This window comes from Eleutherodactylus coqui, chromosome 1 (assembly GCF_035609145.1).
Source record: "Eleutherodactylus coqui strain aEleCoq1 chromosome 1, aEleCoq1.hap1, whole genome shotgun sequence".
NCBI lineage: Eukaryota > Metazoa > Chordata > Amphibia > Anura > Eleutherodactylidae > Eleutherodactylus > Eleutherodactylus coqui.
The window spans coordinates 471186917-471238863 of NC_089837.1; the positions used below are offsets into that span (position 1 = coordinate 471186917).

Genomic DNA, 51947 nt, shown 5'->3' on the forward strand with positions numbered 1-51947 from the left:
GAAAATGAACTATCTTGGCCGTCCGGACGCTTTTAAACCATGGAAATACGCCCAAGTGCACTGATGCATTGTAAACCAATGCATCACAGGGGCAGCGTATATTGGCCGGGTGTGAAAACCCGGCCGATGTACACCCGTGTGAATCCAGCCTAAGGCCTCCTGCACATGGGCGGGTCGAACCCCACATGTGGGATTCCTGCAGTGCAATTCGACCCGATGACCCCAGCTTACATGTTCGGCGGCTTCTGCACATGCTGCGGATGTGCCGGACGGCACTCCGTCGCGCATTGACAGTAGCCCCCAGACATGAAAGCTGGGGTCACCGGACGGGCATCGGGTCGAACTCCGATGCGGGAATCCCACATGTGGGGTCCGACCCGGCCCATGTGCAGGAGGCCTTAGGCTTCATTCACACGAGTGACACATATCCCGCAATACTTCTGCAGTGCTCACTGCGGAACTGCCGTAGAACGGACGGCTTCCATTGACTTCAATGGAAGCCAGCCATGCGTAACCCGCACTAAATTGCAGCATGCTGCAATTTATTCTCTGCAAGCGGAAAATCACAATCGATTTCTGCTTGTGGAGATGAAATGGCGTTTTGCCATTGAATACTATGGGCTGTATTTGCTGCAGCGTCCGGACGCCTGCCGCGGACTCCACAATGCAAATACGCCCCTGTGCAGGAGGCCTTATAAGGATGTCATAATTCAAGTGATCCCCCACCATCCCCTATTATGCTGCAGCTGTACCTTTTGCTGGCCACAACAACAGAACAGTACTTGGGGGGCAGCCTGGTTGAGAACAAAGCTGGGATTAAGGTAAGTAAAACTATTTTGGATAGATTGTGGTACGTATGTGCTGCCTGAAGTGGAATCTTTGCCTGGAGATTCAATTTTAACCCTTTCCAATCCAATTTGTGTCCTGGTTTTCCTAGGGGGCTTACTCTTTTTCTGCCGGTATACAATGGCGCTATATGCTGGCTAAAGCCAGTACTGCATGAGGTGAAACATTGGAAAGGCTCCAAAAGCAGAGAGGCTGGCAATATACAGTAAGAGAACCCCGACGAACGTCTTCCAACATCAGAGCTGTACAGCCTTAAATCATAATGTCTTCAGACGTCAGACAGTGGATTGGAAAGGGTTAAGGTTCTGTTCACACCAGGGAATATACTGCAGATTTTGCATACAAATTTGCAGGCAGTAAATCTGCAACATATTACAGTAATGCAAAGGGGATGAGATATTAATAAATCTCACCCAAACTCGGCAGGAAAATCTGAGTGGAAATTGATTTGTGATGTTCACACCATGTCAATTCTTTCTGCGGATTTCACAATTTGCAGGGCATTGGGAGAAATCCACAATGAAATTGGCATGTAAAACATCCAGATTTCGCTGTACATTCTACAGTGAAGCTAGCAACAGATTTTGCTCATGCAATATACAGTACAATGGGTATTGGCGTAGCTTAACAGCACACATGCTGACTGTTTAGACCAGGGGTGTCAAATTCAATTTTATCGAGGGCCACATCAGCTTTATGGTTGCCTTCAAAGGGCCAATTGTATAGTAAGGGCTCATTCACATGAGCGTTTTTTTTTTGTGGTTCGTTCACATAAAAGAATATGCAGCATGACCTACTTTGGTGCGTACTACACACTGCAATAGGCCATTGTAGTGAATGGGCGGGTGCAAATAGTGTCCACAGTAGTAACGGTGGCCCCATAGTAACCCCCATAGTGGTCAGAATAGTAACAGTGTCCCCTATATTGGCTCCAGTACTAATAGTGACCTCCCCATAGTAGTCTACGAATGTTGCCCGGCCAGAGGCCAATAGCAACCTACAGGCTTTTTACTCACCCTGCCTCCAGCTCCGGTCCAGCAGCAGGTTCTGTTGAATCTGGGACGGCTGACCTCTCTCACCTCGGTGCAGAGGTCAGCAATCACAGATTCTGCGGTGCAGGCGGGGCGAGTAAAATTCTTTTAAAGAAGTTATTCAGGCAGCACATACCGGGATGCACCAGGGTCGGAGCAGAAGCCGCTGCTCTCATCCCTGTGTAGTGGCCGCTGCTCGTAATTACAGGCACAGCTCTCACTGAAATCAATGGAAGCTGTGCTCGTAATTGCAGCCTGGGGTTCCATTGACAGCTGCACCTGCAATTACAAGCACTGGCCACTACACCGGAGTCGGAGCATTGCTTCCATTTCGACCCAAATGTATCCCGGCGGGTGCTGCCTGGATAGCCCCTTTTAAGGTTTAACGCAAGGCCAGTGAGCCACATAAAATGAGGTGACAGGCGGAAGGCTTTGTGTTTGATATCTGTGGTTTAGGGCTTATTCACAGGAGAGTATATAGGCCGCTGTCTTCACGGCCAGCTGATATACGCTACCATCTGAGCTGTCTTCCCTCCCCTCGCCGGCTCTCTCCTCCCCTCCGGCTGTTTGCAATGGGAGGGCGCGGAGCTAAGCCTAGCTGTGAAAACATCGTCCGATCTACGCTCCTATGAATAAGCCCTTAGACTGTATGGTACATCAAGAAGGAAAACAGTCCACAAACTAATACCATAAGTATATTCAAAATACAAATGTTCGTGAATACAAAATCTAAACAATAGACAATTAACAAAACCGCAGGGACACAAACCTGAGGACCGCCAAAGAAAGGGTGAATAAAAAATACCACATGACCATCATAAGGACAGAAGTTTAACATACTCCGATATGCAGGTTACGCCATATCAACTTAACCCTTTCCAATCCACTGTGACGTCTAAACGACATTCTGATTGAAGGCTGTACAGCTCCAATGTCGGAAGACGTCCGGCAGGGTATTCTTACTGTAGATTACTGGCCGCTCTGTTGTTGGGGGCCTCTCCACCATGTCCCATACCGCAGTACTGGCTCTAGCCAGCAGATGGCAACATTGTATAATGGCAGAAAGAGAAAGCCCCCTAGGAAACCCTGAATCCAAAATTGGATTGCAAAGGGTTAATATAAGAAAATAAATATTGTTGTGGTACTCAAAATACCAAAGTAATAGATAGAAGGGGAATTAATAACAAGTAAGTAACACATACAAATAGTTAAACATAATGCATACAGAGCCTCAGGCTGGCCCAACCCCAACGCACTTGTCACATATGATGGTCATGTGGTATTTCCTTGTTCACGGTCTTTTTGGCAGTCCTCATCATTGTGCCCCTGCAGTTCTATTAATTGTCTATTAGTGATTTTGTATTAATAAAGTTTTTTTTATTTTAAGTATCCTTATGGTATTAGTTTGTGGATCTTTCTACCTTTTTGGTGTCTACTACTGTTTTGGTTCCACAGCAGATGGTTACACTTAAGTGTAAGTCCACTATTCTAGCTTGTATGGTATGCGGGCAAACATTGGATACCAATGCTTATATTGACTTGTGCAGTGTGAGAGCTGTTGTCTACTGTAACAGACAAATATATGACATAACAGAGAAAATCAGATGCAGACCATTGCTTTTAGTATCATATGAAAGTTGAGTGAATTGGAATATCTTAAATAAATTAAGAAATACTAACAATCGGATTCTACAAATAAAAATGCATAATCTGTGAAATACACTAGTGCAGCTAAAATGCCTTGTATAAGAATTTGATCCTTCAGCAGCACAGCTAACACTTGGGCCTGATTCACATGAGCGTATGCGTATTTTGTGGAACGAACTAGTGAAATGTCTAATTAATTTAGTAAGTTCCAGATGTGTTTCTTATGTTAAAAAAATGCATATGGCAATGTGAAGGAGGCCTAAAGAAGATTTGTTATTTGACGCATTAGAGACACATAAGGCCCGCTTACATGCAACGATTTTCCTTCAAAATTCATTCAAACAACTGCGATAATCGTAGCAGTTATTGTGCACTTTTCGTCTGAACGATGATTTTAAGGTGAGCGTAAAATCCATCGTTCAGCCGCAGAGAGATAAAGTATCTCTCAATAATCCGCATGCTTTGTTCTCCATGGGAGTCGGGAGATTATGTTGTATTCTGCTACCAGCCCCCACGAGAACAATGCAGCTGTGTGCAGAGTCCAGCCCACATGCTGGGCTCTGCAAACAGCACATGGAGACCCTTTTACATGCAAATGAAGATCATAAAGTGTTAATGGGCCAAAATAATTGCTAAAACTTTTAATCTTTCAATCATTTGAAAGATTATCTTTGAGTGTAAATGGGACTGTACTGTAGGTCTGTATCAGTCCTGTAGGTATAAAATGGAAATATTTTTTAATATTTTGTTTTAGTTGCATAGAAACAATAAAAATGGTTGCAAAAGTGTGCATATCCTTTACTTTAGAGCTTACAGTGCTCTTTGAATTCAATAAGCTACTAATAACATAGTTGCCAAACAAAAGCATTCAGCTGCGACACAAAATGTTTTGTTTCTTTTGCGAATACAATATTTGTATGTATGAAAATATTCCCATATTGTTGAGCTTAAAACTTTTACAGATTTAGTACTGCATCCCCTTAACCCCTTGAGTTGCGGGTTTCCTACCACCCTGTCGTGCCCACCAGGGCAGGTTTTTTAAAATGGTCTAATCATTGAATTTCAACTAATTTTGCAGTTGTGTCTCAAGAGCCATAACTTTTTCATTTTTCCATTGACATTGCCATATAAGGGCTTGTTTTTTGCGGGACAAGTTGTGATTTTTTTAAACGGGGGAGGAAAAAAAAATGGGGAAAAAAGAAAAAAAGGGGCCATGTCATTAAGGGGTTAAATAATGTATTAACTTCCTTCTCTGGGTCATTACGATGCAAGGATACCACATGTGTGATTGTATTTTTGATTTTTTACAAAGTTAAGGGAGACAAGTGTTTTTATTATTTTTGTTATAATTTTTTTACTTTATTTATTTATTTTTTTGTCCCTTTAGGGGACTTCCACAGGGACCCATTCAGGACCCCTGATCACATTCTGGGGGTCTGATGGTGACAGCCCTTTACATGCTGCAGTGACAGCCCTTTACATGCTGCAGTCACATAGACTGCAGCATGTAAAAGGTTAACACAGCAGAGATCGGAGGTTTTCTCTGATCTCTGCTGTAAGAGCAGGTACCTAGCTGTCCTCTCACAGCCAAGCACCAAGCTCTCCCTGCCACAGAGACCATCGGCTTGCTTCTGACAAGCCGATGGTCTCTATGGCAACCTGTAAACAAAGCAGGAGATTGCCGGCATATCGGCAATATCTTCTGCTGGTTTTTCATAGCCCTTGCTTTGTTCTCTGTGGGACTGTGCAGGCAGAGCACACTGTCACAGCTTGTGGCATTGTGCTCTGCAGCTCCCATAGTGATACATAGCCCGGAAATCTTCCGGGCTATGTCGCTATGAGCAGTGGAGCTCGACCCGGAAAATTTCCGGGCGTGCCACTCAAGGGGTTAAGGCAGTCTTCCATAAATCACATTATTTAAGGGGATTTACAGTGTAATTGCAGTGGGTTTTCGGTTTCGGAATGATTATGCACTGCAGTGAAGGCGCCCTTACTGTTATTACAGCTCCCTAGCTGCAGCATGGCTCTATTTAAGTAAATGGGTCCAGCTAAATTTCATTGCATAGCCAAGTGGCCTGAAGCAGGGGTGTGACTATAGGGGATGCGGCTGCACCCGGGCCCATGAGCCTTAAGGGGCCCATAAGGCCTTTCTTCTCTGTATAGAGAGCCCAGTACTATGAATAAAGCATTATAATAGTGGGCCCTGTTACAGATTTTGCACTGGGGCCTAGAAGCTTCAACTTACGCCTCTGGCCTGAAGCACCGATGTACAGGGTTAACCCTTTCCAATCCACTGTCTGACCTATGAAGACATTATGATTTAAGGCTGTACAGCTCTGATGTTGGAAGACATCAGTCGGGGTTCTCTTACTGTATATTGCCAGCCTCTCTGCTGTCGGAGCCTATCCATCGTATCACCTCATGCAATACTGGCTTTAGCCAGCAGATAGCACCATTTTATAACGGCAGAAGAAGAGTAAGCCCCCTAGGAAAACCAGGATAGAAATTGGATTGAAAATGGTTAAACTTCAAAAGTTACACAGCAGTTTATCAGTACTGCAACCCCTGCATTCTCAGGATTCATGGGAGTCCCTGAGGTCAGACTACAAACTGATTATGAAGTGATGATTGCATGTCATAGCAATACAGTAGGTCATCACTTTATCAGATGGGAATACCCCTTTAAGGATTGTTTGCATCCAACATGCACTACAAGTATAATGATTAAATCCTGCAGCCTTGAAGTGAAGTCCATAAGAAGATAGGCAGCTGCGCTCAAAAATGGAAAGTTTCTCCTACCAGGTGTCAATTCTTACAAACTAATGGTGTTTGACAGTGATAATAATGTATCTAATAAAGTGTTCATTTCATAACCTAACAGAGTTAGTCTGTTGGTCTGTGCACCAGTTCTTCCAGTAAAATCAGAGTAAGTGCTCCATCACAAGTGATACAATCAAGGCCACCACGAACATGTCAATCGCTGAACTGAAAGAAGAGTAAAAGACAGAAATGCGTGGAGATGTCGATCCATAAAGTGACCGAAGGTCGGATGCGACTGAACGGATAATCATCATCATCATCATCAAGTGCTCCGTCACACTCAGTCCCATCATCCCTGAGCCCACGGTTGTGTTCTAAAGCATGGGATCCGAACTGCTTCATGAAAGTGTTCCTCCTTATCTGCAAGTAGGACTTTTCATCTAGTCAGAAGTTGTGTTGCTTCTATCCAGAAGGTTCTTACACCCACACCATTGGGCTCTTAGGAGTCAGACTGTCCTGTTGGGAATCAAATAAAGTCATAAATTAGACCAGAGGTGGGTTATTCTTGTAGTCTTCAGAACAGAATCATTGTTGATAGCTAAGGGTAGTTTTACATGAGCCGATAGTTGACCGAAAAAATCCCTGAAATGAGATATTACGGGAAAGGAACGGCTCGTGTAAACGTGTAACCCCTATAGGGTGCAGTGAAAAGTCGCTCAGTAGTCACTAGTTATTCTGTTTCAGCTTACTGAAACAGAATGACTAATGAGCAACTTCTCGCTTAGTATGAACAACTGGAGGTGGGCGTCCAGAAGAGATCTCCAGCCTGCAACACTTAGGCCGGCTGCACACGGCCGTGACGGGCTCCGCTGCGGAATATTCCGCGGCGAAGCCCGTCACGGCGCCCCCCAGAGACCCCATACTTACCAGCGGATCCGGCGTCCTGGGTCCCGCATGGTGCTTCGGCGTGACGTGCTGCAGCGTCATGTGACACGCCGGCCACGTCACAAGACACGCCCACAGCGTCACATGACGCGGTAGGCAGAGAGGCGATTTCACGCTATCTTCCGCTGTGCTACAATGGAAGATAGCATGAACGGACGGCTTCCATTGACTGCAATGGAAGCCGGCCGCACGTACACCTGCGGCAAATAGAGCATGCCGCGGGTGAGGACGGGATATTTCACTGTGCGGAATTCCGCGATGGAATTCCGCACCGTGAGCGCTGAGCTATTAGGTTCAATAGAACCGAATAGCTGCGGGCAACGCGACTGATTTTTGCCGCGTATTACGTGGCGGAAATCCGTCCGTGGGAAAGAGGCCTTTGTTTCACTAAAAGCACAGGAGCTTTAGTAGTAGTTGCGACTGCTGCCAGGGACTATATCACCAAAACTTTTATGTATTAATTAAGACCAGCTAGAGAAACATTTTTCACTTTTCTAATCCGTTTTCATGTTCTGATTGATTGGAGAATTTTTAATTCTGTTGGCTGTACGTGACTATGGAGGCGGCCATCTTTCCTGATCTGCATTTATCAGCATTAAGAGCTTTTTGAAGATATGATTTACAGTAGCTTCATGAGCCATTCACAAAATGAACAGTGACTTCTATGGAGACTGTTCTAGACATGCTCTATGAACTGTGCAGGGGTCATTTTGCAGGGAGGGGGAGTAGATAGTCACAGCTTATACCTATTGTGAATGGCAGATGCTGTGTTATTACATATAGGTGTTACCTTCCAGTGTAAAGGCCCATTTACACGCATAGACAATCTTTCAAACGATTGAAAGATTGACAGTTTTAGCGATCATTTTGCATAAAGTGTTAATGTACACTAATGTCTATTAACACTTTATATTTTCTTTTGTGTGTAAAAGGCCCTCCAGGAGCTATTTGCAGAGCACAGCATGTGGGCTGGGCTTCAAACAGCTGCATTGTTCTCCCACAGCCGTCATCAGAATACAATGTAATCTCTGACTCCCATGCAGAACACAGCGTGCGGTCCCTGTTATCTCACTCTGGCTTAATGATGGATTTTAGGCTCACATCAAAATCATTGTTTAGCTGTAGAGTAAACAGTGGCAGTCTTTACATGCAACGGTTATCGCTCATATGCAATCGTTTTTTAAGCGATAATTGCTGCGTGTAAATAGGCCTTGATCCTGCCTGTGATGCTAGTGAGATGACTGCTGCAAAGCTTTCTCTAAAGATTCGGAAAGTATTAGCCTATCATTAGGCTCCGTGGTCAAAATGCAAGATTTTTAGAAAAATACAGGTTGTAATCCTGCCTGTGATCTTAGTCTGAGACTTCCTAACCTTTAGGGCGCCTACCCACTTGCGATTTTTTTTCCTTTGCGGTTTGCGTTTTTTCTGAAGAGCAATTAGGATAGAATGTGTTCTTGTCCATTTGCGTTTTTTTTTCCGGTCCGTTGCAATTTTTAACATAGGAACTGTCAGTTGCATATGTGTCCTTATTTTTCTCTTAATGCACCCATGAATGTCAATGGAAATTAACGGAAAACGCGCCAAAAACGCACGGAAAACGCTGCGTTTTTCATGCACGAAAATCGCAAACGCCAGTGGGTAGGTGCCCTTAGAGAACATTTTGCAGCAGTCATCTCACTAACATTGCAGGCAGGATTGCAACCTTTTCTTAAAAATCCTAAAATCTTGCATTTTGACCACAGAGCCTAATGATAGGCTAATACTTTCCTAATCTTTAGAGAAAACTTTGCGGCAGTCATCTAACTATCAGGCTCTGTGGTCAGCGTGAAAAATGCAGGGTTTTAGGATTTTTAAAAAAATGTAAATTGTTACTGAAAATTAAAAGAAAAAAAATTACAAAAATTCTTAATATGTTTAACAAAAAAATGTGATTTGTAAAATAGGTCATTTTCTGATGGAACATTCCCTTTAAGTGCCCAGCAGTCGTCCCATCTAAAACCACCCTAACTATTCAATCAGGTATTAAGATACTTTAGCAGAAATGTGTAAATCCATAATTACTCAGGTTAAAGGGGGTGTTCAAGATTTTAAAAAGTTTGGTAGGCAGCAGATAATTGTGTAATACCATGTTTCCCCAAAAATAAGTCAGGGTCTTATATTAATTTTTGCTCCAAAATATTTCTTTTTTAGGCTGTATTCATATGAACGTATATCGGCTCGGTTTTCACGCCGAGCCGATATATGTCGTCCTCATCTGCAGGGGGGGGGGGGAGGATGGAAGAGCCAGGAGCAGGAACTGAGCTCCCGCCCCCCCTCTCTGCCTCCTCTTCACCCCCTCTCCGCCCCTCTGCACTATTTGCAATGGGGAGAGGCGGGATGGGGGCGGGGCTAATTTGGGGAACTTAGCCCCGCCCCATCCCGCCTCCTGTATATCAGCTGGACGTGAGAACCGAGCCAATATACGTTCCTGTGAATCCAGCCTTACATGTATAGCTGCCTGGACAATATTTAAAAATCATGCTAGGGCTTATTTTTAGGGTAGGTCTTATTTTCAGGGAAGCGGGGTAGAATCAAAGAATATATTTCTACCTTTCAAATGTCCTGTCACTCCAACGCCAACTGCTCTGGTCCCAGAAGCTCCTCAGTGTGAATAATGAATGACATGTGACTTCTGAAGCTAGTGATTGGCTGCAGTGGTCACATAAGAATTAATGTGTCATCCTCGCTGCAGGAGTTGCTGGGACCGGTGCTGTGGAACAGCAGGACATTTACAAGGTGAGTAATGTTTTTTCTTACTGTCATACAGATCTGCCCTGCTAAATTTTGAAAAATTATAGACAACCCCTTTATCCTCCGTGTTATGCACCTCCCTCTTAGGCCCCGCACAAGGATACTAAAATATCAATTGTTTTTGTAACATTTATCTCTAGATCCTACAGCCCTAATACTGTATATGTGGTGTTTAGTCAATATTCACTTTTACTGCGACCCTGAGTTTCAGTGCAGTGATAACTGCCCCTCACAGAATAGACTCAAAGAAAATTGATGACATCCGGCAGGAAATAACTTCCCAATCTCAGACTAGCCCTGACCCTAGTCTTGTCAGTAACAGCCCCTGTACTCAGACCAACGACAGAGGAAGAAGTCTCCAGATTGCTTTCCTTTGCTCATCCCACCACCTGTGCTAGAGGCCCTCTCCCCTCACACCTCCTCCAGTCCCTCTCCCCAGTGGTCATCTCCCATCTCACCGCTTTTTTTTAACCTCTCTCTGACCTCTGGCATCTTTCCCTCTTCTTTCAAACATGCCATCATATCTCCACTGCTAAAGAAACCAACTCTGGACTCGACTGATGCTGCCAACTACCAACCCATCTCTAATCTTCCCTTCATCTCCAAACTACCTGGTTTACACCCGCTACAGTCCAGCTTTCGCCCACCACACTCAACAGAAACCACCCTTACAAAGGTGTCAAACGACCTCCTGAAATCGAGCGGTGACTACTCTCAATTGATCCTCCTCGATCTCTCCGCAGCATTTGACACTGTCGACCACAAACTCCTCCTCAGTATGCTACGCTCCATCGGCCTAAAGGACACTGTTCTCTCCTGGTTCTCCTCCTACCTATCTGACCGCTCATTCAGTGTCTCCTTTGCTGGCTCTACCTCCCCCCCTCTTTCCCTTGCTGTTGGGGTCCCCCAGGGCTCGGTCCTCGGCCCCCTCCTTTTCTCTATCTACACAGCCCCTATTGAACAAACCATCAGGAGATTTGGCCTCCAATACCACCTGTATGCTGACGATGCCCAGCTATACACCTCTTCCCGTGACATCTCTGCACCTTTCCTCCAAAACATCACTGACTGTCTGTCCGTTGTCTCTAACACTATGTCCTCTCTCTCTACCTAAAACTGAACCTCTCAAAAACAGACCTACTCCTGAGCGATAATCGTTGTGTTGTTTACAGTGCAAGATGATCGCTCAAGCGTTGAGCGATCACCTTGCGCTGCGAGCGGAGGATGCAGAAGACAAGTGGGGTGTCCCCGCTTGTCTTTTGCATCCAGCTGTTCCCCGCTCCAAGCGCCGGGCTGTTATACAGCTGAGCGCTCTAAGCGGAGGATGCAGAAGACAAGCAGAGTGTCCCCGCTTGTCTTCTGCATACAGGTGTTCCCCGCTCCAAGCGTCGGGCTGTTATACAACTGGGCGCTCTGAGCGGAGGATGCAGAAGAGAAGCAGAGTGTCCCCGCTTGTCTTCTGCATACAGCTGTTCCCCGCTCCGAGCGCTCGACTGTTATACAGCTGAGCGTTGCAAGCGAAGGATGCAAAAGACAAGCGAGGTGTCGACACCTGTCTTCCGCATCCAGCTGTTACCCACTTGTCTTCTGCATCCACCTGTTCCTTGCTTCGAATGCCCGGCTGTTATACGCAACTTTTTAGCGATTTTTAAGTGATCATCACTCTGTGTGAATGGGCCTTTAGGAAAGACATCTGTATTAACTAAGCTAACCTTTACTTGTCCGCATTAGTCTGCACAGTAGTAGTTGGAGCCTTTATGTGGGCAATGTTGTAGGATTTGCCACACATTACATAATGTAAAAACATGCCGCCATACTTGGTATATATATTTAAAAATTCATTGCAAACCAAAAAAAAGTGAAATGAAAATTCCTTACAATACTCTGCTCGGCATAACAGGCAGCATCGTGCACAGTTACGAAGACTTGCTGCTCACTGAGATGATCCATGATACCAATAGAAACCAATGTTCTAAGCACTTTACCTAAAAAAGACAATCGAAAAGTTAGATTGATTAAATACTAACATAAAAATTCCATTTTAACCCCTTAAGAACACGCCCTAATTTGGACCTAAGGGCTTATTCCGACGTGCAAAATCGGCCAGGTTTTGACACCTGGCCGATTTACGCTGTCTCTCTCTCTCTGCAAGGAGTGGAGGCGGGCTGGGCCGGGAGCAGTGCACTGAGCTTTCGCACCCTCTCTACGCCCCTTGCCACTCTTTGCAATGGTACAGGGCGGAACTTAGCTCTGTCCCGTCCCGCCCCTCCCATTGCAAACAGTGGCTAGGGGCAGGAGCTCAGTGCACTGGTCCTGGCCCGCCTCTTCCACCTGCAGAGAGGGACAGCGTATATCGGCTGGCTGATACACGCACGTCAGAATAAGCCCTAAGTGTGTGTCGATTATTTGATATTTTCATCTCCACTTTTTAAAAGCCATAACTTTTGTTACATTTTCTTTCGACATAGTCATACCAGAACTTTTTCTTTACATGGCAAGCTGTAGTTTTTATTTGTACCATTTTGAGATACATATAATGTATAGTATACCTTGTAGTGTAAATAGTATACCTTTCTGCGTGTCGGTATGATAACAATACCTAAATTATATACTCGTGATCGCTCAGATAATATACTGCATTAGTTCCATGTGTCTTTACTTCAAAACCGTAATATTAAATTCCACAGTGGAATTAAGGTCATTGTGTGTTGCAAATTTCTAATATACAGGGGATGTAATTCCGCAATTAAATTCTGCATTATAAAAAAGCAAGAAATTCTGCAAGACGTTCCACAGAAGGCATTCTGCAGTTTAAGGGCTTCTTCACACGTGTAACGGTCGCAGTGTGGCCGTCCACTGCATCGTTTATGCGCCCATTAATGCACATCATTTATGCACCCGTTCAGACAGCCCAGGTGCGGCAAGTATACAGTGCACCCGAAATACTGTCGGGCGGGGGGAGAGAGTTTAGCTCTACTAAACTACCTCCCACTCTCCATTCCCTTTGCTGGCAGTCGGCAAGGGGAGGGGTCAGGAGCTAGTAGCTAATCTCCCAAATCGTCCCACCCCTTCCCCTTGCTGGCAGCTGACTAGGGGCAGAGAGGAGGAGGGAGTTTAGCAGAATCTCTGCTAAACTCCCTCCCACCTCCATTTTTCGTCAGCTCCCATAGGAGTCTATGGAACCATCTGCCGTATTCCGGCCAGAAGATAGTTCCAGAACTATCTTTTCTGGCCGGAGTAAAAACTAACTACCGGAATGCGCACCATATGCGCTATCTTTTCAGGCTGGCCGTTTTTACACACTGGAAAATCGGCCATCTGAACTGATCATTGGAATCTAATGCATCAGATGGTCGCGTATATCAGCTGGCCTTGAAAACGTGGCCGATATACGTTCGTGTGAATAAGCCATAAAATACACACTAATTGACAAAGACCGCATCTGCAGTGCGTCCTGTGGACAATTCCGTCCCGTGTGAAAGGTCCCTAAAAGGCAGTCCGACTTCCTTCTATCACAGGACACAGTATATTATGTTCACTTTGTTGTGTGATACACATATTACAGGTAGCAGATCATCCCCTTGTCAGTAACTAGATGTCATTCCCTTTCACATTAATGTCATTTTAATGAATGGAGAGATTGGAATAAAGAGTGAGTAGATGCCCACCATTGCATCCAGCGAGGAGCAGGTGCATGCCCGCCTTCTGACACTCAACACACATCTAAACAACATGAAAGATACATGGTTACAAGTTTGATACAAGACATTGTTTTTTAAACAGATTTTGGAAATGATAAAACATTGCAAATGCCAGAAAGTGATCTCAGTAATCATGTAAACCTCAATGTAATTTGTGGCATAAGACTGGAAACAGACATAATCGTGTGCCTCAGAAACTACTACACTCCAAGGAGCTGAAGGAAACAAGTACAAAACCATGATGGAAATGTTTCCAAAAATGTTTTTGGTTTAACTTGAATGTGTTCTTTATTTGGTTCTAGCAAGCAGTGTAGCACTTCACAGAGACAGAAACAGACTATACATTTCTCTAAAAGCCCTTCACAGAATAGACGTAATTATAATAAAACTCAATTTTATTCAAGATCCGTTAAAAATAATTATTAAAGGGCTAGGACAAACACAGAATTCCTTGCCCCCTAGTCACAATATAGTGTTTGCGGAAGCACAGTAGGAGACTGGAATAATTAACAATTGAGGGTCAGTAATGCACAGGAGACCGCAGATGCATGTGGTAGAGTGCCCCTCAAGTCAATATCCTAATAATATGATAGGACTAAAAAGACCTCTAGATAGATTTGTTACATAGAGTCAACATCTGGGAATAGATGTTTGGCCCAGATGTAGACTGAAAGTTGGCAATCTCCCTTATCGGCGCATAAGAAATGTAGTATCATGCGATTTTACAGTTCAGCGGTTCATGGTTCAATCATTTTCTTCTGATGGCACCTATATAGAGTGTCGGCAGATCCCCAATAATAGAAGAAGGGGGAAATATATAGCGGGTCTGGTCTTCAATCAAACCTATTTCAGTTAGAAAAGGCCCCTCAATGTTATAGGGAGCAGGATACTATCAGCGTTGTAGCCTCCCCACTGAAAAGTGGCTCAGCTACAGACAACCAACTTAAGGATATGAGAAGTCGCCGTATAACAAAGAGGCAACTACTCTCGCTGTACTTGAGTCCTAGTTTGTGACCCAAAGTGACTGCTGACACTAACTACCCAAGATAAATTAGGTGCGGCGAATATAAGGCTGCATATATGCTCTATGAGATTGCAGATGTGACTAATGAAAAAATCTAATGGCACCTATACGAAGTGTCGGCAGATCCCCAATATTAAAAAAGGGGAAATATACAGCGAGTCTGGTCTTAAATAAAACCCAGTTCTTTTAGAAAAGGCCCCTCAATGTGATGGGCAGCAGAAACTATCAGCATTTGGAAGTGGCTCAGCTGCAACTAACCAATAGATTGCAAGTGTTCCCAGTTTAGAGATACGAAAAATTGCCGTGTAAAAAAGGGGGCAACTCCTCTCGCTGACTAGAGTACCTAGTCTATGACCCAGAGTAACCGCTGACACTGTCTATACAAGATAAATTAGGTGCGGCGCAAAATAATAAAGATGAGGTCTAGCCTGTAACCTTGATGGTAGCCTACCTTGAAAAGTGAGTTTTATTATAATTCTGTCTATTCTGTGAAGGGCTAGTGAGCAGTGCAGAGTGTAGTTACTGTATGTGCTGCCATGTAGACTTCAAAAGCAGAGCTCTGCCATCACTTCTTCTAATATATAATAAGAAATAATAGTCTATGTCTTTCCCTAATATAGTTGCCTACCTCACTGTAGTCATTCTCTAGTGCAAGAAAAAAGAATTGTCTAAAGTCAGGACTTTCCTTTCATCTTTATACCCTAAAGAAGTATTATGTGTTTATAGAATAATACATACCATATATACTCGAGTATAAGCCTAGTTTTTCAGCACATTTTTTAATGCTAAAAAAACCCCTTATACTCGAGTGAGGTAAAAAAAACAACAAAATAAACCCTGCAATACTCACCTCCCAGCCGGCGTCTGTGTCCCCAGCGCGATGGTCTCCCCGGCAGTGCAGCAAGCTGCTTAAGAATTCTCGCTGCTGTCATCTCCCTGCTCAGCTTTGAATCCCCCGCCATCAGCACTGTGTAGGTAAGTGCTGTGATTGGATTGAGCGCCAGCCAATCACAGCCGGCGCTCGATCATTCACAGCCATTCAGTGGATGACATCACTGAATGGCTGTGATTGATTTATTGAGCACCAGCTGTGAATGGCTCCATCCAATCACAGCGCTTACTTACACAGCACTGATGGCAGGGGGATTCAAAGCTGAGCAGGAAGATGACAGTGGGGAGAATTCTCAAGCAGCTTGCTGCACTGCCGGGGAGACCGGGGGACACAGATGCCGGCTGGTAGGGGAGTATTGCATTTTTTCTTTACCAAGTATATACTTGAGTATAGCTAGGCTTATACTCGAGTCAATAAGTTTTATGAATTATTTGATGTAAAACTTATTGACTAGGCTTATACTCGGGTCGGCTAATACTCAAGTATATACGGTATATGAGGAACCCATTCCTGTACTTTATTTTAGAGTAAATATACTCATTTTTAAAATAAAAACTCAAAAAAAAAATTTTAAATGTTTTTTTTAGCTTTTTATCCCTAGTAAAGCTATAAAACTGAAAAAAATATCAGTGAAAAAAGCTTAAAAAAAACCCTATATGTCATGGGGAAAAACCCTATATGTCATGGGGAAAAATACAGCAAAATTAATTTGGGTAGCTGAAGAAAAAAAAATTGGAAAGTAAAACCATGACGTGGGTAGAATCCTTAAAAAGTGTCTGGTCCTTCCAAACGTAAACACCTTGGTCCTTAAGGGGTTAAAGGCTTCAAGCTGTTTTCCCTGATCCAATAAACACATTGATATTTTTCAGTGTTAGAAAACGTATTGTTAAAATTCACACGTTTTTTTCATCAGCGGTTTTTGCCCAAAAATATTTTCTGAACCTAAAGGTCCTTTTACATGGACCAGAGACCATTAATGAGTGTTGATTACAACACTCCTTCAGCTGATCATTGCCCTGCATAAGCAGGAGTTGCAGCGCCCTGGCCCACATGACCATAAGCTGTTCATGGACTGCATTGTCCTGTGTGGAAGATTAACATGAACTTACAAATGACAGACATCTGTGCTGCCTTCTTCCTGTCACCGCAGGGGGCCTAGAGCACTTGTCTATTGGAAATCTCTTAGTGGGTTTCATGTATGATGTGCCCTAGTGCACATCCCCCGCTACAACATTTCCTGTGGACTGATTGGCCTACAAGGAGATGTTTTCTCTGGCCGACCGATCAGCCTATTTGGAAGTGTATTTATTTTGGGCCCGCCTCTACATTGGGCGCCGGTTATTGTCCTGCTTGAGGTGTTTGGTGAAGCAGCGGTATCCTGTCATCTGAGTACTTGTAGCTATGTATGATGTGTTTGCCTTATTCACTTCTACAAAATACTATGTTGTATACACTGCTCTTTCCATCAGCATTTAACATCTTACCTATCCTCCATATCCATATCAGGCCATTGTGCACATTATCTGCATCTTGGTCTGATCTATTAGTGATGTCCATGAAGGGTGTCCTACTTGCGCCCTGTATGAACGTAATCGGGCACTGATCAGCCGCTGAACAGGCAAACATATGTTTTGTGTTGCTTGAAAAATAATCGTTCTCTCCCAGCGTAAACAGGGTATGTGCTGTCAACAGCGACTAAAGTGAATGGGGATCAAACAGTTGTATAACCGGTAGTACATCCCCAATAGATCAGCCGGTGCGAATGTGGTGGTATATGAGTGCCGATCTTAATGAACAGTGCTCATTAAAGCCGACAGACGGCCTGTATACAAGCCTCCTAAATCAGTATGACTCGCTGATTGGCCGGTCTACTGTGCTTTTTGTTTTTAATGTAATGACTGATTCACTATAATTAAACGGATCTGTCACCGACTGACCTGTATAAAAAGGCGAGCTCCAGCAATGTCAATAAATATAACCCCACTGCAATCCATGATAAGTGTTTTGATTTCAGTGTCTGCAAAGAAAAATAGAATGTTTTCTACAGTTGTACCTTCATCCATAAACTATAAACAGTTGCGTTTGAGACAATTATGTTGAGCTACATATACTACCAGTACATATAGAACACTCGTAAAGTTAGTAAATACTTGTAGGCAGAGACATGGCTTGATGCTCCTGGGCCCCAATGCAAAAACTTTGGGTCTGCCAACTATATTTGTCATTTATAGTACTGATCTATTCATATGGGCAAGAAAAACATCATGGGACCTTAAGGCTCGGAGGCCTGGATGCAGCCGAACCCTCTGCATCCCATGGGCAGGGCTTAAACTGACTCTGGTTTCCGGACAAAATTCTGTCTTGGGACCGGACGGGAGTAAATTGCTTGTAGTTGTTCTTTTCTACCGTATTTCCGATTATAGATACAGCTATATTTTATTATGGTCACTCTACAAATATCTTCTAAATTTAATGACTGCCTGTGAATTTAGAGATTGGTTGGTAACCCTGTTCAGCATCCAACACCGAAAAACAACATTGGGTTTTCCATTGCATAACACAAAAAATACACATTCACAAAGTAAACTTCATCATACCTTGCTCTAGCTTTACGTTGCCCCCTTCTGGATGATAAACTGGGTTTGTAATTCCTGTATCCTACAACATAAAAGACAGTTAAATATTACAATGACGTTCACAAATGTAAACTCATTGTGAGCATAGAAGAAGTTGTTGTAATTGTGTGAAGCTTTCTCTGTGTGATTGTAACATTGATTAACCCTTTGCAATTCAATTTTGGATTCAGGGTTTCCTAGGGGGCTTTCTCTTTCTGCCATTATACAAGGGCGTCAGTACTGTGGTATGTGACATGCTGTAGAGGCCCCCGACAACAGAGCAGCCAGTAATATTCAGTAAGAATACCCTGCTGGACGTCTTCCAACATCGGAGCTGTACAGCCTTCAATCAGAATGTCTTAAGACGTCAGACAGTGGATTGAAAAGGGTTAAAGTAAGTCATTACAAAATCAGGACAAAGGGCAAATTTATTGCAGCAAACTGAATTCTTGAAGGGAGGCTCTAGTACCCTGTTGTACTGCCTCTAGCTTGGATACAAGATGTGATATAGGCGGGCATGGAGGCTCTAGTACCCTGTTGTACCGCCTCAAGCTTGGATACAAGATGTGATACGGACAGGCATAGAGGCTCTAGTACCCTGTTGTACCACCTCTAGCTTGGATACAAGATGTGATACGGACAGGCATAGAGGCTCTAGTACCCTGTTGGACCGCCTCTAGCTTGGATGCAAGATGTGATAGTGGCGGGCATGGACACACACAGGTTCTATATGGTGTCCTGTGGTATATCAGTCTACGTTTGCTATAACTGAGCCTCTACTGTGCTCACACTAAACCTGGATTCATCGCTAAAGACAACCTGATTCCACTCCATGGCAGTTCAGTTCCATCATTCACAACACTACTGCAAACAGAGGTGATGGTGGGTAAGTGTCAATAGCAGTACACATAATGGGTATCTTAAGCCAACTGCCTGGAAATGGTTCTGACAGACACAGAGCCTATAACGATGGTACCACCTGTCTCTGGATGGTGGATGATGAAACAATTGGAGCTGCTCGTGCCTGTCAAAGAATCCTTTCTACTGGTGGTCTGTCGAGGTCGTCCTGAGCCTGGTCACCTTTTGTGCATGCCCTCAAGCATCCACTGCTCAAAAAAACCTCCTAACAGTCTGGTCAGAACGGCCCAGGTGGTGGCAATTCGTTGATATGACCATCCAGCTTCTTGCACTCCAATAATGCTCTGCCTCCCCGACTGTTACCTGGGCAAAATGTCTTTGATTGCATCGTAGAGGCATCTAGTGGTCAACAAGCTCTACACAAGTGGAAGAAGAGGTCACTACACACAAGGAGCCTCTGAGAGCCTTTTTACAGGCCATGGGGGAGAACCACTTTTAGGGCCTCAGGTGGCAAGACCATTCATCTAATCACCCCACAACTCTAATAATTTGAATATTTGCAGGCCGAGTCTTGCAACAAAATGAAAACTCCTTCTAGTTGCCTGAATTGTTTTGACGAAGAGTGTACTTGTGCAGCAGGGCAGCTCTACCCCAGGTCTTGTTGAGAAGATAGTATATACCAAATTATACTTAAAGAATGTATCAATTAGGAGTGTCATTATCGTCATTTTCCTGTTATACCCCAAATGAAAATTTACTGCCTATCCTACAGAGAACCACTAGGATGCATCGTGCTTCCCAAGAGCAGTTCTCCATAGCTTATAGAATAATCCTATAGCATGGTCCATTGGATTAGCTCAAGAGGAAAGAGCGCTGTCAAAGTGAACAAAGACGTTTCACTAACTAAAATATGCTTTTATATACATATATTATGTTGTTTGTATGTATATATATACATGCAAACGTAAAATATTACAAAATGACCCATTGTAATGTGGACAATTTTGGACATAAGGACGCAATGATTTTTTGGCACTTTTCAAAAGCTATGACTCTTCTATGTTTCCATTGTTATAGCCATAAGGGAACTTGTTTTATGTGTGGTGAGCTGTAGTTTTTATTGGTAACATTTCGGGGTACATATAATATATTGTATAACTCATTTTTTTGGAGGGCAGAGTGACGAAGCACATGAATTCTGCCATCCATTGTTTTTGTTTTCTTTTTTAGGCCTCATGTCCACGGGGAAAATCGGGCCCGCTACGGATTCTACATGTAGAATCTGCAGCGGGCCCCTCCTGCCCCGCGGACATGAGCGCTGAAAAGAAAAATAAATGACAATAAACTCACCTCCCATCCGCTCCGTTTCTTCTCTTCGCTGCGGCGTCATCTTCTCTCGTCGCGGCCGGATCTTCATTCTTCGGCTCGGCGGATGTGCACGATGACGTCTGTGACGTGCCCCGCGCATGCGCCGGGCCGAAGCAAAATGATCCGGCCGCGGCTGAGAGAGGATGGCGCGGCGCCGAAGAGAAGAAACGGAGCGGGTAAGTAAAATGTGATTTTTGTGTCCCGCGGATCCGGACGGCTTCCATAGGCTTCAATAGAAGCCCGCGGGAGCCGTCCCCGCGGGAGACCCGCATGAAAATGGAGCATGGTCCAGATTTTTTCATGCTCCATTTTTTTTTAAATCACTTTTATTGACGATCCGCGGGTATTTATCTACCCGCGGGTGGTCAATGCATCCCTATGGGGTGCGGATCCGCGCGCGGGAGAAGAGTTAAAATCCGCTGCGGATTTTAATTCTTCTTTTCCCCGTGGACATGAGCCCTTATAGCATTCGTCATGCAGTATAAATGACATAATAACTTTTTTCTGTGGGTTGGTATGATTACAATGATACCAAAATTATAGATTTGTTTAGTTTTATTGACTTGACTTGCACAATAAAACCTCTTTTTTTTGTAATTTTTTTATTTTCTTTGCATTGCTGCATTCAAGGACCCATTACTTTTTTATTTCTCCGTAGATTGAGTTTTGCTGTTTTTTGCATGATGGGCTGCAGTTTTTATTGCCACCATTCTGGGGTATATATGATTACTATTAGTGCAGATTTTTGGGAGGTGGAATGAACAAAAAATAATTTTGGCGCTGTTTTTCTCATTTTTTATAGCATTTATTGTGTGGAGTAAAAAGTGTTTTCAGTCTATTTTACAGCTTGTTACCGATGCAATGATACCAAATGTATATATTTTTTTAAAGGGATTGTGTCGTCAGAAAATGACCTTCTGTATTATATTATATTCACTGTGCGTATTCCTTTAAAATATAACCTTTAATAAACAATACTTAAAAACTTTAGGTGCCTCACTGACACGACATCACGTAAAGAGACGAACAAACAAGACTAATAAAAGCTCATGAGAAAGGGCCTCTGGTACGCGGTAACCCACGGGACGGTATTGACTTATGTTAGATGATTACCGATAGAGGAGGCAGTACTGAATACTAGATGCCGCTTAATGTAGAAAATCTAAACCGGTCGTAGATCCTCCAGCCCAATGCCTTACTACTCTCCACTCCTGGCTGCTGCTGTGATAACATCCCAACACAGTCATATCTTATCATTGTAGCTCATCACTAGTGTTGCCTGTCGTGATCAGTTGGGCAATAAAATTTTTGTTTAACTAGACAGGATCATCCCGATCCAATTTTTAGCAAAAATATCGTCTCTCTGCTTTGCGCCCACAGAACAGGGATGTTGGTTTAGCACTACTGTCTTGCAGCTCTGGAGTTCTAGGTTTGAATTTGACCTTGATGGAGATTTCAACTTGGAACCTTAACCTAGGCAGCAGTATTAACCACCGGGCCACCAGGCCACAACTACCATTATTGTTCAATGAGGCCAATTTAGATAACCCGATTTTTACTCCTATTGATTTTAATGGAAGTCGGAATCGGGAATTCAGATTCATAATTATTTTTTTTTAATCGTGTTGCTTTAACTTACCACAACTGAGACGCTTAACTTCATGCCTCGTTCCATGGCTTTTAATGCTTTTTCTCTTCTCCTTATCTTTTCTTGCGTCAGGCCTATGATCCTGCTCATTGTTTCCTTAAAGATGTCCCTGTTGCCGTAGTAAATCGGGGAGTTATAAGACAGGATCTTCACGCCTGGGATTTCAAAACACTGAAAACAAGAGCAAAAACAAAATGTCTATGATTTTTGGCAGCAGATCCTGGAAACAGGTCTCTTTTTTTTTTTGTTTAAAAAAAAAACCTGGAAATTTATTGCTAAAACAAGCCATTGTTTGAGAGCCGTGTTATTGGCTGCTGGGTGCATGACTCCTGTCATTGTGGTTTGGATGGCGTCTTTCTTCTTGTGAACAATAATCTGTTTTATTTGGTTATAGACGATGAGAATGCCAAGAAGCAACTCCATCCAATACATCAGTTCTCTATTACTTTCTTCACACTAGATCATGCTTGCCTTACCTGTTTGTCCATTTCGAAATATTACGGAAATGATATAGGGGTTTTCCAAGTTTGTTTTATTTTATATAGTTTTTGGCAACCCATGCCCAAAACTATATAAAATTAATATATTCACTGAATCGCCATTTGACGCCAGAAGGCCCAATGACATTCAGTACACTTGTCATGTGGGCTTTGAATATAGAAGCCCATGGCAAGTTTCTGGGATGCTATCAGTTGTGTCCCTATCAAGGCTTCAGTTGGCTGCAGTGGTCATGTGAGTAAACAATGCATGTGACCGCTTCAGCACTTGTAAACAGAAGACCGGAGAACGGGTAGCGTTCAGCAGGGAGCATTGCAGCAGTGGGAGGTGAGTATTGCTTTATATTTTTTCTGTAGGCTGCCACCAATGCCTCCCTCAATGACCCCTTTAATTAGCCTATCACATTCCCTCATCTGACAGAGAGAGAGAAGCAGAAGAATCAAGGAGCTTCTCTGCTGCTGCTCTTCTCTGCTCCTCCTCCCTCTCTGCTCTGCACACCCACTGAAAAGTGACAGCTGTAGATTTAGTATTCCCAACCCCACTTAAAACAGCTGTAGCTCCTGTTCTTTTAGTGCTACCAACAAGTATTTTGGCTTTAAAATTACACCAAAAGCATGTCGGCAGCACTGATAGAACCAGCCATTTGAAGAAGGAGTTCATTTTCTCAAAAACTGTAATGACCTTTTCTTGTTGAAGGAACTGAGCTCATCTAAAACTGTCGGGGGGCTTAAAGTATGTACCTTGTCATTCTCTTCAATGGGTCGATAAATTTCTGTATTGATAGCTCGTCCCAAGACTGAACACTGTGCTCTGAAATGATATAATAAACTTGTCATTAAGTGAATAACCAGAGGAAAGAAATATACATTTATAACAGAACAGGTACATTTTCTACCTGCGGTCTATTTTATATCTCATTTGGCTTTAGGTGAAACCAAAAAATAAAAGAACATTAATTGGCTGCCTGTTGCCATCATTGGCAGAAGATTAGGTGTGTCAACAGAGTTCAACTGTTTTAAGCCAACTTCAGTACTCTTCCTCCGGTGGTGGTTGCAGGCATATGGGATTTTATCATGTAACTCTATGACATTGTGAAGAGGCGCCGGGAATTTGGAGCGCTGTGTCAGACATTATTATTAAAAATTGTTCAGCGCTAACTATTTGTCCTACGAAGATTGAAACAAGCAAAACAAAAGGTAATTTTTTGCGCTACATTCCTATGTGGAAGATTTCTTGCAGACATTTTTGCAACTGTCCCATTTTTTTAGCCTAGTTTGTAGAATTCCATGCATATGCTGCAGAGACAGCCCTATACAAGCCTACATAATTGTTTTTCACTTGCAGAAATTATACAACCGTTTTTTGAACGGATTTAGTTGTGTAAAAAAAAACCCGCACAATGCATGCGTCAAAAATGCGTGTGACCGAAGCAGCCGATGCGTTGTAAAATTCGCACTTGTGTGCGTTGACATGATGGCAAAATTTGCACATAAAGTACGGCACTATCCCCTGCTGTGACATCTGCAGCAGGGGATTCCTTGGATGTGAAACCCCTGGATGCTGTCACATCTAGGGATTTCACCTTGTGGTCAATGGGGCCGGCGGCAGCAGCGGCAACCTCATTGAGAACATACATAGAAGATTGCGATCATCTGCCACAGCTGTGAGCCGGTCAGCGCTTCTAGGTGAGCTAACTTTATTTTTTTTTACAGCTAAGGATGATTTTCAGGGAAGGGCTCGCTGTCACCCCATTGCTTTCAATGGGTCTGCAGAAGCGCCAGCCCCATTAAAAAAGCAACGGGAGAACATCACGCTCCTGTGCCACAGCTGTGGCAGGGGAATTCTTCATTCCCGCGGGGAGTCCCCTTGTCACTGAACACTGTGACAGTGCTGTCACACATGTGACTGCTTTCATTGAGTAATAGATTTGAATCGCAAACGCACCTAATATGCGTTTAACAAAACGGTCATCTGACTAAGCCCTCTTGGGGCACAAATGAATGCACCTTCAGTTTACAGATTGTATATTGTTCATTGTTCTAGACACTGTACGGCATCAAGAGTGCAACAGTTTCTACAATTCTTCATAATAGAATTTTATTTTTTGGGGAACGTACCTTTGCGTTCTGCAAACTATAGTCATCATGGAGAAAACTACACCGACAGCAAGGCCCATTTCCACATTGAGAGTGACTACCGCCAACCATGTGACCACCCAAACAGACTGAAAAACAAAATGTAACATCATTCTCAATGTGGGTCCTTTAAGTATAGGCAAGAAACTGTTGTAAATGTAAACAATGGAAAAGAGTTATCAAAATAAAATAAAATTGCAGTAGTTGCCTAAACGAACTCAACAGATCCTAGCATATATTTTTAAGCAGCTCATTTGAAAAGCAAATGTTGTGGCACACCTTCTACAATCAGGAAGTGGAACCGGGGTTGCCTCGCAACGTCAGTTCCGGACCACGTAATAACACCTTTGGCACATGCCCCATGCCATTAGACCAACGTGTGCCTCTTTTCTATCACTGCAGAAGTTCTTTTGGGTGTTATCTGTCGGGAATCCCTCAGTGTTTAATATTCCCTGCTTCTCTTTCCTGCTACAATATCTCCTGTGGTGTATAGACTGATTTACTGATAGGAAGGCATTTTCCCTAGCTGCCTAATCATCCATAATGCGAGTGTATCTATTCTGGGCCCGCCTCTACATGGGTGCTGGTTATTTTCCTGCTTGAGGTTTCTACTGTGGGAGCAGTCCTCTGCAGCTAAGTACCAGTGGCAATACTTTTACGGTGGGCTTTCATTACTTTTGCCTAGCTCTGTGTGTATATATATATATATCTACCATATATCCTTCCCTGTCCTCCAACTGGGAATACCTAATTCCCCCAGGTTCACAATTTGGGGCCGTTCCTATTGGAACAATAACCCTACTCTTAAGCAGAGCCTGCCAAACCAAAGTTGGATAGTAAGAGCGTTCCCTCTCCTTTATTGGTGTTTCCCACATTTCGGTCCATTGTGGATATTAATCGCGTCAAGGTTTGACATGTTGTTGACTGTCCATGGCCAGCACACAGCCACATTATAGCCATTTAGGCTATTCGCACAAACATTCTTTAACAGGGACTAATGGTTTTCACAAACGAGAATAGCACATAGAGTCTGCAGGGGCTGTGTATATCAGACAGCAGATGGATGGGTGTCCGTGCGCTGTCCAATGCGAGTCACCCCAAACTTCTTGAGGGCAACTTTCTTAGAACCATCTGAATATAGCCTAACAGGAATGATTTTCTTGGGTACTTGCCTTCCATGCTATCCTATTTTATATAAGTTCATATAGTGATATGGTCACATATAGAAGTGTGTGATTCTGCACTAGAAAGCCCCAACGCTTTACAATAGAATCAATGAGAATATGGTTTTCAAAGCCCCAATCACACATGGAGAAAAGCTTCATGAATTTCAGGCCATGTTACAGATTTTCAGATCCTCAGTATATCTATTATGTTGTAGATTTCTCCGCAGGTTTCACCCTTTGCGATAACAGGGTGAAATCCACAACAAATCTACTGAAGAAATAGCATATAACTTGTCTTAAATTATATGGAAATATTAAAAAAATACTCACAAAGTCCGTTTTGCTGATTTTCCATAATTCTGGAAGCTCTTGGAATTGTAGGAACATCTGTCTGAGGCTCACAACATTTATACAGGCAAGTACTGCCTGGAAAGAATAGAAAAATAGCTAGAAAGCAGAACACCTATATCATTTACAGCAGAGTAATGTGACACGGAGGCGCCCATCGACATACAAGAAGAGATTGTAGCAAGTCTATCACCATCTTATTCCTTCATTAGCAAATCCTAACCATATGTGGAGATGTGAAGGGAGCTCTTACCAGACCTCTGGTTCTCTTCACAAAGCTTCCCGGGTCCCATATCAGTGTCTTTGTGCCGTGCGCGCGGTGTGCAATGTAAGGGCTCAGTCACACGGGCGTTTATTGCCGCGATTTGCGCATGCGCATGCGTCCGGCGATTTTTTAAAACCATTGCTTTGCAATGGTATCGGACACATGAGCGCTTTTTATGCGCTCGTCCGATAAATTAGAGAACAGAAATCGCAGATCGCACCTATCTGCGATCTGCGATTCCTGTTCTCTTCTCTATATGCGCTCAATGGGGCCGGCGGCAGCAGCGCCGACCCCACTGAGAACATATAGAAGATAAATCATTCTCTGCCACAGCTGGAACAGCTGTGGCAGAGAAGAACGATGTTTGCCCATTGAATTCAATGGAGCGGCAATACAGCCGCTCCATTGAAAGCAATGGGCTGCCGGCGTGCGCGGGGTTAATTGTCGGGAAGGGGTTAAATATATAACCCCTTTCCTGCAATGCATCCTGAAAAGTGAAAAAATAGAAAAAAAGGATGTACTCACCTGCTCCCGGCAGCCTGAGATCCCCGCGGCGGTCCTGCAGTGGGTGTGAAGGGGGTGTGACTCAGGCTTGCCCCTGATTGGCTCAGCCTGAGCCAATCAGAGGCTGATCTCAGTCACACCCATTCATGAATTCATGAATAGGTGTGACTGAGACTTGCTTCTGATTGGCTCAGCGCTGAGCCAATCAGGGGCAAGCCTGAGTCACACCCCCTTCACACCCACTGCAGGCCGGCCGCCGGGATCTCCAGCTGCCGGGAGCAGGTAAGTACATACATTTTTTTTATTTTTTCACTTTTCAGGATGCATTGCAGGAAAGGGGTTATATATTTAACCCCTTCCCGACAATTCATCCCACACTCGCCCGCAGCGCTTGCATTCAATGGAGCCGCTGTATTGCCGTCTCCATTGAATGCAATGCGCTGGACAGCTCCGGCCCGTTTCTAATGAAACGCGGCTAGGAGCAGATTTTCGGGCGATTTTTGGGCCGATTTTTCGGCGCCGGTCACGCGATTTGCGCATGCGCATCCGTCATGCGATGCGCAAATCGCGTGAAAAAACGCCCGTGTGACTAAGGCCTAAGTGTGAACCACTCAATGGGCAATCCGTAAGTTGAGACTGGTCAAAGCTCTCTCCCTTTTCTGGACAAAATCCTGCCCCCTGCCTAAGGGCACATTCACACGGGTGTAGGCAATTTCAGTGAGTGAAAATTGAACCATTTTCACTATGTCCGTATTTAGTGCGTTTTTGGAGTGTTCTCTTTATGTGCATGCTGAATTTGTATTTACTGAGTTTTGCTTGCATGCAAAAAAGACAAGAAGGCCCAGTTGATGTCATGATTTTTTTACCCACCATCTCCTAGCAGCATACGTAAAATCACAGTGAATACATAGGCATTAGAGATGAGCGAGCATGTTCGGTTAAGGCGGTTACTCGAGTGAGCATCGCTCTTCTCGAGTAACTGCATACTCGTCCGAGAAAATTTGGGAAGGGGTGCAGGGGGGGGGGGGGTGAGAGAGATCTCTCTCTCTCCGCCCCCGCTCACCCCCGCCGCCCCCCCCCCCCCAAATTTTCTCGGACGAATATGCAGTTACTCGAGAAGAGCGATGCTCGCTCGAGTCACCGCCTTAACCGAGTGTGCTCGCTCATCTCTAAAAGGCATGCAACTGTATTTGCTTCATTTTTACGTGATCCCATATACTTTAATGGGTGCTTTCGGTTTGTGGTATGGACGAAAATAGAAAATGCTATGGTTTTTTAGATGCGTAAAATACGCACACCTCAATGGAAGTCTTAAAACAGAGGCTGGAAATACCTCTGTCTGGGATGACTTAGTGATCCTGCACTAAGCAAGGGGTTGGACCCGATGACCCTGGAGGTCCCTTCCAACTCTACCATTTTATGATTCTATGACCCCAATGCAAATCAATGGGGTTAATGCTATCCATATTACAAAAATAGGGATGAAATAAGGACAGAGAATACAGCCATATGAATGTGCCCTAAAGATTGATGTCTCCATCTCTCTTGAGCTGGAGATGCCATGGGTTTCAGTCATTATAAATGTGCCTATTGAAATCTTGATAGTTAATTCATCAATACTTGCTAATAGCTGTACCCAAAGTACAACAACTAGCATATCCCATAAAGCATCCAATGCCTCCCTCTATCAGTCACTCCATGCATTTCTTACCTTTGGCAGATGGTTGAAGAGTGGACCAACCCACATCAAAACGACGAGCACCACGCTGCTGGTGAAGAACCCTGCAAGCTAAATATGTATTATAAAAACCATTACTGGATATATTTTTATTACATATAAATGAAGCATTTGGCTCCAATGTTTCATTGTCTCTAAAGTCACATATGGGTTAATACCAAGAAATATAGGGATTTTCTTTTACAGAGACCATAACTGTACAGGGTCACAGAAAGTTGGCTTATTGAGCTATTAGGACATATGGCAGCCATAGTGGGAGTCTCCAATTGGAACACGCTCTATGTTGCAGACTGGAGAGTGGTAATACATTTCAAGAGTGGTGGCCAAAATGTCTGAGTTTGCCAGGTTTCCTTAAAGTTTGATCTGCAGAGTTCAGCAGATCACCATGGCAGCTCCATATTAAATGGGGTTATTTGTGATAAAGCAGTTTTGATAAGAAAGAAAATGCAAGTGACCACCAGCTCTCTAGACTTTACCAACACCTTCTTTCCTTTGGGCTTAACTTTCATTTATGTATTATAAGACATATATAGCAAAAAAAGATTGGAGATAAGTACAGTAATGTAGGGGGCTGCAGGCTGAGCCCTCAGTACTCTCCTGATCATCTGAGTCAGTGACAGCCCAGGTGGTATTTGGTTGGCAAGAACATGGAATGGGGAAAGCTGGGTCGATCTGCATAAAGGAGGTTAAAGGGATTGTCTGGTACTGAACTATTGATAACCTATGCTCAGAACAGGTCAGTAGTTCATCAGCTGGGATCCTTGCTGTTCATCTTAATAAATGGCTATCCGGGCACAGCAAACCATCATGAGCATAGACTATTAATGTACATTACTGGAAGCCCTCTTGTCTTTTTGAATTTCACAGTGCATATCCACCTGGTTGATAAGATCTATGTGTCATACTATTCCTCCATATGTCTTCATATGAAATTGTAGGTTTTATTCTGCTTGAATCTGTTTTCATAATTCTGGGTTTTTACTCAATCTCACATTTTATCGCCTGTGTGAAGCCCCCCTAATGTCGATGAAATTTTAAACCAGGCAGTAAAGGATGTACAGTATGACGGACACAAGCATCTTTCTTGCTTAACCGCATATATGTTGATTTTATATATATATATATATATATATATATATACAGTGTCAGACTGGCTCACTAGTCATTCTGTGGCCCATTATACATCTACATGCGGATGTTACCGTATCCTATTCACAAATTCCTCACCGCTGTATTCTCCATACACTGTAAAAGAAATATTAGAAATATTACTGTATTTGCAGGCTGCCCTGCTTCCATTGAAGTATCTGGAGAATACAGCAGGCAGGAATTGGTAGACTCCTAGTTATTTAATATGTGCAGATCTAGTAGTGGTCTGGGGGCCCACCCTAGCTCAGGGTCCACCAGGGGATACATCAATATATATTAAACATTACCTGGGTATGACCTCCAGCACTTTCAAGAATATTTGTTGTAGCCAACGTAGCAGAGCTCGGGAAGCAGTTAAATAAGGAGGAGATCATATTGGATATTCCATGCGCCAGGAGCTCCTAAAAAAATATAAAACCATGCTGGTAAAGCTACAATATTTGCTCATCTTACCCTTTAACAGTAGTGCCTATTGGGTACCACAGACAACTTGTCTCTTAAAAGGGTTTTCTGGGCACAAAATGCAAATTCTGAAAATGCTGAAATTTAGGAGGTACAGCCAAGTAGCGGTAACCCGTAGTTTTTATCTGTAAACACAGCAGCTGATGGTTTCCTACAACTTCCAGGATGCATAAAGCTTGTCCCCCGGCCAGCCCTGTAGCTCCGCCCACAGCTCACAGGCCCTACAACTTACTAGCATCAACCTCCCTCTCAGTGCTTCTACTCCTGTCCTCCCATCATGCACTGCTCACAGGATGTTGAAGGCTATGGACAGGAAAGAAAATAGCAAAGGCGGACAAGATGTCAGAGGAAGTGGAGATATTTTTCAGGCGGAGGCTCACGAGACATAGATAGAAAATGAAGAAAGTGGCTAGACCGGGTACAGTGAACCTATTACAAATTACTTATTGTGATGATGTACATTAGTTTTTAAATTGTTACTCTGTGCCTGGAATACCCCTTTAAGAACAACTCTCCTTACTAGGTGACCTCCTCAGACAACTACCTGACCTCCCTAGATGTTGAGTAATGGACATCCTGCTACTTGAACCTCCAGTAATAAGTTGTTTGGAAGCTCAAAAATATCAAATTACCAAAAATAATGCTAGAGATGTGAAACATTGAGTCCTTAACAGAAAGAATTTTCTGCTCCGAATAGTAGAAAAGGGGGTCCAGTGTGGGGAACCTCCCATTATGATATCCATATGCTGGCACTTTGAAGACAAGACTAGAAAGCAGATAATAGAAATATTACTATAATCTGGGCCAAATAAAATCTAGACTCATATCACGGATGTGTTGACCCATAACTACTGCTCATGTACTTGATGACATGGTGTAACCTATGGCTTTCTCGTAACACAAAAGGCAATATCTATCATATGCAACTCTTAAACTTTTCATAAAGTTGTCCTAAAATACAGATATCATATTTCTTCTCTTTTTAAAACCTGATTCAGGCAATAAGTGTCAGGATTGGATTAATGGGGCTATCCCATTGGAAAAACCCATAGCTCTATGCAGAGTCGTAACTTGAAGTTTCTGGGCCCTGGTACAAAACCTGTAACAGGGCCCCCAAGTATAATGCTTTAGGGCTCAGTCACACGCTGATGCGCCCGTGTTCCTGCAGGATAAGACAGCCTCACTGCAGGTGCGGGCGACTCTCCGCACCGTCAGAAGAAAGAACACATGACCAGCTCCATTGCAGTGCGGCCGTCTTCTTCGAGCAGTAACACAGGCACATCGCCCTTATTCATAGTACTGGGCTCCTTATATGGATAAAAGGCCTTATGGGCCCCCTAAGCCTCCTGGTCCCGGGTGCAACCGCATCCCCTGCATCCCCTATAATTACGCCTCCAGCTCTATGTCTTATTAGGACTTGTAGATGTCATAAATGGAGCTCAGCTCATGACACTCCTCTGTTAGCAAGAGTGAAGAGCCTCTACAAAGAAGACTGCAAATAACCAAGTATTACTTAACTAGCTGGTGCCTATTCAGGAGAACAGTGTGACCACCCACAGCTTCTCCTTGTAATCCCAGCTAAGGGCTTCAGCTGCTCAGACAAACTGTTTGAGGTGACTGTATTACCCGCAGTCATATGAAATACATGGAACACGTAGCTAAACCAGTTCAGATGATTTTGTTTTACCCTACTAGGCATGCCAGGACTTGGAGACATAAAAATTTTCATGGACACGCATACTAAAAGTTATTTTTAAAAAGTTTATAAAAAGGTAGAAAGAGGCCTTACCTGGTTGGGATCAATGCTATATCTGTGCTTCTCTGCATAGATCATCGCAAGTGATACAGACACAGCATAACCCACAAATGTGATGGCAATAGTGTCTCCAATCACATTAGGAATAATATCCCATGCAGGGAGCTTAGGGGCTGGAAAACTGTGGAAAAAGTAAAACGCCTAATTCAGTATGTTGGTAAAACTGTTACTCAAAGTAAGTTAAAGGTTAGAGATGAGCGAGTATACTCGCTAAAGGCAATTGCTCGAGCGAGAGAAGGTTCTGGTGCCGGCGCGGGGGAGCGGTAAGTAGCGGCAGTCAGCAGGAGGGAGCGGGGGGGGGAGAGAGGGAGAGAGAGATCTCCCCTCCGTTCCGCCCCGCTCTCCCCCGCTGCCGACACCCGAACCTGCAGTCTCGAGCGGGGGAGATTGTTCACTCGAGCAATTGCCTTTAGCGAGTATACTCGCTCATCTATATTAAAGGTACCTTTATACTCTGTTTACACATCTCATAATAAAAAATGTATTTTACGTTTCTTTATGTTTTCCCGACTCTGGTGGTTTCTCCAAAACTATAGTTATAGTCAAATTTCAGAATTTTCAATTTTTTTTACAGTAAACATTTCAGACTACCAAGAATTTTGGTTACTTCTGGAGGTTCTGTCGGTGCGACCTGAGGATTCTGCACCATGCTCATATCAATTGGAGCAGTGCTGCTGATCTGTGTTTTAAAAGAATACAGATGTGTAATTTCTCGATTTTCCTCTTCATGTGAAATATCCTAAGATGACCAGCTATGAAAAAAAATTGTGTTTCTCTCTCTGGCGTTGTTTATGCTATATGTGCCTTTGCTGAAATTTACTGAATTTGCATTGCGAGAAATAGGAAATTCATGGAAAGGTAAGATGGGCGCGTTAACTCTGCTAATTATCATATTCACATGCAAGGCTGTGATCCTATTTATAGTAAAGTCCATTAAATTTCTGAAATATTCCTATTTCATTTCCTAACTAATTAACCATGTTTTTTTTCCTCCTATCAGGCAGTTCTAGCTTTCATTGTTTACCACTATACCATGTTGTGCTTAATGTACTTAAAGGTGTTGTTCAGTTGTAAATTATTGATGGGGTATGCACAGAAGACATTATCAATAGTAAATCAGTTCATGGGAACCCAATGATCAGCTGTTTGCTGGACCAGTGCACAAAGTTGATTTCTGCAGGAAGCAGACAGCTCCGTTCACACAGTAGTGGCCAGCCTTCGTACTACAGGCAAAGTTCCCATTGAAGTGCATGGGAGTTTCGCCTGTTACACCAGGCCATGCCACTGTAGTGGGAATGGAGCTGTCTGCTTCCTGAAGGAATCAGCTCAATGTACAAGCTTATTGGGCCAGCAAACAGATGAACGGCAGAGTTCCAGGCATCAAGGCCCTTGCCGATCTACTATTGATGACCTATCCTGTGCATAAGCCATCAATAGTTTACAACTGGGCAACCTCTTTAGTCGCACTGTTTAGGTTCAAGTGCAATGAGTTAATAAAAAATTTTTTTTATTCCAAACTTTAAATGAACAAATTTTGCAATAAATAAAATTATATGTTTTATGTCAACGTAATACTTCAATACAGCAGAATATATTGTGACTATATAAAGAAACAATAGCAGTCATTACCCTGCTGGTATGCTTCCAACTATCTGCACATTATATCGGGTGTCCAGAGAAGTCGCAAAAGTTATTCCAGTAGCTACAAGAACCTGTAACAAAAAGCAAAATATCTTTTAAATGGCGAAACACTGAGATATGTACCCAAGGTAATGCTGTATTTTGGATAACATTTTAGTTTCTGATGACACATTATGTAAGTTTTCTCATTTACATAAATCAGGAAGAGTCCTGTGACATTGTCCCTAGCCTTTTCGACCTTACAGGCAGGCCTGCTTACTTTACTGTCGTGGTAGATCAACAGTACATACTAAAACATACTGTATTCTAGTAAAATATGATTAAAATACTGCAAATCTATTCCAATTATGTTAGGTAGACAGGGTTAGACTGGGGTTCTATCATTGGGCTCAGACCTCTGAGACAATAATGGACCCAAAGGTTGCAGTAGAGGACAACTCCATTTAAGCTGACTTTGGAAACAATCACTTGCCAGTAGGGAGTCTATTTCTTTTGGCTTGACACAAGTAACCGGTTAGAGACATTGGTGATGCCATGTCCCGTGTGTACAATGATAACAACAAAGTTTACAAGTAGACTGGGCATGCACATGTTTTGCATAAATGGAGGGTGGGAGGAAGTATTACCTCTGCGAAGCCTAAAGAACCCTAGTCCAACACTGTTTTTATTGGTGGTAGCCAGTCTACTTTGCAACTCAACACCTAAACATTGAGCAGTGATATGGCCAGAGTATACAGTATATTCTGTCCTAATTAACTTCAATCAACCTTTCAATTTTTAAAGCCGTATAAATGTATTCTTAAAACTTTTCCATTGACTAAAGCAGTTCTATATTAAAGTTCATGTTAGCTTTCCTCAACTACTGCTGCAGTCTATGAACTTGCGATCCTGCTTGGAAATACCCTTTATACCATATCATTAGATGTTATTCAAATGATTTGCCAATTGACCCATGTACTGCCTTGTGATCGCTCCAATATTCAGCATTTACATGTTCATGATTAAAAAACTTACTATAATAATCTCCCCTGGTATTGGTGTCCGGAGTTTTGTTCGGAAACGAATATTAAGTTCTTTGATGGATATAAGCACTGCTAAACAAAGGATTGATATAACCAGCTCTGCAACATTGGTCATATGGGCAGCTTTAAAAACTGATGCCAGTGTCTAAAAGATAAAGAAAGGTGAGTTTACTGAGACCGTGTAGAACCAGCTGATGTTAGAACTCTTTGTTAATTATATTGCATGTTAATTCAAGCAAAGCGTCCAAATTAATATTAGATCATTTTTTTACTTTTTGTATAAGCACTGTTTCAAGAATTGTATTACTGTGGTCATCATAACCCCTAAACCTTCCATTAATAGTGACGGACAAATCCATATGTCATATCAAGTTGTACAAAATTATACTTGGTCATAGTTGTGCTTATTACTGGACTTAGGCCTCCTGCACATGGGCATATTTGCATTGAAGAGCCCTCGGTGGGCGTCCGCTTCCGGACACCGCAGCAAATATAGCCCATAGTCAAAATGGGCAAAACGCCATATTATCTCCACGAGCGGAAATTGATTGCGATTTTCCGCTCGCAGAGAATAAATCACTGCATTCTGCTATTTTGTGTGGGTTACACATGGCTGGCTTCCATTGAAGCCAATGGAAGCAATCTATCCTGCGGCACTTCCGCAGTTAGCACTGCAGGATACGCATCACCCTCCCAGCGCCAGCGGCTACTGTGCATGCGTGCTGGCTGGCACATCTGCAGCATGTGCAGAAGCCATTAGACAGGTAAGCTGGTGTCACTGTGCAGGCACCGGGTTGATCTCTGCTTTGAGAATCCCGCATGCGGGGTCCGATCCACCCATGTGCAGGAGGCCTAACTCATCAGGAGCCTATAGACCATTGTTTCCCAGCTCCAATCCTCAAAGCCCAACAGGTCGTGTTTTCAGGATTTTCTCAGTGTTACACAGGTGATGTAATTATTGTCGGCGCCTCAGACATTGCCACCAGGTGTTTTTACCATAGGATATCCGAAAAATATGACCTGTTGGGGTCGCTGAGGACCGGAGTTGGGAGACACTGATATAGACATACAACAGAGCTTGCATATAGGACTTGAATAGAATCGCAAGGTACCCACATCCCAGGACAGAAGTTTGTCCTAGGACTGGAGGGTTCGTTTACAGACACCAAAATTATATATGGCTTTGACATAATAGGAGACTATGATAATGTACTTAGCTTACCATGAAAATGGCAAAGGATCCCGTAGGACGTGGCAGAGGGAGTCCCATCATGTTCTGGATCTGAGAAACAGTGACATGAAAAGCAGCAGCATTGGTGAAAGCTTTTATTATAGGCTCAGACAAGTATGTGGAGAGGAAGCCCAGCTGCAGAACAAACATAATGACCTGGAGAGAATAGGGCACAATTAGTATAGACATGCCATTTTGCATTGTGTTTTAATAGTACTTTACATATTTGTACAAGTATTGATTTGTGGCTTAAATGATGCAAATGGCAAGATTTTACAATGCCTCTACAGCGCCACCTCTTAGAAGGCAGCATTCCTGCAAGTCAATCTTAGACTTTTTAACAAGCCTTGTAGCAATGACTGGGAATATAAGCTAAAGCCAGAAGGAAAAGTTAACCATGTACATTCAGACTAATTTGGGGTTTTTGCTTCTCATCAGTCTACAGTGGGTTGGGTGAGAGCCCTATGATGTGGGTCAGGAGGGGTATAGTTTCTCCTAGTTGGTGTGAGGAGATTTATGAGGCCATGCATGCTCCTCTGGGAGTAAGCATGACCTTACAAGTCTCCTCACACCTTCTAGGTGCTCTCCCCAAGGCCTCATGTCCACGGACGGGTCGGGTTCCACATGCAGGAGTCCGCATCGGTATCCGAATTTGACCCTGCCTGCACCCATCCAGGTTATCAACGCGGAAGTGTCCAGAAGCGCCGTGCCGGTGTTGTTTTTATTTTAAATTTCCCGCAGAATCCGCGGCCCATTCGCAATTCAGTTGCGGACGAGCCGCAGATCAGACGGCTTCTATTGACTCCAATGGAAGCCATCCATGCGGGAACCGCAGCAAAATGCAGCATGTTGCAATTTGTTTTCCGGACTAGAAGGTCCGCAAAACAAAATCTGTATACTTTAATTAAGCTGTGGACGCCCATGTCTTCCTATGGGTGGCTTGAATTGCGGATCGTCCTCGCGGGTACTCAGCGTAGATTCCGTAATTCAAATTTGCCCATGGACATTGGGCCTAAGGAGAAACTATACTCTTTCTGTCTTACATGATGATATTTTCAAATATTAATACATGTATGTAAGTTGAAGCCCAAGGTTATATGAGAGTCATCCCATTCTTCTTTTATGTATGAACTGGTACTACATCTAAGTGTAAGTAAGTTACAAGTCAGCTGGCAGTGATTAACATACCATTATAAGCCCCATTAGGAAGGCAATAGCAGCAGCCATCCCTATTCTTTGAGCATACACTTCCGACTGCTCTTCACTGGTGAGGTTTCCGTTCACTGGGTTCTCAAAAAGATGTTCATCAATGATTGAGCCAGTCATTAGACTTACCACAGCAAAGGTACCTGAGGGTCAAAAATGTAAAACATTCCTTCAAAGTGAGGTTTGGTTAGTGTAGCATATTCAACAGAGTCCTTAATATGAAGTACTTGTACAAGTAACTATCTGGACCCCTCACCATCACAAGGTTTCACCGTCTAATTTTGAAGGAGTATTACGACTTCTTATTTATTGCGTAATTAAAGTTTTGCCAATTTCTAATATACTTTCTATATCAATTCCTGACGTTTTTTCAAGATCTCTGCTTGCATTCATTTAACCCTTTGCAATCCAATTTCGGATTCAGGGTTTCCTAGGGGTCTTTCTCTTTCTGCCATTATACAATGGTGCCATCTGCTGGCTAGAGACAGTACTTTGGTATGTGACATGCTGGAGAGGCCCCCGAGAACAAAGGGGCCAGTAATCTACAGTAAGAATACCCTGCCGGACATCTTCCGACATCGGAGCTGTACAGCCTTTAATCAGAATGTCTTTAGACGTCAGACAGTGGATTGGAAAGGGTTAATAGGAACTTTTAAATTCAAGACAATGAAAATCTTTCCTGGTCATGTGCTCCACACGGAGGAGCACGTGTCGTTACAGTTACAAAGTAGCGATCAGAACAGTGTCTTGTAATGAGCCAACTACTTGTATGAGCATCATTTTATCATACAACCATAATACCTCCCTGACGCATATTAACATCTTGATCAGCACTTCTGCCCTATTCAGGAATTCCAGCAACCTGATAGGTTCTGATTCATAATTCCAGCAACCTGATTGGTGAAAAGGGCCGAAGTGCTGATGAAGATGTAAATACGCCTCCCTGACCCCTTTTGGAGGGGTTATGAACACTGCCCCTCCCACAACAGATTTTGTCGCTAACCTGTATGGGACATGGAGACCTAGAACCATCGCTGAATGAAAGAGTGGGCATGTAAATGTGTTTTAGCAACGCCTCCACCCAAAGCCTCTATATTTAAGGAACGGTCTCTTCCTGAGAAGTAACTATGAATTACAATAAGCAGATATACCAAGAACCAGTGGTCAGATAAGAGAACGGAAATACCACATAAGGTTATAAGAATAACTATATAAATATAAATGGCAACAGTACATATAGCATACTGGAAATAACATCAGAAGTACACCAGTCACTAGTCTTGAAGAAGCCGTAGACATAAATCCAGGTTTCTAGGAAAATAAATGGCAACAGTACACATATATGCTATATCTGCGTAATATGTTGGCGCTATATAAACAACGATTATTATTATTATGATATGTATGTACTGTTGCCATTTATATTCCTAGAAAGTTATTGTTATAACCTTATTTGGTATTTCTGTTCACTTACTGATGCCATGTAATCTGAACTGTATTTATATACACACACACACACATATATATATATATATATATATATATATATATATATATATATATATATATATATATATATATATATATATATATTACATATGATCTACTACAGTCCGTCTTCAGGGGGAATCCTTCATCTACTGTCGTCCACAGTGACTCCTGCATCTGGATCATCTTCTACTTCAGTCTGGAGGTATTGCGCAACACAAACTATGATGCTTCTAGTTTAGGTGATGTGGAGTCCAGGGATCTGTGTCTCATAATCACCTGGTCCTTCATTCCTGCAGTGAAGTCAGTGCAGGCGCTCCAGCTTGACTTTTTTCTGAAGGCTGTGCACGTATTCCTATTCATCTCTATGGTAGTGCATGCACAGCCTTCTGAAAAGGATCACACTTGCTGAGCACGCACTGACTTTGCTGGGGAATACTGCAGGTATCAAGGCTTCCCGGCCTCCACGTCACCTGAGCTGTAAGCGCCACTACTGAGTTTGTGTTGCTTATAATTGGTGACAGGTTTTCTTTAAGCAATTGTATCTTACTTTGAAAATGATTAATAAAAAACAGAAAATATAACAGATATGGAAGAACAAATCAAGAAATTGCTGCTAATTTGTGAGCCTGGAGAAGAGGTTAGCTGGTTATTTCAGGAATAATAAAGTGCATAATGTATGCAAACTGGAGCTCTCTGTCTTTATAGGGAGGTAAGAGAAGGGATGTGATATGAGATCATTTTCCCATACACTAGTGTAACTATAGAGGATGCAGTTGCACTCGGGGCCAGGAGCCTTAGGGGGCCCATAAGGCCTCTCTTCTCCATATAGGGAGCCCAGTACTATGAATAAAGCATTATAGTTGGGGGCCCTGTTACAGGATTTGCATTGGGGCCCAGGAGCTTTAAGTTACTCCTCTGCGTTAAGGGGTTAAGAGAAGTTGGGGGGCCTCAATATAAACTTTTGCACCCGGGCCCATGAGCCTTTAGCTAAGCCCTGATCCCCTGTATAACTTTTATGGTATAGAGTCATTTGTATTTTCATACATCTTTCTGTTGTCTTCACTGTCTATACATGATATTTGGTATATTTAGTAAATAATGGTATTCCTCATAACTAGAGATAAGTGAACTTTTTAAAAGTTTAGTTTGCTGAAATTTGTAAAAAAAAAATTGGTTCGGTCTAAATGAGCTTGAAAAGAACCAAAAGTTTATAAAAACCCCTAAAACTAGTGTTGAATGCTAAGAGCCTTGAAATTGTAGTGGTGGTGGCTCAGTGGTTATCACTGTTGCCTTGCTAGTGCTGGGGTCCTAGGTTCAAAACTGACCAATGACAACATCTTCATGGACTTAGAAAATCTCCATACAGATGTTGTCTTTGGTCAGATTAGAACCTCGAACTCCAGTGCTACAAGACAACACTGAGCTACCGTGCTTCTTCTTTTAAATGGCAACGTCCAATTATCAATTTACTTCTATATTTCTAGGAAGACTATTGGAGGAATGGTACAAGTGCAGTTTATCTGATGGGATTCTAACAGTAAACTGCTATGAGAGTTGTATATTATAAAGTGAAGACTATCTAATAAATTGAAGTCATCCTAAACAGATTTCTTTCTTGTCAGCTCACCAGTAGACACATGGTGTCCAGTCCCAAGAAGCATGTACAGTAGAACAGGAAAGAAGGATGTATAGAGTCCATATACCGGTGCGACTGATGTCAGCAGTGCAAAGGCCATTCCTAGGAGAGATGTATTAACAGGTTTCATTAGAGTCAACATTAGATTGTACCAATAATAATGGAGATCTTTCAAAAGTGTAATAAAGAGTATGTGTGAATACTGTAGCAAAGATACCGGACTGGACCGACTGGTTGCATTTATTTGCTGTATCTATATTCATGCTCAGCTATCAAACTGCAATAAGGTTCAGTGTTTTAATGAGGTACTCCAGGAATGGACGAACCTTTAACTATCCTATGTCTGCTAGTACTTGCCATTTTGAAATGGAATTCCAATTTTTTTTTCTTTTTTTTTTTTTTTTATAAATTCTTCATTACAGAAAAAACTTGCAACTTTTCTTACAGCATTTGCTCCTTGTGTTGAAAACAAAAGTTAGGTCCTGTGTTAGCCCGAAGAGTCAAATGTGATTGTTCTCAATAAGAGAAACCAAGTAATCTTGTAGATGTGATAGCTTTTATTGGCTAACAAAAATACATTATGTTATAGCAAGCTTGCGAACCTCTCGGGTTCTTCTTCAGGCTAAAGTATGCAGTATGACCATTAATGTCACCTGTTTACCCCTTAATGACACAGGATGCATATTTACATTCTGTGCATTCAGGGTTTGCATGGAAGGGAGATTGGGAGCTGATCCCATTCCATAAAATGCGGGTGCTGGCACAGCTGACACCCGCCAGTAACAGCCACAATCAGCAGGAATGCTGATTGTGGCTGTCAACTCTGTATATGCTGCAGTCAGTTCTGACAGCAATGTAAATCCTCCAATCACTTTAGCGGGGTCCAAGAATGTCCCCCCTGTAATGAGTTCAGAAGCTGCTGTTCGATTGCCATGGCAGCCTGTGGCTTTTTGAAAGGTGCCTATCGCTGCCTAGCTGATTGTCTATCAAGCCATGCCTATGGTGTGGCTTAATAGATTGCCTGTCAGATGGCGGTATAATGTAATACTACGGTACTACATTTTACTGCAGGAGCGATCAAACAATCATATTTTCAAGTCCCCTATGGGGACTAAAAAAAATGTAAAAAAATAAAAAGTATTAAAAATTTAACCCTTCACCTCCCTATCCTATATTTCTAATTTTAAAAAAATCAAAACAAAAAAAGCAAACATATTTGGTATCGCCGCGTCCGTAAAAGTCAGATCTATCAAAGTAATGCATTATTTATCCTAAACAGTGAATATTAGCCAGGAAAAAAAATACACAACAACCGAATTTTGGGGTTTTTTTGGACACCCCCGACTCCAAATTTAATAATAAATTATCAAAAAGTTGTACGTACTCCAAGATGGTACCAATAAAAACTTGCCTTTCAAAAAAAAAATGGGCCCTCATATGACTATGTTGTCGGAAAATGAAAAAAGTTATGCTGATCAGAAGATGGCTGCAGAAAATATGTTGTGTTTTTCCAAAGATAGTAGTACAGCAAAAGAACTATAAATATTTAGTATCGTAGTAACCGTACAGTGACCCACAGAATAAAGTTATCATGTCATTTCTGCTTCAGCGTGTACACCATAAATATAAGAACCCTCCAAAGATGGTGGAATCTTCTTTTTTTTTAACATTTCACTCCACTGAGAAATTTTTAAAAGTTTTTCAAAACATTATATGGCACATTAAATAGCACCATTGAAAAAAGCAACTTGCCCTGCAAAAAAAACAAGCCCTCATACAGCGACGGTGATGGAAAAATAAAAGAATTATGGTTTTTGTAAAATGGAGAGGAAAAAATTAAAATGGATAATAAAGGGGTGGTACTTAGGGGGTTAAGTTACAAAATCTACAGTGAACGAAGAAGTACTTTAACTTAGGGCTCCTGCAGAGAAGCGTTTCCACAAATACGATCATTGCAGTGCAGCGTATTTACGCATGAATGATGTTTAAAGAGCCACGTAATCAGCCTGTTGCGCACACGTCAGCACATATTACTGTAATATTTGCGCTCAGAATTGACTCACTGTTAAAGCCTAAAAAGGTCCAGCTGTCTTCTTCTCCTGCATTTTGTGCAGTGTTTCACCCTTCCCCTTGCGTATTTGCGCACCTCCCATAGACCTCTTTGAGGCCTTTGCTGCGCAATATTAAAAAAAATGGAGCACTTCCTATTTTTTTGTGCACGCACGTAATGCACGCGCAAAACGTGCTTATGAGAACAAACCCATTGAAGCCAATAGGTTCTATTCCATGTGTTTACATCTAAAGGTGCCCTTATACATAATTCTAAATAATCATCAGAGAAATGACTTTTGACTGGTTCTGCGTCCATTTCAGGATAAACTTTATCAGAACTATTGTACTGGGTGTCGCCAGTTTGCTGCTCTGCGTTTATATGGTGCACCGCCAACACACTCCGAGTATGCTCTGTGGACCGTGCTCTAGTAATTATGAACAGTCAGAGGCATGTGTTCCAGAGACGCTCCTGGTAATAATGAACAGGCAGCGCATGTTTTGTTGGATTTTTATTGGATAGGAACGGGTTAATAGTATTTAAATAACTAACCAGCTGATATTAACTAATCAATGATTGGATTTCAGTAGCAAGGATATAAGAAATGAAGAGCAAAACAGTTATTCAAACACATCTAAGATACATGGCCAAATGTTTCTGGATACCCGACCATCACAGCTACATGGGCTTGTTGAGCATTACAACTGACTTGAGTATGCCCATTCAGCTAAAAGAGTATTTGTGAAGTTAGGCACTGATGTTCAACCAGAAGGTCCTTAAGCTCTGTAATTGGCTGCAGCCCCTGTGACATCCCATAAACCAGCGGGACTGCAGCTGTCACCATAGACTAGAGCAGGGGGACCAAGCACTATCGCGGGACCCGGTGCGAGAGATGAGCCTAGGCTATGACAGTTTGTTATGTTAGTGCATGGGGAAGGGGTTGTCCAGAGATGGTACAACTTGGACAACCCCTTTTAAGGGTGGCTTTACACGGGACTACTATCATCTGAGTAGTTACTGGAAATAGTCGATGAAGAGTACGATTATCTGTTGTTTGTGTACTTTTACACAGAGTGATTGTTGTTCACTTGTTTATTTTCGAGGTCCCTGAAACGCACAACACCCTGCAAAGTTTATTGGCTAATTATTGAAAGACAAATGATTGCCTGTTTATACCAGATGATGATTAGTTATACACTAAATATTTTTAAGTGAGCTGAAACAAAAGAAACTAGCAATTGGTGAACGAATTGTAAATGCCACGGGGATTGCAAGATGGTTGTCACAGGTTGCTCTTCAATCTCTCCCGACAGTGACTGCAACGGTGCTCTGCTCAACTGTCGCACAGTGGCACAAAGAACATATAAACATACATTTAAGCTGAATGTTGAGTTTGTCACGGGTGATGCCAGTACTCCAATCTGAACTCTAAGTTGAACGATAATGACTCAGTCCAGTTAGCTTGTTTTAGTCAACTGGGAGCACACAGTTTTCCTTAAGCTTTGAAATCAACAGTTGCAATACACTCAGATTTGCAGCTTTACAAGGGTTTAGCAGAGGCAGCAATGATGCAGTTAATTAACATGTTGAAAACAGTTGACTTGCAATTGACCAACACTTTTCTTCAACACTCCCTCTCTATTTCTCTAGAGGTTACTCAGTAATGATTCCCTACAGTTTTGACTATCTAATGGGCTTACTGGAAGGGTAAGATGCAGTTGCTGGATGAGAGTTGTGATGGCTGCTGAACTAATCCTGGCTTAGTTTGACTCACTGTTTTAGTGGAACGATGACCTCCAACTCTTTTCTCCTCACTGCTGGTAGGAAAAGGGAGTGGAAAGAACCTTGTTACCCTGGAAGCCTTGCTGAATCACTGCATGCTTGGCTGCACTCCTGGCACACACCTCCTCCTCTGACCGTGACTCGCTGCAGACTCTCCTCACGACTCCATGCTAACTCTTTCTTCACTTCCTCTCTCTTCCTGCACTTTCTCTTCTCCTCCCCCTCTGAATACTGGCTCTCTGGAGGCATGACATATAGCCAATAGGCAACCAGCTATTGCCAACACTAAGCTCTTAGCTTAGGAAGGGGGAAACAAGGTCCCTCCAACCTATGGCACCCGCTATGCCTATGGGAAGCACATAGACAGGTGGGACAGAACAGATGTTAGTGTGACTATTCTGGAGGACCCTCCAGGCCATTACATTAGCGTGTACTAAAGGTACTTTCACACGAGGGAAAGGTGCCCGAATAATCACTCAAATGAGGCAACTGTAGGGCAGTATACACACGGCCCTTACAGGTCACTGAGCGAGAAGTCACTCAATAGTCGCTAGTAGTACTGTTTCAGTTCACTAAAATGGAGTGACTACAAAGCGGCTTCTCGCTCAGTGTAAACAGGAATCGGTCAGCCTCTGAGTGACTGCCTGTTTGCAGTGAATGGAGGCGGGTGGCCGGGAAATATCTCTAATCATTCTGTCTGCATTGTCTGACAGACTATCACGCCTGTGTAAAAGCACAGGCGCGATAGCTGCTGGGACGGCTATCAGGTGCATATATGCCCAACAGATGTGCCATGTAAAGGTACCCTTATGCCGGCTTCACACGGCCGGATTCTCGATTTTTCCTTCACACTCACGGATATGAATTATGTATTCCGCGGATGAAGGAAAAGTCGCAGCATGCTCTATTTTGCTATGGATTCCGAGCGTACTGTTTCCATTGAAGTCAATGGAGGCTGTCCAACCCGCAGTCCATACATAATTATCATTGCGTATGGCCTGTGGGTATCCACATCATCACCTAGTGACAGTGCAGAATATACAAATATTGAGGAAAAAAATCAGTACTGCGCATTACCGCCTGCAAGCCCCCGGGGTTATCTGCATTACAGATAATGCAGGTACACGGGGTCGCCGGCCGGGGCCACAGCTAGATTCGGCTGCGGGATCCGGCTCGCCCGTGAGCAGCCGGCCTAAGTTAGACAAACCGTATTAATAAAGCAGGGTTTGCCTACAATACAATGCCTATGGAGACTAACCACAAACTGAAGAGGTCGACCACAAGACATCCATCACAAACACACTTCTTCTTTTATATATAAATGTTTGGGATATTATAAATAGTGCCGTTTTCATAATCATATTGAATTATCAACACAATGAATTGCTTTCTAGAACAGCAGCTCCATTGTTTATTATCATCAATGGGTGTGTATACAAGGGCTTCCTGCGATCTGAAACATTACTTCTACCTCCCGGGGTTACAAGAGGTGTTCTTGCATGACTTCCGTTATGTCCTCCAATACAGGTCTATGACATTGGCTGCCACGTGCCTCTTGTGAGACATGTTGTCACAGACGTGTTATCCAGGCTTATGTAAAGTAACCACAGAAAAAACGGTATTCAACTTGTATACTTATACACTTCATAAACGTCACCTTCACAAAGTACTCTGATTTCTGTCAGTGAATAACAACATTACAGGTTGAAAAATCGTCACTTAATCGCAATGATAATGATTGAACCCTTTTTTTCCTCATTTTTGTTTTCTCCTCCCAACTTTCCAAAAAATCATAACTCTTGTTTTTGTGGGACGAGCTGAATTTTTCAATAGTACTATTTAATGTACCATATAATGTACTGAAAAACGTAAAATATTTCTAAGGCCCCCTGCACACGGGCGGAAATTCCGCGGCAGGATCTCCCGCAGAATTTCCGCCCGTGCCCGCTACCATAGGATTGCATTAGATAATGCAATCCTATGCAGATCTCCGCAATTTGTCAGCGTGAAAACACGCAAGGAAAACAAATTGTGGCATGTTCTGTTTCTGTGCAGGTCTCGCAGAGGCCCGCACAAAAATGTCACTGGTGACAGGCCGGCTCCGCTCTGCGCATGTGACGGCTGGGCAGCAGCCGGCACATAATGCAGAAAGAAGACACCGGGAGCAGGTGAGCCGCAGGGCTGTGCAGGGAGAATTCTCGCAGTGGGAGAATTCTGCAGACTGCCTAAGTGGGGTGAGACATTTCGCCATTTTGGGATGGGGGGCATTATTTTTAAGGCCGAAATGACATGATAACTTTAATTTGTGGGTCAGTACGATCATGATGAACATACCAAATTTATTTGCTTTTTCTTGGTGTACAATTCTAAAATATATATAAAAATATATATAATGTTTTGTTTCTTTCGCCGTCTTCTGACCACCTTAACGTTTTTATCTTTTCGTAGATAGTTCTGTTTGAGGGCTTGTTTTTCAAGGATGATCTGTGGTTTATATTAGTGGCATTTTAGACTTTCTGATCACTTTTTATTAGATTTTTGCTTAAAGACAAGGTAACCAAAAAAGTGCAATTCTGGCATTGCATATTTATTTTTTTCTGCCCACAATTCGGAATAAATAAAGCGTTATTTTGATAGATCAGATACCCAAATATGTTTTGGGCTTTTTTTGTTTCGATTTTTAAATTTCAAATATGGGGAAATGTTTTTTTTTTACTTTTAATATCCTTTAGTTTTACAATTATAAAAATCATTTTTTTGACTTATTTTTAGCTTTTTAAGTCACTTAAGGGAACTTGAACTTGCAATCATTTGATCACTCATACAGTATGATACAATGCCATATTGCATCATACTGCCATGACAAGCAAACAGACCTCACGATCTCAAGATGAGGGGGCCTTTCAGAACCCCCAAACACCGATCTGGAGATTTAAATGCCACTAGACCACATGTGTCAAACACAAGGCCCGCGGGCCGAATCCGGCCTGCTGCCTCATGTTATGTGGCCCGCGGCCCGATGCTTATTATTATTACTGAAGGGGGGGGGCATATTACTGAGGGGGGGCTTATTACTGAGGGGGGCTTATTATTATTATTATTATTACTGAGGGGGGTTAATATTGTTACTGAGGGGGGGTTAATGTTGCTATGGGGGTATTACTACTGAGGGGGTTAATATTACTAATTGGGCCACTGGGGGGGGGGGGTCATTATTTTTACTCTGGCCACTATCAGGGTCACTATATGGGCTCGTTCACACAGGTGTAATTGTATTTTGGTCGCACAAATACGCTGTGTATTTGCGCAATCGAAAATCACTTATGCCTGTATATTTGCGTACGCAAAAAGGAATGCGGGTGGGCCCCCTGAAATGGTGCGTAAAAACATGCAGTGAATACATAGGTTTCCTGCGCGTTCACCACGTATTTGCGCGGCCCATTCACTTCAATGGCCTATTGGGGTGCGTAGTACTCAAAAAAATAGGTCATGCTGTGTGAAAATATACATCATGTGAATGAACTCCATGACATCAATGGCTTCTATTCACTGTATATTATGTACGCAAATACGCTTGTGTGAACAAGCCCTTACTATACAGTCTTAGGCCCCCTGTACACGGGCGGAAATTCCGCAACGGGATCTTTCCGCAATATTTCCGCCTGTGAAAACTGCCATAGGATTGCGCTAGAAAACACAATCCTATGCAGACGGCCGCGATTTGTCCGCGCAAAATCAAATTGCGGCATTCTCTATGTCACTCCCCGGGAGATCAGCTCCCGATCCCATGTATGTCCCTAAAATTAAAGGATAACTAAACTTTTTACAAACTTCTGACATGTCATAGTGACATATCAGAAGTTTTGATTAGTAGTGCTCTGGGTGCTGAGACCCCCACAATCACCAAAACGAACGGGCAGAAGTGCGACATTGTATGCTGTACCCATTTGTCTGTCACTGTGAGCATTGTACAGGCTCCATAGACTTTCGGTGGAGCCTGTATACCACTTAGAGCAATCACAGAAACATCTGAATGGGCACAGTGCTCAGATGACTGCTTCTGCCTGTTCATTTTAGCGATCGGTGGGAGTCTCAGCACCCACAGCCCCACCGATCAAAACCTCTGACATGTCACAATGAGGTTCAAAAATTTTTTAAAGTGTAGTAGTAACCCTTTAATGGACAGTTTATTTAGAAATTTGAGACTAGAGATTAAAAATTATATCACTATAAATTTCCAAGTGTGTTTTTTTTTCTCAAGAAATACAGCACATGTTGTCCCTCAAAGATATAAAAGTGTCTTAGAACATGTCTTACCATTGCTTGCTAAAATGATAAAAAGTAAATGACATATCAAATGGAGAGATAAATACAACAGTCATAGTAAGACAAAGTGTAGAAGTAATGAACGACTTCATCTACAGTAAGTCTCAACAGATCAGAAATAATAAGAAATTGCCGTATAAAAAGTGACTTCTGCAAAGCTTACAGTGTAGATAGATAGATAGATACAGAATTGATAGATACAAGATAGACAGATATGAGATACATAGATAAAGATAGATACAAAATAAACAGATATGACATAGATATAGATAGATAAATAGATATTAGATCAAAAGAAAGAAAATAGACTGATAGAGATAGATAGATGCAAGATAGATGGATAAATACGAGATTCACATATATGAGACACACAGATAAAGATAGATAATAGATAGATATGTGATAGATACATAGATAGATAGATAGATAGATAGATAGATATGAGATAGATAGCTATGAGAGAGATAGATATCAGATGCATAGATAAATACAGATATATGTAGATAGATAAATAGATAATAGATAGATAGATAGATATGAGATAGATAGATAGATATGAGATAGATAGATAGATATGAGATAGATAGATAGATATGAGATAGATAGATAAATAGATAATAGATAGATGGATATGAGATAGATAGATAGATATGAGATAGATAGATAGATAGATAGATAGATAGATAGATAGATAGATAGATAGATAGATAGATAGATATGAGATAGATAGATAGATAGATAGATAGATAGACAGATAGATAGAAATATACATAGATAGCTGGGCGGTTGCCACTAAATATTTGGAAACAATGGTTAATGTGACATGAAATAATATGCATTAATTAATTTGCTTTAAGGCTTTTTTTTAAAACATATTTTGGTCCCCAATAGGTTCATTGGTTTTTCATTAAAACAATAAAGAGAAGCAAGTCCAACAACAGTCAATATGAGAGCAAAACACCATAAACAAATAGCGGACCCATACTGAAATTGTAGATGTCGCATATGATACATATAGATGGCAAGAAATATGCTTAATAAAAAAGAGCCACAAGACATCTCAAGAGACTGGACACCAAACATGGGATATCTGATAATACTCCAATTCACATATAAGAATAGGATAAGGAAACTTTAAGGGTGGTCTTTAAACAGATTTTGACTTGTATGTACTGACCTAGTTGGGTGACCATGAAGTCATTCTAAACACAGTAACATGTCTTATTCAGCACTAACGAAAGCTGTATACACTTACCTTGCGGTATATGTACTATACCAACGGTCAGGCCTGCAACAAGATCTCCCAGAATCCATTTCTTTAGTTTGTACCTGGGTAACCAGCCTACAATAGGGATTCTATGCTTAAGCCAAGTATGGAGACTATGAGTTGAGCATTTACAGCTTCTGGCCAGTTTTTCCTTTAAAGTCAGTGGAGGCCTCTCCAAATCCTTCGCTGAGCCATACACCTTCTGAAACTGCTCTTCCGTGTAGATGTTCCTGTACACTGCCAGTGCACTCATAGTGAGGGCTGCCAATGTAACCTGAGAGCACTGGGCATGGAAGGCAGGGAAGCCCTTATATATTACTCTCTAATCTTTCCTTGCTTTCCTGCCTGTAGAGGTGGGCCAATCATACATTAGTCGGCTTTGGGAATATCCTCCCTAGAAACATCCTTTATTAACCACTTCTGTTTAAAAAGGCACATTTCAGGAAAAGGATGACATCCTCTATTTAAGCCTTTGGGACTAAATATCAAAGAACAAGAGAAAAGTTTCACCAGGTGTCAACGGAAGAAATATTATTCCGCTGGAAATTTTTCCTTTTGTGCCGTCTTTAAAAAAATCTGACATTAACCCCTCAGTGTCTGGCTTGTTTTGGACCAAGCAATTTTTAAAAAATGTTTTTACATTGTAACATTCCAAGAGCCGTAATATTTTTGCTTTTTCCTCTACATAGCCTTGCTTTCTGCGGGACGAGTCGTAACTTCAAATGGTACCACTTTGGGGTAGAAATTATGTATTATTTAACTTTAATTATTTTTTTATTTTTTTTTGGAGGGGATGAAAAAAACAAACAAACAAAAAATTCCGTCATTGTTTTTTACATTTTGTTTAACAGCATTCAATATAAATAAATGAAATGTTACTTTTATTCTGAAGGTCAAAATGATTACAGCAATGCCAAATGTATACATTCTTTTATGTCTTGCTATTTTCCACAAAAAAACATAAAACAAGCAGCAATTTCGGTGCACTTTTTTTCCAGCGCTTAGCCTGAGTTCACACGGGGCGGATTTGCTGCGGTTTTGCCGCGGTTTGCCGTTGCATATTCGGCAAAACCGCTGCGTTTGCAGTGCAAATGTGTTTGGGCAAAAAGTTGTTCGCACAGGATTTTTTCCGCAGAGCCGCAGTGTGTAAATGCAGCTGCGGCGCTGTTTTTTAAGATGCAGCATGTCAATTCTTTTGACTTTTCCGCAGTGCTTTCTTGTCCACAGACGTCTATGGACGCAGCAAAATCCGCTGCAAAAGTAAAAAAACGCTGCGGAAAAAAACCCTTGCGGATTGGCCGCACCAAAAATACGAAAGACAAAAATAACCTTTGAAGCGGTTTTGACGCAGAAGCAGTTCTTCTGCGGCTAAACCGCAATGGAAAAACCACAGCAAAACCGCAGCAAATCCGCCCTGTGTGAACCCAGCCTTATTGTGCAGGTATAAATAACATAACTTTCTCTTTGGGTCAATGCTACCTGCGCTGTGAGCGGCCCTGGTTTTGGGCTGTCATTTCCATTTGTATCATTTTCAGGTACATGTAACTTTTCATCCCCCTTTAGGTCAGATCAGCGTTTTTTCACGCATGAATAACAGCGCAAAAATAAACGCACATCGCGCGTAGAAAACTTGTGTGAACTGGTGCATTTGTACTCGCACGTCCTATCTTTTGCAAGTGCGATTCTTTTTATTAGAAAGCATTGGTTCTAATAGAGCCGCTTTTTTCGGACACAGGTGAATGAATGTAAAATAGCAATTTTCACTTTTTTAATTTGTTTTTCCGCCACTTACTGTGTTAGATAATGAACATAATATTTTTATAGTATTGGTATTATGAGCATGACAATGCATATTATGTTTATTTCTTACATTTTTTTATAATATTGGAGGTTTGTAGAGAAAAAAAGTGTTTTTTACCCCCTTTTTTAAAATAAAATATATTGAATGTTTTTGTTACAAATATCTTTTGTCCCTCAAGGGGTTTTGGAGATACAATCACTGGACTGCTAGTATACAACAATCAGACCCTGCCAGAGACAATTGGATCATGCGGTGCGGTACAGGTGCCATGGCAGCCTAAGGGCGAGC

At 42.4% G+C, this 51947-nt stretch overlaps 1 protein-coding gene across 1 annotated transcript; it reads right to left on the reverse strand.

The window, feature by feature from the left end:
• Positions 1-3501: 3501 nt before the first annotated feature.
• On the reverse strand, positions 3502-50126 carry LOC136585727 (solute carrier family 26 member 10-like). The gene is made up of 18 exons (XM_066584412.1): positions 49847-50126; positions 40425-40535; positions 37289-37449; positions 36092-36256; positions 34862-35014; positions 33836-33918; positions 32180-32327; positions 30216-30329; positions 28753-28830; positions 26255-26350; positions 24741-24847; positions 23364-23433; positions 22117-22296; positions 18234-18294; positions 17574-17653; positions 13688-13742; positions 11898-12004; positions 3502-6800 (listed from the first exon to the last, which is right to left on the reverse strand). Exons 1-18 carry the CDS (start codon positions 50109-50111, stop codon positions 6762-6764), a joined length of 2073 nt encoding a protein of 690 aa, XP_066440509.1. The 5' UTR covers positions 50112-50126; the 3' UTR covers positions 3502-6761.
• Between the last annotated feature and the right edge of the window lie 1821 nt (positions 50127-51947).

Bases quoted from the DNA above. Each gene is read 5' to 3' on its own strand.
- LOC136585727 (XM_066584412.1), bottom strand. From the start codon at position 50,111: ATGAGTGCACTGGCAGTGTACAGGAACATCTACACGGAAGAGCAGTTT. The intron at 28,831-30,215 runs GTAATGTTTAAT...ATACATATTTAG, and splicing joins GTGCTGGAGGTCATACCCAG to CTTGCAGGGTTCTTCACCAG. The intron at 23,434-24,740 runs GTACGTTCCCCA...ATATCATTTCAG, and splicing joins ATAGTTTGCAGAACGCAAAG to AGCACAGTGTTCAGTCTTGG.